This window comes from Periophthalmus magnuspinnatus, chromosome 13, assembly GCF_009829125.3.
Source record: "Periophthalmus magnuspinnatus isolate fPerMag1 chromosome 13, fPerMag1.2.pri, whole genome shotgun sequence".
Lineage (NCBI taxonomy): Eukaryota > Metazoa > Chordata > Actinopteri > Gobiiformes > Gobiidae > Periophthalmus > Periophthalmus magnuspinnatus.
Window position 1 is genome coordinate 29,992,918 of NC_047138.1, and position 66,854 is coordinate 30,059,771.

The window sequence follows — 66,854 nt, forward strand, 5'->3', positions numbered from 1 at the left end:
TCACCACTAGAGGGCGTCATGAACTACTTTAATCTTGTTTAGGCTGTTAAATATTCAGTTTTTAGCCATATTGAATGTTCACAGAAGCTAATATTTGCTCTAATTGTGACTTTCCAAACAGATAAAACCTGTGCGTAATGATCCATTTTACGCATCGCGCCTTGTTCCATTTGGCGCATTAATGGACACGAGGCAAAAAGTTCGAACTGATTTACATTTTGGCTCAAACAAACAACCCTCCACCCAGTTTTCTAATAAATGCCGAGTCATTCCACCGTTTTGGCCCCGTTGGCACCTCATTAGAGTGATTAAATCTATAAGACAAGCCTTTTGTTAGATAGCGCGCCAGACGCAATTCGGGGCGTGCCGCACTGGACAAAGTATCTCGGGCTTCCTCTTTGGCTTCAGTGCGCTCTCTCCTGAAGCCCTCTCTCCTGAAGCCCTCTTACATCCAACATGTCGTGTTTCCTGATTTGTGGAGCTGTTTTTGTAGTCGCTGCCTACTTTTATCACGAAATCATAGTGAAAGGAAAGAGATGTACCAGCACCGTCAAACTGCACGGGAAGACGGTGATAATTACCGGTAATTAGACATTAAAAAGTATCATACTGTTTTAGAAAGACTTTAGTAGTGTATGCAGTAGCTAAGGAGATTTAAAGCTGCGCTGTGTCACTTTTCTGGTCGGGGTTTTCGCCTGCTTCTTTTTAAATGGAGATGCTCTCGCTTGAGATGGAATGTTTCACAATACAGCATTAAACGTGTCTATGTGGAGCTCAGCAGTGGTGGGAGGTCATTTCTTTTCATAGACTGTCCTGGTTTAGTCCTGTTTAGCCCTGTTTTAGTCCTGTTTTAGACCTGGTTTAGACCTGGTTTAGACCTGGTTTAGACCTGGTTTAGTCCTGGTTTAGACCTGGTTTAGTCCTGTTTTAGTCCTGGTTTAGTCCTGGTTTAGTCCTGGTTCAGACCTGTTTTAGTCCTGGTTTAGACCTGGTTTAGTCCTGTTTTAGTCCTGGTTTAGTCCTGGTTTAGTCCTGGTTCAGACCTGTTTTAGTCCTGGTTTAGTCCTGTTTTAGTCCTGGTTTAGACCTGGTTTAGTCCTGGTTTAGTCCTGGTTTAGTCCTGGTTTAGACCTGGTTTAGACCTGGTTTAGACCTGGTTTAGTCCTGTTTTAGTCCTGGTTTAGTCCTGGTTTAGTCCTGGTTCAGACCTGTTTTAGTCCTGGTTTAGTCCTGTTTTAGTCCTGGTTTAGACCTGGTTTAGTCCTGTTTTAGTCCTGGTTTAGTCCTGGTTCAGACCTGTTTTAGTCCTGGTTTAGTCCTGGTTTAGTCCTGGTTTTGCTTTGGTTTAGACCTGTTTTAGTCCTGGTTTAGTCCTCGTTTAGACCTGTTTTAGTCCTGGTTTAGACTTGGTTTAGACCTGGTTTAGTCCTGGTTTAGTCCTGATTTAGTCCTGGTTTAGTCCTGTTTTAGTCCTGGTTTAGTCCTGGTTCAGACCTGTTTTAGTCCTGGTTTAGTCCTGTTTTAGTCCTGGTTTAGACCTGGTTTAGTCCTGTTTTAGTCCTGGTTTAGTCCTGGTTTAGTCCTGGTTTTGCTTTGGTTTAGACCTGTTTTAGTCCTGGTTTAGTCCTGGTTTAGACCTGTTTTAGTCCTGGTTTAGACTTGGTTTAGACCTGGTTTAGTCCTGGTTTAGTCCTGGTTTAGTCCTGATTTAGTCCTGGTTTAGTCCTGGTTTAGTCCTGGTTTGGACCTGGTTTAGTCCTGGTTTAGACCTGGTTTAGACCTGGTTTATTTCTGTTTTAGTCCTGGTTTAGTCCTGTTTTAGTCCTCTTTTAGTCCTGGTTTAGTCCTGGTTTAGACCTGGTTTAGACCTGGTTTAGTCCTGGTTTAGTCCTGGTTTTGCTTTGGTTTAGACCTGTTTTAGTCCCGGTTCAGTCCCGGTTTAGTCCTGGTTTAGTCCTGGTTTAGTCCTGGTTTAGACCTGGTTTAGACCTGGTTTAGTCCTGGTTTAGTTCTGGTTTAGTCCTGGTTTAGTCCTGGTTTAGTCCTGGTTTAGACCTGGTTTAGACCTGGTTTAGTCCTGGTTTTGCTTTGGTTTAGACCTGTTTTAGTCCCGGTTCAGTCCCGGTTTAGTCCTGGTTTAGTCCTGGTTTAGTCCTGGTTTAGACCTGGTTTAGACCTGGTTTAGTCCTGGTTTAGTCCTGGTTTAGTCCTCTTTTAGTCCTGGTTTAGACCTGGTTTAGTCCTGGTTTAGTCCTGGTTTAGACCTGGTTTAGTCCTGGTTTAGTCCTGGTTTAGTCCTGGTTTGGTCCTGGTTTGGACCTGGTTTAGTCCTGGTTTAGTCCTGGTTTAGACCTGGTTTAGACCTGGTTTATTTCTGTTTTAGTCCTGGTTTAGTCCTGTTTTAGTCCTCTTTTAGTCCTGGTTTAGTCCTGGTTTAGACCTGGTTTAGACCTGGTTTAGTCCTGGTTTTGCTTTGGTTTAGACCTGTTTTAGTCCCGGTTCAGTCCCGGTTTAGTCCTGGTTTAGTCCTGGTTTAGTCCTGGTTTAGACCTGGTTTAGACCTGGTTTAGTCCTGGTTTAGTCCTCTTTTAGTCCTGGTTTAGACCTGGTTTAGTCCTGTTTTAGTTCTGGTTTAGTCCTGGTTTAGTCCTGGTTTAGTCCTGGTTTAGACCTGGTTTAGACCTGGTTTAGACCTGGTTTAGTCCTGGTTTTGCTTTGGTTTAGACCTGTTTTAGTCCCAGTTCAGTCCCGGTTTAGTCCTGGTTTAGTCCTGGTTTAGTCCTGGTTTAGACCTGGTTTAGACCTGGTTTAGTCCTGGTTTAGTCCTGGTTTAGTCCTCTTTTAGTCCTGGTTTAGACCTGGTTTAGTCCTGGTTTAGTTCTGGTTTAGTCCTGGTTTAGTCCTGGTTTAGTCCTGGTTTAGACCTGGTTTAGTCCTGGTTTAGTCCTGGTTTAGTCCTGGTTTGGTCCTGGTTTGGTCCTGGTTTAGTCCTGGTTTAGTCCTGGTTTAGACCTGGTTTAGTCCTGGTTTAGTCCTGGTTTAGACCTGGTTTAGTCCTGGTTTAGTCCTGGTTTGGTCCTGGTTTAGTCCTGGTTTAGACCTGGTTTAGACCTGTTTTAGTCCTGGTTTGGACCTGGTTTAGTCCTGTTTTTGTCCTGGTTTAGTCCTGGTTTAGACCTGTTTTAGTCCTGGTTTAGTCCTGGTTTAGACTTGGTTTAGACCTGGTTTAGTCCTGGTTTAGTCCTGGTTTAGTCCTGGTTTAGTCCTGGTTTAGACGGTGGTTTAGACCTGGTTTAGTTCTGTTTTAGTCCTGGTTTAGTCCTGTTTTAGTCCTCTTTTAGTCCTGGTTTAGTCCTGGTTTAGACCTGGTTTAGACCTGGTTTAGTCCTGGTTTAGTCCTGGTTTAGTCCTGGTTTAGACCTGGTATAGACCTGGTTTAGTCCTGGTTTAGTCCTCTTTTAGTCCTGGTTTAGACCTGGTTTAGTCCTGTTTTAGTTCTGGTTTAGTCCTGGTTTAGTCCTGGTTTAGACCTGGTTTAGACCTGGTTTAGTTCTGTTTTAGTCCTGGTTTAGTCCTGTTTTAGTCCTCTTTTAGTCCTGGTTTAGTCCTGGTTTAGACCTGGTTTAGACCTGGTTTAGACCTGGTTTAGTCCTGTTTTAGTCCCGGTTCAGTCCCGGTTTAGTCCCGGTTTAGTCCTGGTTTAGTCCTGGTTTAGACCTGGTTTAGACCTGGTTTAGTCCTGGTTTAGTCCTGGTTTAGTCCTCTTTTAGTCCTGGTTTAGACCTGGTTTAGTCCTGGTTTAGTTCTGGTTTAGTCCTGGTTTAGTCCTGGTTTAGTCCTGGTTTAGACCTGGTTTAGTCCTGGTTTAGTCCTGGTTTAGTCCTGGTTTAGTCCTGGTTTGGTCCTGGTTTAGTCCTGGTTTAGTCCTGGTTTAGTCCTGGTTTAGACCTGGTTTAGACCTGGTTTAGTCCTGGTTTAGTCCTGGTTTAGTCCTGGTTTAGACCTGGTTTAGACCTGGTTTGGTCCTGGTTTAGTCCTGGTTTAGTCCTGGTTTAGACCTGGTTTAGTCCTGGTTTAGTCCTGGTTTAGACCTGGTTTAGTCCTGGTTTAGTCCTGGTTTAGTCCTGGTTTGGTCCTGGTTTAGTCCTGGTTTAGTCCTGGTTAAGACCTGGTTTAGACCTGGTTTAGACCTGTTTTAGTCCTGGTTTGGACCTGGTTTAGTCCTGTTTTAGTCCCGGTTCAGTCCTGTTTTAGTCCTGGTTTAGTCCTGGTTTAGACCTGTTTTAGTCCTGGTTTAGTCCTGGTTTAGACTTGGTTTAGTCCTGGTTTAGTCCTGGTTTGGACCTGGTTTAGTCCTGGTTTAGTCCTGGTTTAGACCTGGTTTAGACCTGGTTTAGTTCTGTTTTAGTCCTGGTTTAGTCCTGTTTTAGTCCTCTTTTAGTCCTGGTTTAGTCCTGGTTTAGACCTGGTTTAGACCTGGTTTAGTCCTGGTTTTGCTTTGGTTTAGACCTGTTTTAGTCCCGGTTCAGTCCCGGTTTAGTCCTGGTTTAGTCCTGGTTTAGACCTGGTTTAGACCTGGTTTAGTCCTGGTTTAGTCCTCTTTTAGTCCTGGTTTAGACCTGGTTTAGTCCTGTTTTAGTTCTGGTTTAGTCCTGGTTTAGTCCTGGTTTAGTTCTGTTTTAGTCCTGGTTTAGTCCTGGTTTAGTCCTGGTTTAGACCTGGTTTAGACCTGGTTTAGACCTGGTTTAGTCCTGGTTTTGCTTTGGTTTAGACCTGTTTTAGTCCCCGTTCAGTCCCGGTTTAGTCCTGGTTTAGTCCTGGTTTAGTCCTGGTTTAGACCTGGTTTAGACCTGGTTTAGTCCTGGTTTAGTCCTGGTTTAGTCCTCTTTTAGTCCTGGTTTAGACCTGGTTTAGTCCTGGTTTAGTTCTGGTTTAGTCCTGGTTTAGTCCTGGTTTAGTCCTGGTTTAGTCCTGGTTTAGACCTGGTTTAGTCCTGGTTTAGTCCTGGTTTAGTCCTGGTTTGGTCCTGGTTTGGTCCTGGTTTAGTCCTGGTTTAGTCCTGGTTTAGACCTGGTTTAGTCCTGGTTTAGTCCTGGTTTAGACCTGGTTTAGTCCTGGTTTGGTCCTGGTTTAGTCCTGGTTTAGTCCTGGTTTAGTCCTGGTTTAGACCTGGTTTAGACCTGTTTTAGTCCTGGTTTGGACCTGGTTTAGTCCTGTTTTTGTCCTGGTTTAGTCCTGGTTTAGACCTGTTTTAGTCCTGGTTTAGTCCTGGTTTAGACTTGGTTTAGACCTGGTTTAGTCCTGGTTTAGTCCTGGTTTAGTCCTGGTTTAGTCCTGGTTTAGACGGTGGTTTAGACCTGGTTTAGTTCTGTTTTAGTCCTGGTTTAGTCCTGTTTTAGTCCTCTTTTAGTCCTGGTTTAGTCCTGGTTTAGACCTGGTTTAGACCTGGTTTAGTCCTGGTTTAGTCCTGGTTTTGCTTTGGTTTAGACCTGTTTTAGTCCCGGTTCAGTCCCGGTTTAGTCCCGGTTTAGTCCTGGTTTAGTCCTGGTTTAGACCTGGTTTAGACCTGGTTTAGTCCTGGTTTAGTCCTCTTTTAGTCCTGGTTTAGACCTGGTTTAGTCCTGTTTTAGTTCTGGTTTAGTCCTGGTTTAGTCCTGGTTTAGTCCTGGTTTAGACCTGGTTTAGACCTGGTTTAGTTCTGTTTTAGTCCTGGTTTAGTCCTGTTTTAGTCCTCTTTTAGTCCTGGTTTAGTCCTGGTTTAGACCTGGTTTAGACCTGGTTTAGACCTGGTTTAGTCCTGTTTTAGTCCCGGTTCAGTCCCGGTTTAGTCCCGGTTTAGTCCTGGTTTAGTCCTGGTTTAGACCTGGTTTAGACCTGGTTTAGTCCTGGTTTAGTCCTGGTTTAGTCCTCTTTTAGTCCTGGTTTAGACCTGGTTTAGTCCTGGTTTAGTTCTGGTTTAGTCCTGGTTTAGTCCTGGTTTAGTCCTGGTTTAGACCTGGTTTAGTCCTGGTTTAGTCCTGGTTTAGTCCTGGTTTAGTCCTGGTTTGGTCCTGGTTTGGTCCTGGTTTAGTCCTGGTTTAGTCCTGGTTTAGTCCTGGTTTAGACCTGGTTTAGTCCTGGTTTAGTCCTGGTTTAGTCCTGGTTTAGACCTGGTTTGGTCCTGGTTTAGTCCTGGTTTAGTCCTGGTTTAGTCCTGGTTTAGACCTGGTTTAGTCCTGGTTTAGTCCTGGTTTAGACCTGGTTTAGTCCTGGTTTTGTCCTGGTTTAGTCCTGGTTTGGTCCTGGTTTAGTCCTGGTTTAGTCCTGGTTTAGACCTGGTTTAGACCTGTTTTAGTCCTGGTTTGGACCTGGTTTAGTCCTGTTTTAGTCCCGGTTCAGTCCTGTTTTAGTCCTGGTTTAGTCCTGGTTTAGACCTGTTTTAGTCCTGGTTTAGTCCTGGTTTAGACTTGGTTTAGACCTGGTTTAGTCCTGGTTTAGTCCTGGTTTAGTCCTGGTTTAGTCCTGGTTTGGACCTGGTTTAGTCCTGGTTTAGTCCTGGTTTAGACCTGGTTTAGACCTGGTTTAGTTCTGTTTTAGTCCTGGTTTAGTCCTGTTTTAGTCCTCTTTTAGTCCTGGTTTAGTCCTGGTTTAGTCCTGGTTTAGTCCTGGTTTAGTCCTGGTTTTGCTTTGGTTTAGACCTGTTTTAGTCCCGGTTCAGTCCCGGTTTAGTCCTGGTTTAGTCCTGGTTTAGACCTGGTTTAGACCTGGTTTAGTCCTGGTTTAGTCCTCTTTTAGTCCTGGTTTAGACCTGGTTTAGTCCTGTTTTAGTTCTGGTTTAGTCCTGGTTTAGTCCTGGTTTAGTTCTGTTTTAGTCCTGGTTTAGTCCTGTTTTAGTCCTCTTTTAGTCCTGGTTTAGTCCTGGTTTAGTCCTGGTTTAGTCCTGGTTTAGACCTGGTTTAGACCTGGTTTAGTCCTGGTTTAGTCCTGGTTTAGTCCTCTTTTAGTCCTGGTTTAGACCTGGTTTAGTCCTGGTTTAGTTCTGGTTTAGTCCTGGTTTAGTCCTGGTTTAGTCCTGTTTTAGTCCTGGTTTAGTCCTGGTTTAGTCCTGGTTTTGCTTTGGTTTAGACCTGTTTTAGTCCTGGTTTAGTCCTGGTTTAGACCTGTTTTAGTCCTGGTTTAGACTTGGTTTAGACCTGGTTTAGTCCTGGTTTAGTCCTGGTTTAGTCCTGATTTAGTCCTGGTTTAGTCCTGGTTTAGTCCTGGTTTGGACCTGGTTTAGTCCTGGTTTAGACCTGGTTTAGACCTGGTTTATTTCTGTTTTAGTCCTGGTTTAGTCCTGTTTTAGTCCTCTTTTAGTCCTGGTTTAGTCCTGGTTTAGACCTGGTTTAGACCTGGTTTAGTCCTGGTTTAGTCCTGGTTTTGCTTTGGTTTAGACCTGTTTTAGTCCCGGTTCAGTCCCGGTTTAGTCCTGGTTTAGTCCTGGTTTAGTCCTGGTTTAGACCTGGTTTAGACCTGGTTTAGTCCTGGTTTAGTTCTGGTTTAGTCCTGGTTTAGTCCTGGTTTAGTCCTGGTTTAGACCTGGTTTAGACCTGGTTTAGACCTGGTTTAGTCCTGGTTTTGCTTTGGTTTAGACCTGTTTTAGTCCCGGTTCAGTCCCGGTTTAGTCCTGGTTTAGTCCTGGTTTAGTCCTGGTTTAGACCTGGTTTAGACCTGGTTTAGTCCTGGTTTAGTCCTGGTTTAGTCCTCTTTTAGTCCTGGTTTAGACCTGGTTTAGTCCTGGTTTAGTCCTGGTTTAGACCTGGTTTAGTCCTGGTTTAGTCCTGGTTTAGTCCTGGTTTGGTCCTGGTTTGGACCTGGTTTAGTCCTGGTTTAGTCCTGGTTTAGACCTGGTTTAGACCTGGTTTATTTCTGTTTTAGTCCTGGTTTAGTCCTGTTTTAGTCCTCTTTTAGTCCTGGTTTAGTCCTGGTTTAGACCTGGTTTAGACCTGGTTTAGTCCTGGTTTTGCTTTGGTTTAGACCTGTTTTAGTCCCGGTTCAGTCCCGGTTTAGTCCTGGTTTAGTCCTGGTTTAGTCCTGGTTTAGACCTGGTTTAGACCTGGTTTAGTCCTGGTTTAGTCCTCTTTTAGTCCTGGTTTAGACCTGGTTTAGTCCTGTTTTAGTTCTGGTTTAGTCCTGGTTTAGTCCTGGTTTAGTCCTGGTTTAGACCTGGTTTAGACCTGGTTTAGACCTGGTTTAGTCCTGGTTTTGCTTTGGTTTAGACCTGTTTTAGTCCCGGTTCAGTCCCGGTTTAGTCCTGGTTTAGTCCTGGTTTAGTCCTGGTTTAGACCTGGTTTAGACCTGGTTTAGTCCTGGTTTAGTCCTGGTTTAGTCCTCTTTTAGTCCTGGTTTAGACCTGGTTTAGTCCTGGTTTAGTTCTGGTTTAGTCCTGGTTTAGTCCTGGTTTAGTCCTGGTTTAGACCTGGTTTAGTCCTGGTTTAGTCCTGGTTTAGTCCTGGTTTGGTCCTGGTTTGGTCCTGGTTTAGTCCTGGTTTAGTCCTGGTTTAGACCTGGTTTAGTCCTGGTTTAGTCCTGGTTTAGACCTGGTTTAGTCCTGGTTTAGTCCTGGTTTGGTCCTGGTTTAGTCCTGGTTTAGACCTGGTTTAGACCTGTTTTAGTCCTGGTTTGGACCTGGTTTAGTCCTGTTTTTGTCCTGGTTTAGTCCTGGTTTAGACCTGTTTTAGTCCTGGTTTAGTCCTGGTTTAGACTTGGTTTAGACCTGGTTTAGTCCTGGTTTAGTCCTGGTTTAGTCCTGGTTTAGTCCTGGTTTAGACGGTGGTTTAGACCTGGTTTAGTTCTGTTTTAGTCCTGGTTTAGTCCTGTTTTAGTCCTCTTTTAGTCCTGGTTTAGTCCTGGTTTAGACCTGGTTTAGACCTGGTTTAGTCCTGGTTTAGTCCTGGTTTAGTCCTGGTTTAGACCTGGTATAGACCTGGTTTAGTCCTGGTTTAGTCCTCTTTTAGTCCTGGTTTAGACCTGGTTTAGTCCTGTTTTAGTTCTGGTTTAGTCCTGGTTTAGTCCTGGTTTAGTCCTGGTTTAGACCTGGTTTAGACCTGGTTTAGTTCTGTTTTAGTCCTGGTTTAGTCCTGTTTTAGTCCTCTTTTAGTCCTGGTTTAGTCCTGGTTTAGACCTGGTTTAGACCTGGTTTAGACCTGGTTTAGTCCTGTTTTAGTCCCGGTTCAGTCCCGGTTTAGTCCCGGTTTAGTCCTGGTTTAGTCCTGGTTTAGACCTGGTTTAGACCTGGTTTAGTCCTGGTTTAGTCCTGGTTTAGTCCTCTTTTAGTCCTGGTTTAGACCTGGTTTAGTCCTGGTTTAGTTCTGGTTTAGTCCTGGTTTAGTCCTGGTTTAGTCCTGGTTTAGACCTGGTTTAGTCCTGGTTTAGTCCTGGTTTAGTCCTGGTTTAGTCCTGGTTTGGTCCTGGTTTAGTCCTGGTTTAGTCCTGGTTTAGTCCTGGTTTAGACCTGGTTTAGACCTGGTTTAGTCCTGGTTTAGTCCTGGTTTAGTCCTGGTTTAGACCTGGTTTAGACCTGGTTTGGTCCTGGTTTAGTCCTGGTTTAGTCCTGGTTTAGACCTGGTTTAGTCCTGGTTTAGTCCTGGTTTAGACCTGGTTTAGTCCTGGTTTAGTCCTGGTTTAGTCCTGGTTTGGTCCTGGTTTAGTCCTGGTTTAGTCCTGGTTAAGACCTGGTTTAGACCTGGTTTAGACCTGTTTTAGTCCTGGTTTGGACCTGGTTTAGTCCTGTTTTAGTCCCGGTTCAGTCCTGTTTTAGTCCTGGTTTAGTCCTGGTTTAGACCTGTTTTAGTCCTGGTTTAGTCCTGGTTTAGACTTGGTTTAGTCCTGGTTTAGTCCTGGTTTGGACCTGGTTTAGTCCTGGTTTAGTCCTGGTTTAGACCTGGTTTAGACCTGGTTTAGTTCTGTTTTAGTCCTGGTTTAGTCCTGTTTTAGTCCTCTTTTAGTCCTGGTTTAGTCCTGGTTTAGACCTGGTTTAGACCTGGTTTAGTCCTGGTTTTGCTTTGGTTTAGACCTGTTTTAGTCCCGGTTCAGTCCCGGTTTAGTCCTGGTTTAGTCCTGGTTTAGACCTGGTTTAGACCTGGTTTAGTCCTGGTTTAGTCCTCTTTTAGTCCTGGTTTAGACCTGGTTTAGTCCTGTTTTAGTTCTGGTTTAGTCCTGGTTTAGTCCTGGTTTAGTTCTGTTTTAGTCCTGGTTTAGTCCTGGTTTAGTCCTGGTTTAGACCTGGTTTAGACCTGGTTTAGACCTGGTTTAGTCCTGGTTTTGCTTTGGTTTAGACCTGTTTTAGTCCCCGTTCAGTCCCGGTTTAGTCCTGGTTTAGTCCTGGTTTAGTCCTGGTTTAGACCTGGTTTAGACCTGGTTTAGTCCTGGTTTAGTCCTGGTTTAGTCCTCTTTTAGTCCTGGTTTAGACCTGGTTTAGTCCTGGTTTAGTTCTGGTTTAGTCCTGGTTTAGTCCTGGTTTAGTCCTGGTTTAGTCCTGGTTTAGACCTGGTTTAGTCCTGGTTTAGTCCTGGTTTAGTCCTGGTTTGGTCCTGGTTTGGTCCTGGTTTAGTCCTGGTTTAGTCCTGGTTTAGACCTGGTTTAGTCCTGGTTTAGTCCTGGTTTAGACCTGGTTTAGTCCTGGTTTGGTCCTGGTTTAGTCCTGGTTTAGTCCTGGTTTAGTCCTGGTTTAGACCTGGTTTAGACCTGTTTTAGTCCTGGTTTGGACCTGGTTTAGTCCTGTTTTTGTCCTGGTTTAGTCCTGGTTTAGACCTGTTTTAGTCCTGGTTTAGTCCTGGTTTAGACTTGGTTTAGACCTGGTTTAGTCCTGGTTTAGTCCTGGTTTAGTCCTGGTTTAGTCCTGGTTTAGACGGTGGTTTAGACCTGGTTTAGTTCTGTTTTAGTCCTGGTTTAGTCCTGTTTTAGTCCTCTTTTAGTCCTGGTTTAGTCCTGGTTTAGACCTGGTTTAGACCTGGTTTAGTCCTGGTTTAGTCCTGGTTTTGCTTTGGTTTAGACCTGTTTTAGTCCCGGTTCAGTCCCGGTTTAGTCCCGGTTTAGTCCTGGTTTAGTCCTGGTTTAGACCTGGTTTAGACCTGGTTTAGTCCTGGTTTAGTCCTCTTTTAGTCCTGGTTTAGACCTGGTTTAGTCCTGTTTTAGTTCTGGTTTAGTCCTGGTTTAGTCCTGGTTTAGTCCTGGTTTAGACCTGGTTTAGACCTGGTTTAGTTCTGTTTTAGTCCTGGTTTAGTCCTGTTTTAGTCCTCTTTTAGTCCTGGTTTAGTCCTGGTTTAGACCTGGTTTAGACCTGGTTTAGACCTGGTTTAGACCTGGTTTAGTCCTGTTTTAGTCCCGGTTCAGTCCCGGTTTAGTCCCGGTTTAGTCCTGGTTTAGTCCTGGTTTAGACCTGGTTTAGACCTGGTTTAGTCCTGGTTTAGTCCTGGTTTAGTCCTCTTTTAGTCCTGGTTTAGACCTGGTTTAGTCCTGGTTTAGTTCTGGTTTAGTCCTGGTTTAGTCCTGGTTTAGTCCTGGTTTAGACCTGGTTTAGTCCTGGTTTAGTCCTGGTTTAGTCCTGGTTTAGTCCTGGTTTGGTCCTGGTTTGGTCCTGGTTTAGTCCTGGTTTAGTCCTGGTTTAGTCCTGGTTTAGACCTGGTTTAGTCCTGGTTTAGTCCTGGTTTAGTCCTGGTTTAGACCTGGTTTGGTCCTGGTTTAGTCCTGGTTTAGTCCTGGTTTAGTCCTGGTTTAGACCTGGTTTAGTCCTGGTTTAGTCCTGGTTTAGACCTGGTTTAGTCCTGGTTTTGTCCTGGTTTAGTCCTGGTTTGGTCCTGGTTTAGTCCTGGTTTAGTCCTGGTTTAGACCTGGTTTAGACCTGTTTTAGTCCTGGTTTGGACCTGGTTTAGTCCTGTTTTAGTCCCGGTTCAGTCCTGTTTTAGTCCTGGTTTAGTCCTGGTTTAGACCTGTTTTAGTCCTGGTTTAGTCCTGGTTTAGACTTGGTTTAGACCTGGTTTAGTCCTGGTTTAGTCCTGGTTTAGTCCTGGTTTAGTCCTGGTTTGGACCTGGTTTAGTCCTGGTTTAGTCCTGGTTTAGACCTGGTTTAGACCTGGTTTAGTTCTGTTTTAGTCCTGGTTTAGTCCTGTTTTAGTCCTCTTTTAGTCCTGGTTTAGTCCTGGTTTAGTCCTGGTTTAGTCCTGGTTTTGCTTTGGTTTAGACCTGTTTTAGTCCCGGTTCAGTCCCGGTTTAGTCCTGGTTTAGTCCTGGTTTAGACCTGGTTTAGACCTGGTTTAGTCCTGGTTTAGTCCTCTTTTAGTCCTGGTTTAGACCTGGTTTAGTCCTGTTTTAGTTCTGGTTTAGTCCTGGTTTAGTCCTGGTTTAGTTCTGTTTTAGTCCTGGTTTAGTCCTGTTTTAGTCCTCTTTTAGTCCTGGTTTAGTCCTGGTTTAGTCCTGGTTTAGTCCTGGTTTAGACCTGGTTTAGACCTGGTTTAGTCCTGGTTTAGTCCTGGTTTAGTCCTCTTTTAGTCCTGGTTTAGACCTGGTTTAGTCCTGGTTTAGTTCTGGTTTAGTCCTGGTTTAGTCCTGGTTTAGTCCTGGTTTAGACCTGGTTTAGTCCTGGTTTAGTCCTGGTTTCGTCCTGGTTTAGTCCTGGTTTGGTCCTGGTTTAGTCCTGGTTTAGTCCTGGTTTAGACCTGGTTTAGACCTGGTTTAGTCCTGGTTTAGTCCTGGTTTAGACCTGGTTTAGACCTGGTTTAGTCCTGGTTTAGTCCTGGTTTAGTCCTGGTTTAGACCTGTTTTAGTCCTGGTTTAGTCCTGGTTTAGTCCCGGATTAGTCCCGGTTTAGTCCAGGTTTAGACCTGTTTTAGTCCTGTTTTAGTCCTGGTTTAGACCTGGTTTAGTCCAGTTTTAGTCCTGTTTAGTACTGTTTTAGACCTGGTTTAGACCTGGTTTAGTCCTATTTTAGTCCTGGTTTAGACCTGGTTTAGTCCAGTTTTAGTCCTGTTTAGTACTGTTTTAGACCTGGTTTAGACCTGGTTTAAACCTGGTTTAGTCCTGGTTTAGTCCTGGTTTAGTTCTGGTTTAGTCCTGGTCTAGTCCTGGTCTAGTCCTGGTTTAGTCCTGGTTTAGTCCTGGTTTAGACCCGGTTTAGACCTGGTTTAGACCCGGTTTAGTCCTGGTTTAGTCCTGGTTTAGTCCTGGTTTAGTCCTGGTCTAGTCCTGGTCTAGTCCTGGTCTAGTCCTGGTTTAGTCCTGGTTTAGACCTGTTTTAGTCCTGGTTTAGACTCGTTTTAGTCCTGGTTTAGTCCTTGTTTAGTCCTGTTTTAGTCCCGGTTTAGACCTGGTTTAGACCTGGTTTAGACCCGGTTTAGTCCCGGTTTAGACCTGGTTTCCCATTGATTCCTCCCTCTGGTGAAGTGTTCTGAGCTCACGTTGCTGCCGCTCTCCTCCTGCTCTGGGCTGGACACTGCGGTCCTGGTTTAGTCCTGGTTTAAGACTCGCTTGAAAGTTTCAATGTGTCAAAGTTTAACGCATGAATAATCAATAGTCATCTGTTCTTTTGTCTGATCATTAACGGCTGATTCACACCTGGAAGAACACCACGGTCACTCTGATCTTACAAAGTGATTTATTGTTTTCATTTGTTTACTCTACCTCCCTCAAATCCAAACTATCGGACTTTCCCCGGCGCCGTCTCTACCCCGTGATCATCTGAAAAGGTTCTACTGATGAGATCAACCTGCTTTGGTCCAAAATGTGCAGATCGACCCAAGAACAAAAGCAAAAGACCTCGTGAAGATGCTGCTGAAGCTGGTAAGAGTGTGTCTGAAAGGCCACTCTGCCAGAAAGAAGCAAATACTCCAAAAGAAACAAAAAAAAAAGTCAGATTACAGTTTCCCAATAACCACGGGGACAAAGACCTTCGTTTTTGGAGACATGTCCTGTGGTGTGGCGAAGCTAAAATGAAAGGGGAAGCTTCCAAGTCTGAGAAAATCACCCCAACTGTGAAGTACGGGGGTGGCAGCATCATGTCGTGGGGTTGTTTTGCTGCAGGAGGGACTGGTGCACTTCACAAAATAGATGGCATCAGGTCGAAAGAACGTTTCATGGAAATACTGAAGCAACATCTCAACAAATCAGACAGGAAGTTAAAGCTTGGGAGCAATTGTGTCTTCTGGATGGACAATGACCCGAAGCATACTGCCAAAGTGGTTACAAAGTGGCTTAAGGATAACAAAGTCGAGGCCTACACACTTGGCTCAGTTACACCAACTATTGTGAGAAGTTTGTAGAAGCATTTCCAAAACATTTGACCCACGTGTGTCACACAGTTTAAAGGCAGTGGTACCAAATACTAAAGAAATGTACGTAAACTTGTGACTTCTGATAAAGAAAGTGATGAAAAATTGTCTTTAAAATAATCCGTCTCTCGTCGTTCTGGCATTAAGCAAATAGAAATAATTTTGATAATCCTAATCGACCTAGCGCAGGAAAAGTTTAGTCTGATTTCGCGTCAGACAGTGAGAAAAAAATAGTGTCTGTAAACATCTGGGTTCAACTGTGTGTGATTTGTATGTTTTTTCTGTCTGTATTCTGTCTGTATTTAAATAAAGATAAATAAATGAATGAAATGCTCGATAAGTATGTGTAATGCCATACTGTGGAACATTACTGTCATTACATCTTTGTTGCAAAAACCTGTATCATAAAAGACACGTAGTGCTCCTTTAAACAGTATTTGATTTTCATATCGTCTTTCAGGGAGTAACACGGGGATTGGGAAGAGGACTGCAGTGGACTTGGCCAAACGCGGCGCCCGGGTCATCATGGCGTGTCGGAGCAGAGAGCGAGGAGAGGCGGCCATGTTGGACGTCAAGACGGTCAGAAAGCGCCATTACTTTACTCTCGAATCAAATCGTTTCCCGCTAAGGAGCCGTTCAAAAGAGCTGACCCTAGTTAGAGCGAAATGTGTTATCGTGACGGGCCTAGTGTGAGTGCGCCCTTAATCTACAGAGTTCTGACACTTCATGATGTCATTGGGTGGTAATCTAGAACGGCTCCTCTGTGTTTTTAAAGTCTTTAGACCTTCACCGCACTCTTTGATCATTTCTGCACTCAAAGCGTCCTTCATGCAGGTTGTAGTTATTATTTGAGTGCAAGTTTCATATTGACAGACAATGTTTAGTGCTGATTTCACCACACTGAGTCCAGCTGGTCCATGTGCTGCAGCTCAGCCCCTCGCGTACCAGAGCAGGACCGTAAAAATGGTTCCATCAGATACAGGTATTAAACATTAAAGAGCAGGTTTAAGATATCAAATAGTTTTAAATCCGGGACCGGGTTGCGGGGGGCAGCAGTCTAACCAGGGACTCCCAGACTTCCCTCACCCCAGATACTTCCTCCAGTTCCTCCGCTGGGACCCCAAGGTGTTCCCAGGCCAGCTGAGAAACAGAGTCCCTCCAGCCTGGGTCTCCTCTGGGAGCTCCTACTAGGTGGGACATGCCCCGAACACCTCTCCAGGGAGGCATCCAGGGAGGCATTCAGGACCCCTACCTAGACCCCGACTTGGACCCTTACATGATCGCCTCCCTGGACGCCTCCCTGGAGAGGTGTTCTGGGCATATCCCACCAGGAGGAGGTCCCAGAGGAGACCCAGGACACGCTGGAGGGACTCTGTTTCTCAGCTGGTCTGGTCTCCTCTGGGACCTCCTCCTAGTGGGACATGCCCAGAACACCTCTCCAGGGAGGCGTCCAGGGAGGCGATCAGGTAGGGGTCCAGGTAGGGGTCCAAGTAGGGGTCCAAGTAGGGGTCCAGGGAGGCATCCAGGGAGGCATTCAGGAGTCATCTGGAACAGTGGCTCTACTCCGAGCTCCTCCCGTGTGACTGAGCTCCTCACCCTGTCTCTAAGGCTCTGGATAAGCGGAAAAAATGGATGGAAGTTAGTTAAAAAAGTCTGAATAATCCATATAACAGGACTTTTAACCTTTGTCAGTCTTAAAAATAAGCCCTGAATACTAACATACACTTTGAGAACACATTAATGTAATAACTTCATCTGAACCTGTGTCATGTTCTGCTCCAGGAGAGTGGCAGCTCGGACGTGGTCTTCATGCCTCTGGATTTGGCCAGCCTGAAATCGGTTCGAAGCTTCGCTGAAAACTTCCTCAAATCCGAATCGAGACTGGACATCCTCATCAACAACGCAGGTCAGATCTCTGTACAGCGTTCACTACTCTACTGTTTCAGTGGAAAACATATCCTTCCTTCAGCTTTTGAGAAAAAATATAATATTAATTTGAACTAATTTGTGCTGAGGATCTATCTATTTCGATACTAAGGAATATAGTCAAGACTTTATATCCGTGTACTCCCTCAGTCTGTGTGTCTTCGTTCAAAATCATTCAGATATTCAGGAAAGGTTCATTTCTGTCCTGGGAATGTGACTTTTTTAGCATCGATTCCTGCTCAAACGAGTACCTAGTTTTGATACAAGTCTTAGTATCGATTAATATCAGATTTTCGATACTTTGGACAACCCTACTAAGGACGTATTGTGTTTTTTATGGCTCAGTAATTATAGATATTAACCACAAACCACATACATGATTTTGTGTAGCCTGTGGTAAGACGGGTTCTTTAAGGATACGCTCGCCCTCTGCCCCGCCCCTTTAGCACTTAAAGGTAATGACTCACAACCCAGTGCTTTGTGTATTTGTACTTGTGTAACCTGTATATTCACCTGCTTCTGTCATCGGGTTTAAAACTGGCTAGCTGCCGGTTTGCCAGATTTTCAGAATGCGACAAGCGAAATGTAAACGTTAAACTAATGTCTGCAATCAAGTGTTTACATCGTCAGGCGGCTCCTTTCCCTCGACATCGCTAACATCGCTAGCATAAACATGTTCGATTGACGCCGTCGCTAAGTAGCTAAGGGAAAGAGCCGTGTACCTTTTAACACCCTCGCTCCTGATTGGCTTTTTGGTTGCATACGCGGATTTCCTGATACGGGCCCCGGTGGCAGATTAGCCGCTACAACTGCTAGCCTCGGTCGGCGGTTTAATGAGTTTCGGAAAAGATGCGAGCGCTGAGATGTGCGTGTTTACAGTTTTTATAGTGTACCATCTGTGTGTGAAGGAGGATCCCCGTCTGGTCAGATTAGCGTTATCTTCCTGAGCTCCTAACTTTAGCATCAGCACATCGAGATACTAGTCTAAAGTAGTGCGCTAATGCTAAGTGTAGATACCGATCGCCTTCCAGTTCGCAAGTAGTAATTCGCAGTTTGAGCGACGTCCAGGGCATTTTTTTGAAGTCGAGGTCCCTGAATCTGACTCCGCTGAGCTCTATCGCAACACGGTGTGCATCCCGCTAATGAAACTACTGCAAATTACATCAGGTTTGTGAAGTTGTAGTGTATTTGTAGCGGCTTCCCTAAGCAAACCTTGAGGCCGCGGTGAGAGCCAGAGCGGGTCCCGGGCTGTAGCTTTGTGGTGCGCTGGAAGTTTATTGAGGACAAATACGCTGAGATCCGATATGCGTTTGTTGGTGATTTATTTGGGCGAACACGCAGGCACACGGAGCTAACAGCAGCGCAGCAGAGAAAATAGAACATGGATTGACACAGATGGATGTAACAGGTTATGGCAGAATAGGTAAATGGAAACAAAGCTAGCGATCAACAAAAATTACAGCTACCCAGCGTTGACTCACGACACTGTGCCCCAAGCAAGTGTTGCCTTTTCACACGCACCTGCCCATGTGAGCCCCGCCCCCTTGGCTCTCAACCAATCACACACACACACACAAGCAGCAAACACACTGTGCACCCCTCTACCTGTCTCCTACAGTATTGTTTTGAATCATGCTTTTCTGGGGGCTGTTTGATTAGTGCCCAGGAGAGATCACTAGATTACTCAAACATGCGTGGATGACATCTGCTTTTGATGAGGGAACAACGTTATAACATGGTAAAAAGTTGATTTAGTGTGATACCTTCTCTTTAAAGTGTATATGACAGGTTTATGTGTAATTATTACCTGATTTAGTGGCATAGTGGTAAATATTAATCATAGTTTTACATCAGTCAAGTGTCCATTTGTGCAGAAAAGCTGAAAGTTAAAAAATGTCAGGAAGTAACGCTAAGTTCAAAAAAGGAATAAACAAGCCCTGGCCTTTGTTTACAGCCCAGTCGCTAGGCAACAGTTATGGACTTATGTCGGTGTGTGATTTTTAGCAATAAAACAGAAAGCAGATACAAAACTGTGCACTACAACTTCACAAACCTGATGCGATGTGCAGTAGTTTCATTAACGGGATGCAGCTGGTTGTAGCGTTCCGAAGGGGGAGGGACTTAGTCTGGAGGGCTAAGGGGGGAAAGTGAAACGTATAAAACATGTTAATACGTCGTTTTGGGTGAATAAAGCATTTTCAAAACAATAAAAGGAAACGCGATGATCTAAATATGTTTTGTGTTACAGTTAATACTCCCTCTTTACGCAATTCAATGTTACTATTTCTATAACGATGAAATAATAATAATAAAAAAGATAAATAAACACCCACTGCTCGCTGTCTCCCCCTGCAGGTCTGCTCTGTGAGGGCCGCACCGACGACGGCTTCGGGATGATGTTTGGGGTGAACCATTTGGGCCACTTCCTGCTGACAAACCTGCTCCTGCCTCGGCTGAAGGAGAGCGCCCCCTCCAGGGTGGTCACCGTATCATCGGTGGCCCACAACTTTGGACACATCGACTTCGACTGCCTGAACAAACACAAGACTCTGGGTTTGGGGTCCACCATGAACAAATACTCCGCTAGCAAACTGTGTAATGTGCTCTTCACTCACGAACTCAACAAGAGACTGCAGGGGACCAACGTGAGCTGTTTCTCGCTGCACCCAGGTCAGTGGGACAGGGGCTGGGGTACGGGGGGGTGTCGTGGAAATGATGTGTAAAATAATAGATGTCTGTATAATCGCTCAATCGCCCAGGTCTGATCCATCGCAAAAGACGAAATTTAAATCTGTCAACTGGACAAATTGTTGTAGGAGTGAAGTCGTTTCGCTGCTCGTCCAAGCCGCTTCTTCAGTTCTGGTCAGATTTCTGGTGGGCCCTGACTTATATCTGTCTGAAGGGAGGACAAAAAAAGGACAAAGGACAAAACCCCGAGCTATAAACTTAGTGCAGTGAGCAGTACATTGGAGAAACTAAATAGCCACTTCATAAGAGAATGAGTGAGAGCAGCTCAGGACCCCAGTCTGATGTACATCTCCATCTCAAAGACACTGACCCCTCCTTAAAGAGAGTGAAGTCCAGATCTGAGCCAGACAAAAGAAATGATTTGAGAGGGGAGTTAAAGAAGCTATTTTTGTTAGGAAAGACACTCCTTCTTTAACCAGAAATGATAGGTGAGAGACATAACCTCTCACCTATCTACAACTCTATTTTCAGACCCAAAACAAACAGGAACGAAGAGAACAATGGGTGGTCATTACAGGTTGAATAGAGTCATTAAGGCTGAAACTGGACACAACAGCTGTTTACAGTTTGAGTGTAGTTAGCCCGTTCCTTCAGACAGATATAAGGCAGTGTCCAGCAGTGATCTGACCATATATGTACATAAATGGACACAGCTAACCTGCTAGCCGCCGCGTTCGAAGCTGAAAATGATCATGGCTGCACTTCCCAGCTCCATCGACTCTGGCTCCAATTCACTTCACATTGATCAAAATTGAAATTGATCAAACCTGTTGCTAACGCTAGCAGGAGTGACCTCGGGGAAAGAAAGCACATGATTTGTCTGTTATTGATGTTCATATCTTGATTCAAAGACAAAATAGCGAAATAAAAACACCAGGATCATGTAGAGCGAGTTAATACGAACATTTAAGACCAAAATGATGTTTTTTCAATGTAAAGTGAACTGGAGCCACCACCGACAACACAGTTATGGGCAGAGTTTATACATTTAGTCCATCTTTAATCTCGCAGCCGTACTTTGCATAATGCATAACAGTATTTTTTTTTTCCTTTTGTTTTTCCAGGCGCCATAAGTTCTGAATTCGACCGGAACGTCAACCGAACCCTGGTCATGCTTATTACTCCACTGTCGTTGTTCTTCTTTAAGACTCCAGAGCAGGGCTGTCAGACCACGCTGCACTGCGCTCTCCAGCCGGGACTCGAACCTCTGAGTGGGCGCTACTTCTCCAACTGCACCGTCCGAAACCTGTTCGCTAAAGCTCGAGACGACGCCGCCGCCAAGAAACTGTGGGAGCTTAGCGAGAGCATGAGCGGACTGCAGTAGGAGGCAAGGAATCACCGGACAAAATCGAATCAACGTCCCAATGGTGCCGCCTTGTAAAATCCAGACTGATACCTCTCTGTGTTTGTGATTCACCTTATTTTGGAAGTTATTGTGGCATCGTCATTTCGGTTGTTGTAATGTAGCTAGTCCATTACCATCATGGAGGCTGCAGAAAGAAAGGACATACACAAGTGTTTAAAATGTTTTATTGATAAATGTGTATCACTGAATTGATTGTAATTGTGCCCATGTTGTCTGCCTTAGGTGTTTCGGCCAAATGAGTCCCCGGGGAGCCGAAGCACCTTGAGAAGGTTCCGGGGCAGACCACTGGGGGTTAACAAGGAGGGGTGTTGTATATTTTAGCTTTGTGGGTAACGTGATTAGTTTCCACTGTTAAAACAATTGAAGTAAAACGGAGCTCTATTTAAATTAACAACTTCATTGAATAAATTCTTACAAGACTTACCTGTTATACAGAATGGGCTCACCCAATTAGGGAGAGGCTCTATAAAAGGAAAAATCTCAGTGGCTACGTGAGAGGGTGCTGCATGTATAACAGGTACTGAAAAGGCTGATTTTTAAAAAACGTTTTTCTTGTTTCTTTGTAAAGTTATGGTGAAAAATAAACGCGCTTGGGTCTGCACTGGACTAATTGTCTCAGCTCTGCTCTGTTCCTCTTTTAACTGCTAAAGTTGCTATCCGGGCGATTACAGTTGTATTATTTTGTAAGGAGCTGCCGATCTTGACAGCAAATAGGTTCTTCAGGGACTACAGCGCCGTTTTTAAGCTTCCCAGAGAATCAGTGCAGTGTTTACTTGTTGTTGCACATAACCAATGAACAATTGACACAAGCCGATCTACTTTATATCAAACTTTTTCCAAATTCTCCACTGAAAGCAACGGGATTTCCACTTAACCGGAAGTGCTGCTACAAAGAAAGCAAGGTTTAGCTACCGATCCAACTGCCAATCTCACGCTCCATTCGTCCCTCACTCGTGAACAAGACTCCGAGATATTTGGGTGGGGCGGAATAAAGTCAATACAGATGGAGTTCAGTCCGATCACCAAGCCCCCAGAAGCCAACACGATCGTCCAATCAGATGTGTTTATTTCAGAGTCACGTGTGAAACGAAGGAGCTCATTGACCACCCATCATTTTGAAATAAAATCAAACTTGTCTGTGTTGACCCTCAGTCGTCCATCTCTGATCCATAGAAAACAACGAAGTCAAATCTGTAACTGGACAAATCTTGTAGGAGTGAAGACGTTTCGCTGCTCATCCATCTTCAGTTCAGGTCAGATGCTGGTGGCCACTGCCTTTAAATCTTTAAATCCTGTCTTTTTCAAACCCACAAACACTTTAAGGCAAAAATTGGTTCACCCTAAGGACAAAACCCCGAGCCATAAACAAAGTAATGTGTCTACTCCATTCAGTGAAGAGTGAGCGTCACACTGGAGAAACTAAACATCTGCTCCATAAGAGGATGGACCAACACCGACGGGAGATTCCTGTGGACCCCAGTCCGCCGTGCATCTCCATCTCAAAGCCACGAACCACTCCTTTGAAGACAGTGAAGTTCAGATCTGAGCCAGAGAAAAGAAATGGTTTGGAATGGGGCCTGAGACATAACCTCTCATCCATCTACAACTCCACCCTCAGACCCAGAACAATGAGAACAATCGCAGGGTCGTTAAGGCTGAATAGGGTCGCTTCAGCTGAAACTGGAGACAATAGCTGTTTACAGTTTCAGTGTAGTTAGCCCCTCCCCTCTGATAGATTTAAAGGCAGTGGCCACCAGCATCTGACCAGAACTGAAGAAGAGACTTGGACGAGCAGAGAAACGTCTTCACTCCTACAAGATTTGTCCAGTTGACAGATTTAACTTCGTTGTTTGCAATAAAATCAAACTTCTTTCACCTCAGATTAACAGAGATTAGTCCTTCACTCACTGATTGTGCAGAAATCTACCTTTTTTTTTTCAGTTCCGTGTGATGTATATTTTTTTCTCATAACCATGTGTGTCCCTGATTGGCTAACCCACCTGTCAATCACGCCCACTTGAACTTAAGGAGGTTCACCGGTGACCAGACTCTCATATTCATAAAGTATTGGAGAGATGTGCATTCTGGGTCCCAGGCAACCAATGGTGAAGAATGTCTTGATATATTTTTATGGCGACGTATTAAGCCCGACACAAATACTACAGTGACTCATCGTTCAGTTAATTGTAGATGGGATGGTCATTTATCGGTTCTTCGTGGGAACTTTCTCTTTGTACAAATTGGGAATTACTATAGGAATAATTGTTCTGTACTGTGATAAGATTTGAGCTGTAGGGAGTTGAATAAATATCTTCTATCACCTATTACATGTACATGATCTAAAAAAAAATACTAAAAAAGTTTCAATCTGCTGTTTCTTTATCACAGCTCATGTTTTTAGACCATATTGTACATTTAGAACAGTTTTGGGAAAATCCTGCTTTAGGGAATCTATATTTTCACCCAGACAGGATTCATCTGTGGGAGCCGGAGCAGGTGGTTTATCACAAGCTAGCTAGCGTTAGCCAACAGTTTTCCAGATAATCACTCTCGCCTTTTTGTTATAAATCAGACCTAAACAAGAGAATGAACGCTCGGATTGATGCCAGGCTCCTGAAAATATGTGGTTTGAATCCATTTTGTGTCTTTTTTTTTGAGTTTTCAGACTATTTTAAAACGTATTTGGCAGTGTTTGCTAATGTGTGCAGTGTGTCACCATGGTAACCGCCAGACAAAAAGAAGTAGAGATATGTTTTCAATGATTAACTGACATCAGGTCTAAATGCAAATGGTTTTAAGAACTGATAAAATAAAATAAAATAAAATAAAATAAAATAAAATTAAATAAATAAATAAATAAATAAATAAATAAATAAATAAATAAATAAATAAATAAATAAATAAATAATAATGAAGAAGAAGAAAAAAAGTTGTTTGGTTTTTCTCCATTATTAATAAGGATAAAAAAAAAACACACAACAATTTTCAAGCCTCAAAATCGTATTTGAGCTTTACAAAAAGTATAATTTATGGTGAAATGTGTAATATCTCTGAAGATAAAGTAAAAAACAAAACAAAAACAAAACAAAAAAACTATAGTGGGCTCAATAGTCCCGCCCACTTTTACTTTTTCCAATTCCAAAATTGGATTTTCATTAATTTTTCCCATAGACTTTTCGAAAAATTCTAATATTAAGAGTTGAAAGAGTTGAACATCACAGAGGCTAAGCAGCTACATGGTCACTAATACGGTATCCATAATGTGTTTGTTTTAAGTCTATAAACGCACACTTAAAACCCAAGATTCAGCGAAATGTTTTAATAACTTAGCGGTTTAAAAGGTCACAGAAACAGACTTTAAATAACATTACAGATCTTTTGCTCATTAGTTATCACGGAACTGCCCTGAGTAATCGTTCAAACTTTTAATACTGCTATAGAGTATATAGTTGTATACTATTTTTGAAGTCTATGGTGAAAGTGAATGGGGCGGTTACTGTGTCGCTCCATAGAAGTTACAGTACATTAAAGTTCAGTCAACCTTCACCCACAAACCCAGTCAGACCTGCACAGTGAGTCCTCTGAATACTCCACATGAGGCATTATGCAATACACTGTACAAACCTGTGCACATGACACGATCATGCAACTATACCAAGCAATACGCCCTCCATACATCATCTATATAAATGGTTCCCCCTTGTGGTGATATGTATGTACTTCAAGGTGTAAGTTCAGTTGACTTTGTACCTCAGTTTCTACATTTATGTGTAATTTTGTGCCTGTTTAATCTGTACCTATAATGATTCATTTTGAGTTTAAACAGATTTCCATTTTCCCTTTCCGAGTTAAATTTTGTATAAAAAGTATTGGAAATGACCACCACCAAAACTCTCAGGGACACAGCAGCAGAACTTGGTCCGAGCGGGAATCTGTCACCACAGCCAATGTTTTCACGCCTCAGTAATTCTAAGTTAGTCAGAAATAGACGTATATTATGTGAAGTGCGTCTAACAGGTTTTCATGTTTTTATAATTCTGACTTGATTTGGTGAGATTCTTTCTCTAAATATTTATCATAGTTTTACATCAGTTAAGTTTGTGGACAAGAGTTGAGGAGGAAAAAAAAAATACAGCCTGTGATTATGCCACGTGAAATCACTGATTAACTGTCAGTGAAAGAGATCTTTGAAATGTTTTTGTTATGGTTAAGAATTGGTCACACGCTGATAATATAACTCATTATACAAACGACTTTTGCAACATCACACAACAGCATCCATTATGGCCAAAGGTTAAATGAAGTCAAGTGACAAAGTTATGTCTTCTGTTATTCACAATACTTCACCAGGTCTTTTTATGATTTGGACAAACACTCATCTGAGCTGCTGTCGCTACAGGAGAGAATGAGGTTCACTGTAGTCTCCTTCATTCCTGATAAACACAGCTTATTTATTTAATTATTTGTTCAAAAAATCCTCCTAATTTTCTGCACTACTTATGCTGATTGAAAATATATAGCAAGAGAAAAAATATAAAATCTGCCAACTGGACAAAACGCTGTAGGAGTGAAGACGTTTGGCTGCCCATCCAAGCCATTTCTTCAGTTCTGGTCAGATTACTGCTGGACGCTGCCTTATATCTGTCTGAAGGGAGGATCTAGTTCAGGGGTGGGCAAACTATGGCCCGGGAGCCACACATTGTCCTGGGGGGTTATCAATCTGGCCCGCCAAATGTGACCAAATTAGTAGTAAACCATGTTCAATTTTACCTTTCCCCTGTAATGCCAATGTTTCCCCAAAAAATGGCGCACTTCAGCTACATCAGCCTTGTTTGTGTGTGTTACTCTCTTATTCTCTTATCAGCCCTTCTGCAAAAATGAGCTTATCAAAGAAAAGAAAAGTGGATGGTGAGCGCCGAGTGTTTAATACGGAGTGGACAACAAAATACTGTTACATATTTTTTCACTGAAGCCCGATCAAAGGCTGTGTGCCTAATATGCCAAGAAACTGCGATTTTCAAAGAGAACAATATCAGCCGTCACTTTGCCATGAAGCACGCCTACTATGCTAGCAAACAGTCAACGCAGGAAGGTGCGGCTATATATATATGTATATATACATATCCTGGCCTGGCCCCTCTGTCAAATTTTAGAACCCACTGTGGCCCGTGTGTCAAAAAGTTTGCCACCCCTGGTCTAGCTACACTGAAACTCAGAACACTTGTTTCTGCTTGTAGGCTAGGTCTGTTGTTGCACTACCCTAAGAGTGCACTGTGAGTCCTACTTAACACAGTCATCCAAGCTCCTAATGAGTGATTTCACACCTGTAAACAGTAGGTGTTTTGAGTTCCAGTGTAGTTAGCTCCTCCCTTCAGGTATAAGGCAATGCCCAGCAGTAATCTGACCAGAACTGAAGAAGCGGCTTGGACGAGCAGCCAAACGTTCCAGTTGACAGATTTTATATTTTTCTTTTGCTATGGATCAGACCTGGATGACTGAGGGATTACACAGATATGGAAAATATATTTAATAAATAAATAAACATTTTTCACTTGACATGGGATGTGATTCTGGAGTACTTTGACAAACAGGTGAATATGCAAGTATATCCCACCCCCTCCCTCCTTATATATATTTATTAATTTTTACTATATATATATTTTTTAATTAATTTGTTGTATTATATTTGTCTGTTATCTTATTTAGGTACTTACTTTGTATATTGACGATGATGATGATGGTGATTATTATTATTATTATTATTATTATTATTATTATTATTATTATTATTACTTATTTTACTTTACCAATTATGCCGAAAAGAAAGAAAAAAAAGAATTAAATAGCTAATTGTTGTTTGTTTTTTTTGGGGCTTTTTTTCAGTTTTATTTTGTACCGGAAGTGGAGCCGGAAGTGCCGTTGCTGTGGGCGGGAGCTTGCCTCGCGCAAAGACTCCCGTAACAAAACGTAAATGTGAAGATGTCGCTGCTCGGTTACATCGCCGCTGCAGTCGGATTTTATGTTTTTATTTACTACACTTTTTTGCGAAGGACGAGATGCAAGAGTCTAGTGAAGTTATACGGAAAGACCGCTATAGTTACAGGTAAAAGCTTTAATAATGCTAATGTTTAGAGTAGCATACAAGAAAACAGACACTTTGTGCTGTGTGGAGGTTCACATGGAGCAGGTTATAAGTTTTATTGAATGTAATGTTCCTCAAGTCATTGAGTTATGGACGAAACGGATCAGTTTTAAGCATAAATGAATCATAATGTCAGTGATTTGTTGATGTGTGAACACGTGTTTGCAAAAGTTACAGCAGAAGTTTGAGCTGCAGGATCAGTTCATTCATTTCATTCATTCAGGTTTGTATTTGTGAACATGTCCAGATAGTTTAGGAATTATAACTCGTACATTTTGGGAATAATAATATCAATTTTATTTTCTGTCATATTATTTTAACATTTTATAGGTTAGTCATGTATTTTGGAAATATATTTTGAAGAAATAATCATTTGACTAGTCTACACTAATCATCAGTTGCTGCCCTTCTCACCAGAAATTATAATTATGTACTTTTATTTATGATTACAATTAACTGTGAGCTTTACGTCATGATATAATGTTGTTTCCTCATCAAAAACATGTTTGGAGTTGTGTTTTGTTTCACTCACACATGTTTGAGTCACACTTTATTATTAGTCTGTAACATCTCCAAAGCTCAAAATGCTCTGTTCCACCTTGTGATGTCATGAAGTGGTAGTTCTCAAGTTAACAGCTGCTTTTATCTGTTGAGTAGAGACTGGCAGTTAAAGGGCTGAAATGATCTAAGTGATTCTAGTGAAGGTGTATGGAGTTTAAAATCACAGTGGAGCACTTCCTGTATCACCACATGATGACATCACGAGGTGGAACACAATGTTTTTTGTTGGAGGGAAGAACTGTGCAGGATTTGTGTGTTAAACATGTGAGAATGAAACAAAACACAACTCCAGGTCTGTTTGTGACGAGGAAACAATAAAATATAGATCAGAAAATAGAGTAATATGGGCCTGTTATGACATTGTGTATTCTAAGGTTTATTGTGGACACATCTGTCCTCAGTGACACCAGAGTCTCTATTTTTATGGCAAGAAATGTCCAGCAGCCTTGGGCCACTTTGACTACACTGAACTGGATTTCTTGTACTATTTTTCCCATGTATAAGTCTACTGTATGTGTGTTCACTTATGTATTGTTAGGCGTGTTCTATCAAAAATGACGACTGGATTCGATCAATTCAAATCATAAAAATGTATTCCCCTCACTATACAATCTAATACATAACTTTGGGTCAGCGCGTTGTCCCTAACAGCCTACGCACGCAGGACTTAAGCCAGGCGCTCTGACTACCTGCCTCTCCCTTGACCCAAAGGTAAAATACGACATGAATATGCAAAGATTGTGTTGAGCAGGTCGACGCCTTGGCTCCTCCTTCCGGCCTCGTTCGCCTCTCTCGGACATCCCCGACTGCACCGGTCTGTTTTTCGGCCTTGAGTCTCCTCCGGCCGCCTTATCTCTGTAAAGGAGTTTCTGCAAAGCACCAACTGCTTCCCCTAATTCAGAACACACAATGGTGCCTTTAAAGAGAGACTGTTATAATGAATGAATGGGTTCAGTGTTAAAGTATCAAAGCAGTGCTCAAAATTTAGTATAAAAATGGTGCTCGTTAAACAACCTTCAAATAGATACAACATTCAAAGGATATATGAACACAGTGTTTTGATATATATATATGTATAATGCACCTAAAAAGCTTTATTCGAACTAATATGCATTCAGTATTTTGATATATGTATATGTGATGCAACTAAGAAGCTTTATTACTTAACATGCCGTCAGTATAAAATGTGCCGTTTGTGTGTTCTCTTATGTGTAAATGTGCCGTTTGCGTGTTCTCTTATGTATAAATGTGCCGTTTGCGTGTTCTCTTATGTATAAATGTGCCGTTTGTGTGTTCTTTTATGTATAAATGTGCCGTTTGTGTGTTCTCTTATGTATAAATGTGCCGTTTGTGTGTTCTTTTATGTATAAATGTGCCGTTTGTGTGTTCTCTTATGTATAAATGTGCCGTTTGCGTGTTCTCTTATGTATAAATGTGCCGTTTGCGTGTTCTCTTATGTGTAAATGTGCCGTTTGCGTGTTCTCTTATGTGTAAATGTGCTGTTTGTGTGTTCTCTTATGTATAAATGTGCTGTTTGTGTGTTCTCTTATGTATAAATGTGCTGTTTGTGTGTTCTCTTATGTATAAATGTGCTGTTTGTGTGTTCTCTTATGTATAAATGTGCTGTTTGTGTATATTTTAAAGGTTTAACTTTTAGAAATTTCCACAACAGGCCCTTTAATTATTACTTTTTGTGAAACTCAGACACATTTTGTCCATCTGACCTTTGTGCTTATTTGTATTTCTTTCAGGGAGCAACACTGGCATAGGGAAGGCGACGGCTCTGGCCCTGGCCAAAAGAGGAGCTCGGGTGATCCTGGCCTGTCGGAGTAGAGGGCGCGCCGATGCTGCAGTCTACGACATCCGCAGGGTCAGTACTCAAAGAAGTGTCATTTATTTTAGTCAATTAATAACATTGACAAAATTGATGATTGACCAAACAGTGAAATCAGGAATGTTTTACAAGATTAAGAATAACAGAATTAAAGAGGAGGTGTTTTATTTCTGTGAGGTATTAACTGTAACACATCACATATTCAGATCACCACGTTTCCTTTTATTGTTTTGAAAATGCTGTGCTTACCAAACATGACGTATTAACATGTTTCATAAGTTTAACTTTCATTTTTGACACTCTGAGTCCTCCCCTTCAGAGCGTTATCACAACACAATCGGTGCTTATGAAACTACTGCACATCGCACCAGTTTTGTAAAGTCGTAGTGTATTGTTTGTTTCATACTCGAGTGTATTTATGGAAAATTGTCGTGTGGGAGCGTGGGTGATATAGACGTGTGGGCGGAGCATTGGACAGAATCGTACAGCTAATCGTAAGGAGGGTTTGAGTAGGGCCCGGGAGAGATCGCTACATTACTCAAACATGCATGGATGACGTCTAAAACCTCTTCAGACGTGTTTTTGATGAGGGGACACGTTATAAGTTGGGAGAAAGCTCCAAAGAGTTGATTTTGCATAATACTTCATTCTTTTGCAGAGTCTGGATTGTATTAAATGACTTAATTTAGCTTCTAAAATGGCCAAGATTATGATTGTGATCTTTATCCTTGTGTAATTTTTTCCTTCAGGAGAGTGGGAATCAGCAGGTTCTGTTCATGGCTCTGGATCTGTCCAGTCTGCAGTCGGTCCGAGACTTCGTCCAAACTTTTCTAAAAACGGAACCAAGACTTGACTTCCTCATCAACAACGCAGGTGTGGGACACAAACAGGGTCATCCTTTAAAGAGGGGTTAAAAAAAAAAAAAAATAAATGAAAAATGTACTTTTCCTCTACCGTGTTATAACATTCCTTCATCAAAAACATGTAAGTTAGCGATCTGTCCCAGGCCCCTGGAACTTTTCAAGCAAAGCAATGACATGTCCATCGCCGCGGGGACGTCATTTTGGATGTGGGAGGGTTTTTTTTGCATGTGTTACTTGCCTGCCTTTGTCACCCACACAGCAATACACCACCCATAGTTTCACCTGTTGAGCCCCTGTCCCGTCTGAGCACGTCTGTGACCCCCCGAGCCCAACACCCCCCTGTGTGACGTCTTTGTGCACATCTGTGTCCAGCCCATAAAGGCGAGCGACGCAGTGTAACTTCATTAGTTTGACTCACAGTCCTCACTGTCCTGCTCAGACACGGGGGACACGTGGTTTTGTCCCGCGCTGGTCTTTTATTATCACGTAAACAATGACAGCGAGTCCTGATGCATTAGTTTTAAACAATCGTGACCTGCACAACAAATTCAGACTAACTCCAGCAAACTTTCTTTTTTGTTGTTTTTTCCTCTCAATCCAGTCTGGGGATGTCCCTTTCTCTGTGCTTTTGTCAAAAATCCTCCACAAAATAAAAAGAGTGATACGCTGCTGTCACTTTGTCACTGCTCAGCACTCAAAGTTTAGTGCGCCGCAGTCAGGTTCAGTTTACCCACAGTTTAATCTTCAGACAAACAGTTTATTGCAGAAATGATTCAATAAAGTAAAAATAGAAATGTATTTAGACACACCTTTGGACTGTGAGTTTATTTTGCTCTGGGATTAGATCTAGTTTTGCTCAGGGCAGATCCAACAACCAGTGGGTCTTCTTGCAGCTCCCTGACCCTTCAGCAGGGGGGGCTATTGCATCTCCAGCACCCCTAGTTCCCGTGGTTATGGGCATGTCCATGATGAGCGGTTGCCATGCTCTCCACTCAAAACGTGACATAGTGCAGCTTTAATTTAGTCCTTATCGTGCCTTATCTGTGTGTCCTGTGCAGGTGTGACGGGCGAAGGACGCACTCGGGAAGGCTTTGGGCTGGAGTTTGGAGTGAATCATTTGGGGCATTTCCTGCTCACGCTGCTCCTGCTGGACAGACTGAAGCAGTGCGCCCCCAGTCGGATTGTTACCCTGGCATCGATTGCCCACTACGGTGGACACATAGACTTCTCCCTCCTCGACCAAACCAAAGACGTGGTCACACAGAGGAAATTACTTAAGCGCTTCTGGGTGGGCTCAAATCTGTACATTTTATTTCACTTCAAGATCAATCTATTTGATAATAGATGGGTTACGGCTGCTCAGTTTATCGCAGAAACATTATCACTGAAATGTTGGCTGAAGCAGCGTTTTATATCGCCATAAAATAAATCTATTGTAACAACACATAGTCGATACTTTAGCTTTAAGTATCTGTTGGTATCTGATCTTAACCTCCAGTGGACGGATGGAAAAACACAGTTAACAGTTACTTAACACTTGTGTGATTTTTGTAATTTATCCTGCAAGTGACAACTAAACGGCTTTGTATGAATTAAAGTCTAAACATTGAGACGTTCTGGGCCAAAATCGGCATGCAAATACTCACGTCCATTTAAAGTTCCAACAATATCATGGAACCGATACCTGATCTAGGAGATTTTCCTGGATCGGCACCGTTATTCCACACCGGTATTGGTATCGGTGCGTCTGACCAGAACAGCAGCGATCGGCTCTGACAGAGTACTAAAAAGGGGTACGTACGGGACGGGACAGGGCAGAATGGACAAAAGGCAGATCGTACTCATGATTTTCCTTATAAGTCCAACTTTAGACTTGGGATGGTCTTGATTTAGTTCTGTTTCCTTCACTTTTGGGCCTTGTTCATTCTCCCCAAAAACACTATGAGCCACGTGAGAGTCCATCAGCTGATCAGAGAACTTATTTGTACGACAACGCGCACACGCTCACTTCCCCTACACACGAGTTGAGTTGAGCAGAGCTGACCCTTGACCTTAACCTTTTAAACTGCGTCTTCTTTCAGGACTACAGCACCAGTAAACTCTGCAACATGCTCTTCACTCGAGAACTGGCCAATCGGCTCGAGGGAACCAACGTGTCCTGCTTCTCCGTGCACCCAGGTCGGCAACAGAGCTGGTTAAAGGTGCACTGTGTAACTTTACTGGTATAGGGTCTGCCGCCTGTGTGTTTCCATGGAGATGTTGTTACTTTTGCCTGGATTGTTCCATGGGTTGAATTGATTGGGTCACAGTTGGTTTTATTGCAAAAAAAAAAAAAAAGTATTCTTACTCTGAGTGGGCTCGCCTTTCCACAAATCTGACCTGTAACCTGTCTCTATTCATCGGCTTTCAGCTTCCTGACTTTCTCCCCATTCAACATTTGCTATATTTTATTTTAAATTGCTAATCGCTATGGCAACAGTCCTAATTTTTCACCATTGGATAAGGTGTGGATAACTACGGAATGGATAAAATTTAAAGGCATATCGTGGAACTCTCCATGAAAAGCAGTAAGATCTCCATGGAAACAAGCAGGTGGTGTCTGCCCCTCCATCAGAAAAGTTACTTGGTACAACTTTAATCACCTTTTTTTTCTTGTAAATGAGCTAATTTTGATTTTGATTTTAGATTATATTATAAGAGCAGCACTTGTGGAAAAACAGACGCTAGTGCTCCGTCTGCGTCTTATCCTGAAACATACTGCGACAGTCCTGTGTGATGTCACATAGCACTTGAAATCACACACACACACAGTTTTACTTTTTGAACACAAGTTTGCACAAAAAATGCCTCGGAACACTAGACAATACTATTCAAACACCACACACACACTTTAGGAGCAGAAACGTTTATTTATTTAGTGTTTGTTTTTGTTCCACTTTAAAGCTGCACTGTGTAACTTTTCTGGTTGGGCTCCACCTCCTGCTTGTTTGTAAAAGGAGATGTTATTCATGGGTTTCAGAATGATGTGAAATTAGGGGGGAACAGTCCTTAAGAAGTTACATTTATTTACACAGGGAAACCCAACGAAGGACTGTTTTTTCATGAGTGTCCTGTTCAAAATACAGGAAAATACAAACGAAACACTGCTAAATGCTAATGCTAAATATGTTTAATAGTATATAAGTACATTTGAGACATTAAAAACAGGAGCAGGTGTGAAATTAAAGTTAATTCCCATATTATTAAACTGCATTTGTCGCGCCAAAGTATCCCAGTTTTGCTTGTTTTTGAAATATATTCCATTTTTGTAAAGCAAATCAGCTAAATACCTTTTTTCCCCGTCTCCGTTCTGGCCCGTCCTTGGACTTACACAATCACGACGTCACGTATTAAAAGTTCCTGTTTCAAAGTTTAACAAACAAGTAGTGAGATATTCAGTCTATGAAGTCGTCCCGTATAAATACATTTTATACAGACAGCGATGAGCGAGTGAACATAGGTTTTAAATTTGACTTTTGTTTGTACTGTTGTTTTCACTGCTCAAAAATACCTTAAAAAACCTGCATTGTCAGTGTGAGCGGGTCCGCCTCTCCACAGATCTGACCCGTAACTCGGCCTCGGTGGCGTCACGTGCTTGTCTTGAGGGACATACATGCGTTTACCGTGCCTTACGCTCGAACGTTTTAGGCTAAGCAGTAACATCTCCATGGAGACGAGCAGCTGGCAGACACTACGTCAGAAAAGTTACGTAGTGAAGCTTTAACTGAGTAGATATTTTGTGGGTTTTTTTGCTCAAACTTGTCCTCGTATCTTCTCTCTCTCTCTGTATCTCTGTATCTCAGGTCTGGTTAGAACGAAGCTCACTCGAACCATGTCTGGGTTGCTAGCAGCTGTGCTATCCAAACTGTTCTTCCTGGAGCCAGAAGAGGGCGCTCAGACCACTCTGCACTGCGTCCTACAGGAGGGTCTGGAGCCGTTCAGTGGAAGGTACAGCTTTTGTCTTCTGGTTTATTAAGTATAAATAAATGCAGACACTTGTCCCTCATTTAATACTTTTATATTTTTATTTCTCAAACAGATCTTTGGGCCTTGATCTTTGCTTTTGTTCTATAAAACTCAGCTTTTTTTTTTAAATCTACGGAGGTTTGAGCTTTGAGTGTTTCAACAAGAGATAAATGTGAGAAAATGTTAATACTTGTGTGTGTGAGAAAAGTGTATAAAGTGTGTGATGAGGGGTTTTACAGACAAAAAACATATAGATATAATTGTAAAAAATAAAGCAGATACTTTGCGGATTTCGCCGATTGCAGGTTATTTTTTAGAATGTAACACATAAAACTGACTCTTGTGAGGTTTAAAGTCGTGTTCTAATGTTGTTCTCTCATCAAAAACAGACCTGGAGTTGTGTTTTGTTTCGTTCCCACATGTTTGAGTCACACTTCTCCAAAAAGCTCAAAACGCTCTGTTCCACCTTGTGATGTCATGAAGTGGTAGTTTTCAAGCTAACAGCTCCTTTTACCTTTAGTTCAGTGGTAAATTGGCAATTCCAGAGCTAAAATGATCCAAATGATTCTAGAAATGAAGGTGTGTGGAGTTTAAAAACACAGTGGAGCACTTCCTGTCTCGCCACATGATGACATCACAGGGTGGAACAGAGTGTTTTCAGTTTGAGAGAAGAGCTCGGTCATGTTCTCATATTTCATTTTCGCGCTGTATTTGTGATCTCTTTGAACAGTCGTGTATGATCCAGAGTCTTTTAAATAATCACATGTAAGAACAGAGCTGTGGGCGGGGATAGGGGGTAGGTGAAAATAGACATTCCTGAGTCCTGAGCCTCAAATGTAAAATGATACAGGGTCACACAAACATTTATGAAGAACTAAAAATAAGATCATGATGAAAAAATATTGTACAGGGTTAAAATGTGCAAAATATCTCCCTCTTTACGTCTCTTTATCCCCCATCTCCCTCTTTACGTCTCTTTATCTCCCCATCTCCCTCTTTACCTCTCTTTATCCCCCCATCTCCCCCTTTACCTCTCTTTATCCCCCCATCTCCCCCTTTACCTCTCTTTATCCCCCCATCTCCCCCTTTACCTCTCTTTATCCCCCATCTCCCCCTTTACCTCTCTTTATCCCCCCATCTCCCCCTTTACCTCTCTTTATCCCCCCATCTCCCTCTTTACCTCTCTTTATCCCCCCATCTCCCCCTTTACCTCTCTTTATCCCCCCATCTCCCCCTTTACCTCTCTTTATCCCCCATCTCCCCCTTTACCTCTCTTTATCCCCCATCTCCCTCTTTACCTCTCTTTATCCCCCCATCTCCTCCTTTACCTCTCTTTATCCCCCCATCTCCCTCTTTACCTCTCTTTATCTCCCCATCTCCCTCTTTACCTCTCTTTATCCCCCCATCTCCCCCTTTACCTCTCTTTATCCCCCCATCTCCCTCTTTACCTCTCTTTATCCCCCCATCTCCCCCTTTACCTCTCTTTATCCCCCCATCTCCCCCTTTACCTCTCTTTATCCCCCATCTCCCCCTTTACCTCTCTTTATCCCCCATCTCCCTCTTTACCTCTCTTTATCCCCCCATCTCCTCCTTTACCTCTCTTTATCCCCCCATCTCCCTCTTTACCTCTCTTTATCTCCCCATCTCCCTCTTTACCTCTCTTTATCCCCCCATCTCCCCCTTTACCTCTCTTTATCCCCCCATCTCCCCCTTTACCTCTCTTTATCCCCCATCTCCCTCTTTACCTCTCTTTATCCCCCCATCTCCCTCTTTACCTCTCTTTATCCCCCCATCTCCCTCTTTACCTCTCTTTATCCCCCCATCTCCCTCTTTACCTCTCTTTATCCCCCCATCTCCCTCTTTACCTCTCTTTATCCCCCCATCTCCCTCTTTACCTCTCTTTATCCCCCATCTCCCTCTTTACCTCTCTTTATCCCCCCATCTCCCTCTTTACCTCTCTTTATCCCCCCATCTCCCTCTTTACCTCTCTTTATCCCCATCTCCCTCTTTACCTCTCTTTATCCCCCCATCTCCCTCTTTACCTCTCTTTGTCCCCATCTCCCTCTTTACCTCTCTTTATCTCCCCCTCACTCTTTACCTCTCTTTATCTCCCCCTCACTCTTTACCTCTCTTTATCTCCCCCTCACTCTTTACCTCTCTTTATCTCCCCCTCACTCTTTACCTCTCTTTATCTCCCCCTCACTCTTTACCTCTCTTTATCTCCCCTCCCCTTCTTTCTCTCACCAGTCTCTCTAACCTTTCTCCATCTCTCTCTCATTTTCTAATCCTCTCCTTTCTCTCCTCCTCCCTCCCCCTCTTTCTCTCCCCCTCCCTTTCTCCACCATCTCGCTCCAACCTTTCTCTCTCCATCTTTTTCTAATCCTCTTCTTTTCCTCTCCTTCTCTCCCTCTCGCTCTTTCTCTCCTCCTTCCCTCTCTTCCCTCCCTCTTTCTTTCTCTCCTCCTTCCCTCTCTTCCCTCCCTCTCTCTTTCTCTCCTCCTTCCCTCTCTTCCCTCCCTCTCTCTTTCTCGCCTCCTTCCCTCTCTTCCCTCCCTCTCTCTTTCTCTCCTCTGTCCCTTTCCCCCTCTATCCCTTTCTCTCCTTCTTTCTCTCACCTATCTCTCTAACCTTTCTCCACCTCTCCCTCATTTTCTAATCCTCTCCTTTCCCTTATCTTTTTCTTTCCCTCTCTCCTTCCCTTCTTTTCTCCCTCCCTCCATCCCTCGCTACCTCTCTCTTTCTCACCTCCGTTCATCTCCCACTTCCAACCCCTCTTTCTCTAACCTTTCTCCCTCTTTCCCTCATTTTGTAATCCTCTCCTTTTCGTCTGCTTCTCTCCCTCCCTCTCTTCTTCTCTCCTCTCTTTCTCTCTCTTCCTCTCCTCCTTCCTTCCCTCCTTTTTTTCTGCCCTGTTGATCTTATTACCATCTTGATTTATCACAAACGACATAATGAAAATCTGTTATAATTTCATCTTCGTGTTCACAGGAGCCATTTTGAGGACTTTTTACCATTCACAAAAATTGAATTGTTTGTTACCACGACAACAGTTTTCCCGTCTTTCATCGCCCTGACACCAGCGTGTTTTAGTTTCAGAAATGTTCCGTGTTTTTTTCCAGGTACTTCTCAAACTGCACCTTGGCTCAGGGATCGGCCAAAAGCAGAGACGACGCTTTAGCCAAGAAGCTGTGGGAGGTGAGCGAGCGTTTAGTCGGGATCTGACCTCGCCGTGAACGAAGTCAACGCCACGAAACCAAACGGAAAGACGGGTTTTTATGTTTTTCTGATTCTGACTTGATTTTGTGCTAAATATTTATAATAGTTTTACTCAGTTCAGTGGCGTTTTGTGTGGGGAAAAAAGCGGAGGAAAAGTACAAACATACAGGAAGTAGCGCCGCGTCGGAAAACAAAATCCCTCCATGTCGTCAAAACGGAACATTCCATCGGAAATACAGAGTTTACTCACGACGAAGCATTTTTCTGACTGTTTAAACCTTAATTTAACAAAATAAACGTGACGTCGTCCATAGACTGTGTAAATAAATGGACGTAGCTAACCTGCTAGCCGCCGCGTTCCAAACAGGAAGTGATCACGGATGCGCTTCCGGCTCCATCGACTCCGGCTCCAGTTCGCTTTTTAATGAAAAACCGTCAACTCTCTCTCGGTAACGTCTCTTAAAATGCTCGTATTAACCCGCTCTACATGATCCTGGCGTTTTTATTTTTATTTTGCTATTTTATTTTAAATCAAGATATGAACATTAATAACAGACAAATCAGACGTCTTCTTTCGCCGAGGTCACTCCCGCTTGCGTTAGCGGCGGGTTTGATTGACGGTGGCGCACTCCCGCCCGCCCCCTGCTAAACCAGCGTTACTTTCAGCAGCCTCACTCCTGATTGGCTCTTTGGTTGCTATGATACTCGCAGTCGGAATTCCAAATATGAAACTCTTCCAGCAACGTCCAGCAGAGGAGAGGAGGTGTGGAGGGGAGGTGAAGGAGAGGAGGTGAAGGAGAGAAGATGAAGGAGAGAAGGTGAAGGAGAGGGGGTTTGAAGAGGAGGTGAAGGAGAAGAGAGGAGATGATTAGAGGAGGTGTGGAGAAGAAGAATGAAGAGGAGGTCTAAAGAGGAGGTGAAGGAGAGGAGGTGAAGGAGAAGAGAGGAGATGATTAGAGGAGGTGTGCAGAGGAAGAATGAAGAGGAGGTCTAAAGAGGAGGTGAAGGAGTGGGGGTTTGAAGAGGAGGTGAAGGAGAGGAGGTTGCTATGATACTCGCAGTCAGAATTCCAAATATGAAACTCTTCCAGCAGAGGAGAGGAGGTCTGGTGACAAGGTGAGGAGAGGAGGTGTGGAGGGGAGGCGAGGAGACGAGGTGAGGTCTGGAGAGAAGGTCTGGTGACAAGGTGAGGAGAGGAGGTGTGGAGAGGAGGTGAACGAGAAGAGAGGAGATGATTAGAGGAGGTGTGGAGAGGAAGAATGAAGAGGAGGTCTAAAGAGGAGGTGAAGGAGAGGAGGTTGCTATGACACTCACAGTCAGAATCCCAAATATGAAACTCGTCTCCAAATCCACCGCTGCTCCTGCTCCGGCCTCGATGAGCCTCGTGTGGAGCCGGACGCCGTGGGTGACGTCGCACACGCTCAGTCCACGTCTTTACACGGTCTATGGTCTGGACACGTAAACATAAACATTATCGTGGTTGCTATGGTAACGGCTACGGTATGTCATATCTGTGTCCAACCAGGAAGTAAAATGATAAACTAAAAATGTTGATTAATGTTGTTTTAGTTAAATTTAATGCACTTTAAATCTTCAAACAGCAAATACCACTTTTATTGTTCAGTTTATAACATTTTGTATGATTTTTTTTGATTTTTTTGATTTTTTTTTTTATACTAAATAGCAGATTTGTAACTTGGAAAATGATTTTGTTAAGAAATGTATAAAGTCAAAATTTTTACCTGCACTAATGGACAAGTTAATTATGTGTGTGACAGAGGAATGTTCTAAAAAATTTTTATAAAAAAATAAAAAATAATAACACTCACATGCGTTTGTTTTACTTAATTAGCTTAAATAGTGTAGCTGTTGGCGCCCCCTATGGACAGCGGCGCGTCACACTAGCGAGCAGCAGATTTATTTATTTATTTATTTTTTTATTGTAGGAAAATGACGACGCGACGCTGCCGAATCCTACGAGTATCACGAAAAGAGAAAGGAAAACTGGAGAAAGAAGTGTGTACGTCACAGCGGAGGTGAAAAACGAGGGATCGGAGAAATGGCGTCTTGAAAACCGGAGATTAGTCTGTTCGAACGTATGAATAACTCTAAATGTAACTTCTCGTCCGTAATCGTGTGGGCGTTTTGATTTAGCGACGTTAAAATCGGGAAACTCTTTTTTTTCTGTCTGTTTATACTGTGACTCTCTGCTCCCACTGAACACAATTCTCCTCTCTTACCACTTGAGGGCAGTAGCGCTTCACCACATCCAGCTCTCCACTGCTCTTTTTCTCTCCCTCTCACTTTGTCCCTCACGCTTTACCTCTCTCTCTGTCTCTTTCTTTCATCTCTCCCCCTCCCTCCTCACCGACCTCCTCTCCCTCCCTGTCTTTTTCTCTCCTCTCTTCCTCTCTTCTTACCCAGTTTCTCTCCCTCCCTCCCTCTCTCTCCCCCAACATTTTCTCCCTCCTTCCCTCCTCTTTCGCTCCCTCTCCCTTGCTTTCTCTCCTCCTTCCCTCGTTCTCCCTTCTTCTCACATCCGTCCCTCCCTCTCCCTCTTTTTCTCTCCTCCTTCCCTTCCTCTCTCACCACCTTCTCTCCCTGTCTTTCTCTCCCCACATTCTCTACCTCCTTCCCTCCCTCTCCCTTATCCCTCTCTCTTTCTCTCCTCCTTCCTTCCTTCCTTCCTTCCTTCCTTCTCTCTCTCCTCTCCTCCTTCCCTCACTTTCTCTCCCTCCTCTCTTTTTCTCCTCCCTCCCTCCCTCTTTTTCTCCCTCCTTCCCTCCCTCTCCCTCTCTCCTCCTTCCCTCCTCCCTTTTTCTCTCCTCCTTCCCCCCTCCATCTTTTTTCTCCTCCTTCCCTTCTCTCCCCGTCTTTCTCTCCCTCCTTCCCTCCCTCTCCTTCATCCCTCTCTCTCTTTCTTTCCTCCTTCCTTCCCTCTCCTCCTCCTCTCCTCCTCCTCTGTTCCACTTTAACCCTTGTTCTCTTAGTTTCCCCCTCCCTCTCTCTCCTCCTCCTCTCCTCCTCCTCCGCTCCACTTTAACCCTTCCCCTCTTAGTTTCTCTCTCCTCCCTCTCCTCCTCCTCTCCTCCTCCGCTCCACTTTAACCCTTCTCCTCTTAGTTTCCCCCTCCCTCTCTCTCCTCCCTCTCTCTCCTCTCCTCCTCCTCCGCTCCACTTTAACCCTTCCCCTCTTTCTTTCTCTTCATTGTGTCTTGTGATTATCAGCCCAGTCCTTCAAAACCAGGTCAGCACCAAAACCTTATTTATTTACTGCATAGGACAAACCAGGACATATTTCTATTGATTTTTCTCTCCTCCAACCTCTTCCCATCCAAATGTCCCGTACTATGACCCCGTTATGGTCTCCGCGGCAACTCAAATTCACCTTAAAGAGACATCGACCAAAGTTTAAAGTTCACTGCTTCAGTATTAAGTCAAATAATTATTCAACACAATCACAGGGTCAAAACGAACTCACACTCAGCGTCTGTGTTTGTGCGACACACAAAAGACAAGAGTGTGAGGAGTTTAGAGGAGAGACCTGAGCATGGAGGAGAGGAGGAGGAGGAGGAGGACGGGGGGGGGAGGCTAGGAGAGGAGATGAGAAGAGCTGACCTGAGCACGGAGGAGAGGAGGAGAAGCAAATGAGGAGAGGAGATGAAGGAGAGGAGGTGTGGGGGGGAGGCTAGGAGAGGAGGTGAGGAGAGGAGATGAGAAGAGCTGAGGAGAGGAGAGGAGATGAGAGGAGGTGAGCAGAGGAGAGGAGGTGTGGAGAGGAGGTGAAGATGATAACTTTCTGACGAGAAGAGAATCAAACTCAAAATAAGAACCTACAAATACAAGTACTCCTCCCTGTACAATACTACTACTACTACTACTACTACTACTACTACTACTACTACTACTACTGCTACTGCTACTACTGCTACTGCTACTGCTGCTGCTGCTGCTACTACTACTACTACTACTACTACTACTGCTACTGCTACTACTACTACTACTACTACTACTACTACTACTACTACTACTACTACTACTGCTACTGCTACTACTACTACTACTACTACTACTACTACTACTACTACTACTACTACTACTACTACTACTACTACTGCTACTGCTGCTACTTCTACTTCTACTGCTACTACTACTGCTACTACTACTACTACTACTACTACTGCTACTACTACTACTACTACTGCTACTGCTACTGCTACTGCTACTGCTACTACTACTACTACTACTACTACTACTACTACTACTACTACTGCTACTGCTACTGCTGCTGCTGCTACTTCTACTGCTACTACTACTGCTACTACTACTACTACTACTACTGCTACTGCTACTGCTACTGCTACTGCTACTGCTACTGCTGCTACTTCTACTTCTACTGCTACTACTACTGCTACTACTACTACTACTACTACTACTGCTACTACTACTACTACTACTGCTACTGCTACTGCTACTGCTACTACTACTACTACTACTACTACTACTACTGCTACTGCTACTGCTACTGCTACTGCTACTGCTACTGCTACTGCTACTGCTACTACTACTACTACTACTACTACTACTACTACTGCTACTGCTACTGCTACTGCTACTGCTACTACTACTACTACTACTACTACTACTACTACTACTACTACTACTACTACTACTACTACTACTACTACTGCTACTGCTACTGCTACTGCTACTGCTACTGCTACTGCTACTGCTACTACTACTACTACTACTACTACTACTACTACTGCTACTACTACCTACCTAAGAAATAAAATAAATATCCTTTACCCTTTTTCTTTGAACCCGAGTGTGTACTTGAGAGAAGGTCAAGGCCACGCAACAGGGGAAAGGACGAATACTCTGAGGGGAAAGGACGAATACTTTAAGGGTAGGGACGAATACTCTGAGGGGATGGGACGAATACTCTGAGGATTTAAATCTAAAATATATTTCAAAATATAATAATACTTTAGTTGATTTTATTTCTTTTCCGCGCATCTTCCAAATATTTATCTCATATTATTTTGTCTGTTTACATTCCGTGAAGCCGCATGTTTCTCACGGTCGTATGAAGTGCAGTCGTCTCGCGGGGGTCAGAGGTCGCGCCCGTGTCCTCGTCCTCGCGTGTACCTCACGGCGAGCGGATCCATATGGTATAGACGTTCTGCCAGCGGGGGGCGCCGTGCGTTTGGCTCGTCTCCACGCAGGGCAGTACTTAGACACTGGATTAACGCATCAATTAAACAGAGTCTGGACGCACACGGCGGAGCGGATTGATTCACACCGAACCAACTGTTGTGAGAGCGCCGCGTTAGCCAATCAGAGCGCGGCGTGCGTTAAAGGCGAGTTATTTTAAAGGGGAGGTATTTTACTTCTATGGGGCATTAACTGTAACACGTGACATATTTAGATCTCCACGTTTTTGCTGTTATTGTTTTGAAAATGCTGCCAAAAACGCCGTGTTTAATAAGTTTCAGTTTCGTTTTTGACCACAGCACATCGCGTCAGGTTTGTGAAGTCGTAGTGTACAGTTTTGTATCGTGTTTTTGTATATTTACGTAGAGAGTTGTCACGTGGAGCATGGGTTATGTACGGCTGTGGGCGGAGCTTTGTACAGAATCTTACAGCTAACCCGGGCCTGGGAGAGATCACTAGATTACTCAAACACGCATGGATGACATCTTAAACCTCTTCACACAAGTTTTTGACGAAGAAACAACTTTATAATCTCGTAAAAAGCTCCAAAAAGTTGATATTTCATAAACAGTTTGCAGTAGTTCAGTTATTCTTTACTCACCTTATGCGTCCTGAGCGTCCTAATGATTCACCATGATGAGTTTATAAGCACTTTTCTCAATTTTCAGACATCAGAGCGCAGATAGCAACAACAACTAGCATGCTGAGGTGTACTTCCTGATTATCAAACTATAAAATACCGTCTAGACAGTTTGTGTTTCATGCAGCTCCTTCAGATGTGATTTAGTTTGGCTCATTTTTGTGTTTGAAAAGACCAGATTTTGTTTGTTTTGTTGAAATGATAAAAGATAAAGATGTTACATGTGGACAGTCGTTTTGTTTTTAACAGGCCTTTTTTAGAGATGAAACTTTTTATCTGTTTGCCCTGTTATTTTTGGTTTTAGTTTAGGTCATTTTGTTTGTTATTTTACCGTTTACAATCCTGTTTATTAAATTACTTTTTTATTTATACTTTAACATATTGTTTTTTGTTACTTCCTTAAGACTACATTAACCCCCTCTCTCTTCTGTCTCCCTCTCTCTTCCCCTCCCTCTGTTTCCAGACCTCTTTCTCCCTTCCTCTCTTTCTCCTTCTCTCTTCTCTCTCTCTTCCTCCCTCCCTCGCTCCCTCCCTCCTCTTCTCTCTTCTCTCTCCCTCCCTTTTACTCTCTCCATCCCCTTGTCTCCTGACCTCTTTCTCCCTCCCTCTCTCCCTCCTCTCTCTTTTTCTGTCTCCAGACCTCTTTCTTCCTCTCTTCTCTCTCTCCTCTCTCTTTCTCCCTCCCTTTTCTCTCTCTCTCTTTCTCTCTTCCTCCCCCCTCTTCTCTCTCTCCCTCTCCCCCTTCCTCCTTTTCTCACTCTCTTCTCTCTCCCTCTCTCTTTATCCCTCCCTCTCTCTTTCTCCTTCTCTCTTCTCTCTCTTCTTCCTCTCACCTCCTCTCCTCCTTCCCCCTCTTCCCCCCTCTCTTTCTCTCTCCCTCCCTCCTCTTCTCTGTCTTCTTTCTCTCTGTTTCTCCCTGTCTCTCTCTTTCTCCTTCTCTCTTCTCCCTCTCTTTCTTCCCCCCTCCCTCCTTTTCTCTCTCTTCTCTCTCCCTCTCTTCTCTCTCCCTCTCTCTTTCTCTCTCCCTCCCTCCTCTTCTCTCTCTTTTCCCTCTCTCTGTTTCTCCCTGTCTCTCTCTTTCTCCTTCTCTCTTCTCCCTCTCTCCCTCCCTCTTCTCCTTAAATTACTTCTTTATTTACACCACTTTAACCTGTTGTTTTCTGTTCCTCTCTTCACCCTGACACTCTACTTTGTATTTCTAAGAGTAACTTTACTTCTAAATACTATTACTCAAGTAGAAGTACAAAGTAGAGGTCCAAGACATTACTCAAGTATCATTATTTTGAAGTAACAGTATATTTTTAGCTAACACTGTGTAAACTTTAGCTCACACATAAACATCTTTACTCTGTACTTTGTGTTTTTAGCGGCGACGTCATCATCATCATCATCAGACTAAAAACGGCACTAAATGTTTCCTTAAACGCCGAGTTTCAAACGCTCCTCTGATAACGACTCTCTCATATTTCTCTTCGCAGGTGTTAATGGAACAACCAACCATTTTCAACCATTTCTATCCGTCTTGTCGCCATTTTAATTATTTTTTCGCGCTCCCGCTGCGCTCAAACCCGCGTGTAGCGCTCATTTAGACAAAACAAACCTGCAGAATTATAGCGACCGTTTAGCCACGTAGCACTTAGCTAAATGAGACCCCTCCCCGCCTTTTTCGTTTACAGTGATCGAATGTGAAAACGGATCTCGCTGAGTGAAGACAGTAATGCAGACACGTACAGCAGCGAGTCCATTCATTTTACGCTAACGACGCGGATCAGGCGGGGGCAATAGCAACACGGAACAATTAGCTTCTGGGAAAAGCAGTGAATAATTTGTGTTGCAATCAGCGATCTAATATCAAGACAGAATCCATTTTGAAACAGTGGACCATAAACGTAACACAAATGTGGTGTGTGGCATGAACTTGTGTTAAGGTACAACACAAATCAACAGCGCTAAAGCTAGTCCTTTTCAAAATAAAATGCTCCTCTTCAAAATAAAATGCTGCAAACTGTTATTGTTATAGCGCATAAAAATGTATACACTTTTAACCATCCATCCATCATGTTCCTCTTCTCCGGGGCCGGGTCACTGGGGCAGCAGTCTAAGCAGGGACTATCAGACTTCCCTCACCCCAGACACTTCCTCCAGCTCCCCCAGTGTTGGTCCGGACCCCCAGGTGTACCCAGGCCCACCGTGGAAGGAGGTCTGTATTTGAAAATAGAGAGAACGTTTGTGAGTCACGATATGAAGAATTGACAAAAAAAAACCATACCACCAACCACCATATTCCTCCCTCTCCCTCTGTTTTAAGACCTCTTTCTCTCCATCCCTCCCTCTGTTTCCAGACCTTTTTCCCTCCCTCCCTCCCTCCCTCCCTCCCTCCCTCCCTCTGTTTCCAGACCTCTTTCTCTCCATCCCTCCCTCTGTTTCCAGACCTCTTTCTCTCCCTCCCTCTGTCTCCAGACCTCTTTCTCTCCCTCCCTCCCTCTGTTTCCAGACCTCTTTCTCTCCCTCCCTCCCTCCCTCCCTCGGTTTCCAGACCTCCCTCCCTCCCTCTGTCTCCACACCTCCCTCCCTCTGTTTCCAGACCTCTTTCTCTCCCTCCCTCCCTCCCTCCCTCTCTCTGTTTCCACACCTCCCTCTCCCCCGTCTCCAGACCTCCCTCCCTCTGTTTCCAGACCTTTCTCTCCCTCCCTCCCTCTGTCTCCCCCCGTTTCCAGACCTCTTTCTCTCCCTCACTCCCTCTGTTTCCAGACCTCCCTCCCTCTGTTTCCAGACCTTTCTCTCCCTCCCTTTGTCTCCCTCCCTCTATCTCCAGACCTCCCTCTCTCCCTCTGTTTACAGACCTCTTTCTCTCCCTCCCTCCCTCTGTCTCCCCCCGTTTCCAGACCTCTTTCTCTCCCTCACTCCCTCTGTTTCCACACCTCTTTCTCTCCCTCCCTCCCTCCCTCCATATCCAGACCTCTTTCCCTCCCCCCTCTGTCTCCCTCCCTCCATCTCCAGACCTCTTTCTCTCCCTCCCTCCCTCCGTCTCCAGACCTCTTTCTCTCCCTCCCTCCGTCTCCAGACCTGTCTCCCTCCCTCTGTCTCCAGACCTCTCTCCCTCCCTCCCTCCGTCCTCCCTCCCTCTTTCTCTGCGTCGCTTCTTATTGATTGAGACTTTCTTGCGAGCGCAGCCTCATTGATGAGCTGTGATTGTCAGGGGCCAAAACATCTCGAGCAGATCGAAAGCAACTATCTGAGCAATTAACACGCGCCGTGTCCAACAATGAGCGCCGCCGCCGCCTCTGTGATGTGGCGAGGGCGGCCATCTTTGTTTTCACACATAAACAATGCGCCGCGGCCTTGAGGAGGAGGAGGGAGGCGGGAGAAGTTTAGATTTGGAGAATGCACGGGATGAACGGGCCACAGAGACGCTCTTGTTCAGTTCAAGAAGCGGCTGTTTTTTTTTAAGTTTAGGAATTTCATTTAAGCCGAAGCGACGTTTTATCGTTTTATCGTTTTATCGTTTTATCGTTTTATCGTTTTAATGTTTTAATGTTTTAATGTTCAAAACGTGAAAAACAGAAGTCGTTTATTTGAATTGGTTTACGTTGGTCCAGATCTGTTCCTCGCAGTTTGAACATCCTGATTATTCACCTTGATGAGTTTATAAGTGCTTTTTTAGCGTCGAAGTCATGCTAACAACAACAACTAGCATGTGAACAGCAGTACTTCCTGGTTTGCAGATGATAAAAACACTTTATAATTATACTAAACCACTATGGAACCTAACTGGACTGCTGAGCCATCCTTTCTCTTTCCTCTCTTCCCCTCCTCTCTCTCTCTTTACCCTCTTTCTTTCCTCCCTCTCTCCTCATCTTCCCTCTATTCCTCCTGTTTCCTCCCCTCTACCGTCCTTTTCTCTCTTTCGCCCCTTTCAAGACCGAGAGAAAGAAAAACACACCAGTTTCACACTCTCTCCTCCTCGTTTTCTACTTCTTCATCTCCTACCTACTCCTCTCCCCCGCTCCTGTCTCCTACTTCCTTTTCTGCCTCCTACTCTCCTGTCTCCTATCCTCCTTCTCTCCTCCTCTCCTTCCTCTTACCTTCTCTCCCGTCTCCTTCTCTCCTGTCTCCTTCTCTCCTATCCTCCTCACATTCTCTCCTGTCTCCTAACCTCCTTTTCTCTTCCTCTTCTATCTCTTACCTCCTCTTCTGTCTCCAAGCTTCCTCCTTTCCTGTCTCCTCCTCTCTTGCGTCCTTGTCTCATTTTCCTTTCCTATCTGCTCCTTTTACCTCCTTCCTCTCCCACCATCTCTCCCCCTTCTCTCTCTCTCATCTCATCTTTCCTCTCTCTCTCCTTCTCTCCTTCCACTTCTTCCGAGAACCTACTAGACACTGAGCACCGTTCTCTCTCCTTTCTCTTTCCTCTCTTCCCCTCTTCTCTCTCTCTTTACCCTCTTTCTTTCCTCCCTCTCTCCTCATCCTCCCTCTATTCCTCCTGTTTCCTCCCCTCTTCCTTCTTCCTCTCTCTTTCTCCACATTCTTTTACCTCCTTCCTCTCCCACCATCTCTCCCCTTTCTCTTTCTCTCATCTCGTCGTTCCTCTCATCTTTCCTCCTCTCCCTCCTTCCTCTTCTTCTGAGAACCTACTGGACACTGTTCTCCCTCCTTCTCTTCCCCTCCACTCTCTCTCTTTTCTCTCCCTGCATTCCTTTACCCTCTTTCTGTCCTCCGTCTCTCCTCATCCTCCCTGTATTCCTCCTGTTTCCTCTCCTCTACCACCCTCCTCTCTCTTTCTCCCCATTCTGTTACCTCCTTCCTCTCTCTTTCTCTCCTCCTTCTTCCCTCTCTCTTTCCTCTCGTCTTTCCTCCTCTCTCTCCTTCCGCTTCTTCCGAGAACCTGCCGGACACTGAGCACTGTTCTCTCTCCTTTCTCTCTCCTCTCTTCCCCTCCTCTCTCTCTCTCTTTTTACCCTCTTTCTTTCCTCCCTCTCTCCTCATCCTCCCTGTATTCCTCCTGCTTCCTCTCCTCTACCTCCCTCCTCTCTCTTTCTCCCCATTCTTTTACCTCCTTCCTCTCTCTCCCTCCTGCTCCTACCCTCTCTATTTCTTCTCGTCTTTCCTCCTCTCTCTCCCTCTCTCCTTCCTCTCTTCTTCTTAAACTTCGACACAGTTTATTCTTATTTTATTATATTTATTTCTCTCGTTCCGGAGCGTCCCGTCGTATCTTCTGCCTCATTATTCCACTCGTTCATCCTTGTTATTAATACGCGCGTCTCGCTTTAAATAAAACTAAATAAAAAGTCCACAGAGCCACGCCCGGTTTGTCAGTTGTCCTGTTGCCGTGGCGTTCCGTAAAGCGTTTGCGAACGTTCCGTGTCGGTTGCCGTGGCGATGCAGTGGGCGGGACCGGCGGGACCGGGACAGAGACTCTATGTGAGGTCAGCGGGTCGGAGAATCAATCTGTCGTATTGACTCTGCGCGAAGTCACAGTGAGGACGACAACTGGGGTCATGTGACTTCCCTGAGGTCGCCCCCCCCTTCCCCCCCCACGTTAGCGTTAGCAACAGGTTTGATTGACGGCGTTGCTAAGCGTCTGCTCCCTGCTAAACCGTTGGCGCGGGCAAGAAGGGGCGTTACCTTCAACAGCCTCGCTCCGGATTGGCTCTTCGGCTGCTATGACACTCGTGGTCGGAATTCCAAACACGGAATTCTGCTCCAAGTTAGCCGCTATAACTGCTAGCCTCGGCGAGCTTCATTTGACTTTAGCTGAACGCTGTGGGTGACGTCACATTCACTTAGTCCACGTCTTTATACAGTCTGTGATCTTGCGATATAGAAAGCGCCTGATTGGACAGTATGTAATTAAGCAGGAAGTGCACGTTAGCATGCATCACAGTGACGTCAAAACTCCCGTCTGATCCCTGACAGTTGTAGGATACTCAGGATGCAGAAGGAGTAACTTTGGACCACTCCCAACTGTTTCAAATTAACTAAATCTGTTTTTCATGTTTTTAAAATATTAAAATTAAGTGCGGCGTCTTTAAATCTGTAACATTTTTGAAATATTTAGTTTTTGTTATTTTATGTTTTGTCACATCAATTTATCTGCCACATATTTGTAATTATTTCACATCTTTGTAATGTCAAAATACTGTGTCCTCGTCCTCTCACAGACCGGGACTAAACCAGGACTAAACCAGGACTAAACCAGGACTAAACCAGGACTAAACCAGGACTAGACCGGGACTAAACCAGGACTAAAACAGGACTAAAACAGGACTAAACCAGGACTAAACCAGGACTAAACCGGGACTAGACCGGGACTAAACCAGGACTAAACCAGGACTAAACCAGGACTAAACCAGGACTAGACCGGGACTAAACCAGGACTAAACCAGGACTAGACCGGGACTAAACCAGGACTAAAACAGGACTAAAACAGGACTAAACCAGGACTAGACCGGGACTAAACCAGGACTAAAACAGGACTAAAACAGGACTAAACCAGGACTAAACCAGGACTAAACCAGGACTAGACCGGGACTAAACCAGGACTAAACCAGGACTGAACCAGGAATAAAACAGGACTAAAACAGGACTAAACCAGGACGAAAACAGGACTAGACCGGGACTAAACCAGGACTAAAACAGGACTAAAACAGGACTAAACCAGGACTAAACCAGGACAAAAACAGGACTAAACCAGGACTAGACCGGGACTAAACCAGGACTAAACCAGGACTGAACCAGGAATAAAACAGGACTAAACCAGGACTAAACCAGGATGAAAACAGGACTAAACCAGGACTAAACCAGGATGAAAACCAGGACTAAAACAGGACTAAACCAGGACTAAACCAGGACTAAACCAGGACAAAAACCAGGACTAAACCAGGACTAAACCAGGACAAAAACAGGACTAAACCAGGACTAAACCAGGACCAAAACCAGGACTAAACCGGGACTAAACCAGGAGGAAAACAGGACTAAACCAGGACTAAACCAGGACTGAACCAGGACTAAAACAGGACTAAACCAGGACTAAACCAGGACGAAAACAGGACTAAACCAGGACTAAACCAGGATGAAAACCAGGACGAAAACAGGACTAAACCAGGACTAAACCAGGACTAAACCAGGACAAAAAGAGGACTAAACCAGGACTAAACCAGGAGGAAAACAGAACTAAACCAGGACTAAACCAGGAGGAAAACAGGACTAAACCAGGACTAAACTAGGACTAGACCAGGACGATAACCAGGACTAAAACAGGACTAAACCAGGACTAAACCAGGACTAAACTAGGACTAGACCAGGACTAAACCAGGACTAAACCAGGACTAGACCAGGACTAGACCAGGACTAAACCAGGACTAGACCGGGACTAAACCAGGACTAAACCAGGACTAAACCAGGATGAAAACCAGGATTAAAACAGGACTAAACCAGGACTAAACCAGGACTAAACCAGGAATAGACCAGGACTAAACCAGGAGGAAAACAGGACTAAACCAGGACTAAACCAGGACTAAACCAGGAGGAAAACAGGACTAAACCAGGACTAAACAGGACTAAACAGGACTAAACCAGGAGGAAAACAGGACTAAACCAGGACTAAACCAGGAATAGACCAGGACTAAACCGGGACTAGACCAGGACTAGACCAGGACTTGACTGTAATAGTGACTGACAGGTTTTGATCAGATCTAAACTCATATTGACGTGTGTCTCTCGTGGGAGGACATTGACTCTCTCTCTTTTTCTCTCCTCCCCCCTCATTCCCTCCCTCTCTCTCTCTATCCCTCCGTCTCTCCGTCCCTCTCTCTCTTTCTCATCAATACCTCGTCGATGCCCCCCTCGCTGCAGCAGATGGGGACAGTTCCCATGAGGCCGAGCGGTTCACATCACACTAAACACTTGTTGAGGCCTGGCTTGTTTTATAGATAAGACGTGTTTATCATGCAAATACGGCGGCCATTTTGTTTTTCTGCCACGCGGAAAATCAATACGAGAGAGAAGTGACTTAAAAACGTGAAAAACACAACATTTTCTTTATTTTGCTGTGGCCCAAAGTTACTCTTCTCTTACCTTACACATTCAGAACATCCTAATGATTCACCATGATGACTTTATAAGCACTTTCCACAACCTTCAGAGCTCAGAGTGAAGTTTTGGCGTGAGGGTAATGCTGCAACTAGCAAGCTAACGCACATTTCCTGATTCGCGGACAATAAAACGCGTAATAATTTCCAACAGACAGAACGCACTGTATATCTGAACTGGAGCAAGACACGTTTAGCTCAAATACGTGGGAAAAAAATCAGGTACAGGGCCATTAAAGATGCATTGTGTAACTTTCCTGGTAGGGGGTCCGCCACCTGCTGTTCCTGGAATGTTCCACAGTGTAGCTTTAAACTGTTTTTTTGTGTTTATTCAATTACACGCATTTTAATTGTTTGGAAAATTCATTGAAAATTATGCTTTCGTATCGTGAGCAGGTTTGCCTCTCCACAGATCTGACCTGTAACTTGGCCTGATAGCGTCGCCTGCTTGTGTCAATGAAGAAGTGCTATTCCTTTAGCTAGAATGTTCCACAGTATGGCATTAAACTTAACAATTTAAAAATAAAATAATAAAAAAAAAACCCAAACATTTTAGTTATTCAAAATCTAGTTATTCAAACATCCATTGTTAATATGATCGGGAACGCCTCTCCACAGATCTGACCTGTAACTTGCCCTGGTGACGCAACCTGCTCGTATCCATGGAGATATATGGGTTAAACTGCCATACTGGTGGAACATTCCAGGTAAAGTGAAAAACAACATCTCCACGGAAACAGACGAGTGGCGAAACCTCCACCAAAAAAAGTTCCGTAGTTCATCTTTAGCATAATACGGCAAACAGTTCAAGGTCATTTTAAACTTTAATGAAACTATTGCACATCGACTCAGGTTTGTGAAGTTGTAGTATATCGTTTTGCATCACGTTTTTGTATATTTATGGAGAATTGTCGCGTGGGAGCGTGGGTGATGTAGGGTTGTGGGCGGAGCTTTGGACAAAATCGTACTGCTAACCGTCACAGCGATTTGTAAAGGGCTCGGGAGAGATCGCTAGATTACTCAAACACGCACGGATGACATTTAAAACCTCTTCAGACGTGTTTTTATGGAGGGAAAAGGGTTGTAACATGGTAGAAAGCTCCGAAAGTTCGATTTAGCACAATACCGCCTCTTTAAAAACAACAAGAAAAGCAGCAGAGGGCGCTAGAACTGCGTACCGAGGTTTAAATCTAGCTAATCACAATAGCGGCTAACTCTATATTGCACACGGAATGGATGTTGTTGCCGTGTTTTCCCGTAATGCATTTTTCAAAAGGTCATCGGGAACGGAACGGTATGAAGCTATGTGGCCTCTGCGGCGAAGGGTCAAAGCAATGTATACCCCTCTAAAAATCCAATCTGCTCCGTGATTGGTCGATCCCATCAGGACGGGAGCGGAGCGCGGGGGGCCCAGGTGCGCGGAACCTCAAACCCATCTCCTCTTCGCGATTTGTAGCTCGCCAAAAAAGAAAAAAAAAAATCCGCTCAGATGGTCGCGTCATTGGTACAAAAACCGGCGAGCGCAGGGAGGACCGGAGGGGAGAGGGGGGGGCGGGCGGATCAGGTGTGCCCGATCAGAAGGCCTCGTTCCTGGGTACTTGAGCTCGGGGAGGTGGATGGGGCTCTGGATGTTGAATGTTTAGAATGTGGAGAGGGATTACAGGTAAGAAGAGAGGAGAATTAAATGGAGAGGTTTGGAGCAGATGTGAAAACTAGAGAGCTGCTTAAACGGAACGAGGGATGACTGATTTCTGCGGATGTTTTGCGTTCGACGGTCGTGTACGGCGAGCGCTTTAGGACAAAATTAATACGAGGATTTTAAAATTGTAAAAACACAGACACCTCTTTAGCTCTATGTCTCCTTCTAGTTCTGTCCCTCTTCTTTTCCTCTCCTTTTATTTCTCTTCTCCCTTCTTTCTTCTCTCCTCCCCCTCTTGCTGCTACTTTCTCCCTCTCTTTTTCCTCTAGCCTTCCTCGCACACCGCTACCCCTTTCCCCATCTCTCCCTCCTTCTCTCTTCCCTCCCCTTCCCTCTCTCTTTCGTCCCTCTCTCCCCTATTTCTTGCTGTTCTTTTTTGCTGGAATTTCTCTATTTTCTTTTCTTTCTCTCCTCCCTCCCTCCTCTCTTTTGCTGCTCTTTTCCTCTCCTCTCTCCTCCTTCTCCTTTTCCTTCTCTTCCTCTCTTCCTCTCTTTTCTCTCTGTCTTTGATAAGGCTTGTACCACGTCTCTCCCTCTCTCTCCTCTGTCTTCTTCCTCTCCCTCCTCTCCTCTCTCTGCCTGTCTTCTTTCTCTCTCTTTCTTCCCTACCCTCCCTCTCTCTCTTCCTCTCCTCTCTCCCTCCTTCCCTCTGCCCCATCTTTTTTACTACTCTCTTTTCCTCTCCTGTCTGCTTTTCTCCCTCTCCTCCCTCCCTGTGTCCTCCCTCCCTCTTTCTCTCCTCCCCTCTCTTCTCTCTCTCCATCTTTGATAAGCCTTGTACCATGTCTCTCCCTCTGTCTCCTCTGTTTTCTTTCTCCCCCTCCTCTCCTCTCTTTCCCTCTCCTCCCTCTGTCCTCCCCCCTCTTCCCTCTCTCCCCCGTCTTTGATAAGCCTTGTACCATGGCTCTCCCTCTGTTTCCTTTCTCCCCCTCCTCTCCTCTCTCTTCCTCTCCCCTCTCCCTCTGTCCTCTCTCCCTCTCCCTCCCTCTCTCCCCCCTCCTCCCTCTCTCCTCTCCCTCCGTCTTTGATAAGCCTTGTACCGTGTCTCTCCCTCTGTCTCCTCTGTTTTCTCTCTCCCCCTCCTCTCCTCTCTGTTCCTCTCCCCTCTCCCTCTGTCCTCTCTCCCCTCCCTCCCCCCTCCCCCCTCCCTCTCTCCCCCCCTCCTCCCTCTCCCCCCTCCCTCCGTCTTTGATAAGCCTTGTACCATGTCTCTCCCTCTGTCTCCTCTGTTTTCTTTCTCCCCCTCCTCTCCTCTCTCTTCCTCTCCCCTCTCCTTCTGTCCTCTCTCCCTCTCTCTCCCCTCCCTCCCTTCCTCCTCCCTCTCTCCTCTCCCTCCGTCTTTGATAAGCCTTGTACCATGTCAACAAACACATTTTAATTAGCTGGGATTGTTGCTAGCGTGTTCAATAGTTATTAATTAGGACGAGGAGGGCCCCCTGGCTGTGAGGCCCTGTGTCGCGTTTTTCTCAAAGGGAAAAACAGACGGAGAGAAATCAAAGAGACAGAAATGATGGAGAGATTCAGAGAGGAAGATAAACAGCTAACTACATGTGTTCATGAGGATCCAGTGTAATCCAGCGGGACCTGCAGAGAAGGGGCCACTGTCAGGACTCGTCTCATTTTATTTATTCACTCCAGGCTCATGTGGTTTAATTTTTGTGTAAATATTTAAAAATTCTAACTTTTTTTTTTTTTTTCCTTCAGATGTTTATTTACATTTTTTTATTTTTTATTTTATTTTATTTTTTTTAATTGGATCATTCTGTTATAATTTACACATTTTAAATCACAATATTCATCTAAAACGACTTCATAAAAGAAACAAATCCGCTGAGTTTGAGGTTAGAAAACGGCGGCGTCCAATGGGAGCTGACGTCGCCGTAAACGTCATCACAACGAAGCGCCGTGTAGCTGTCGGCGCCCCCTATGGACAGCTGCACGTCACACCAGAGCAGCACTTTTTTTTTTTTTACTTGTACCAAAATGACAATGGGACGCTGCCGAATCCTACGAGTATCACCGAAGAAAATAAAACTGGAGAAGGAAGTGCGTACGTCACAGTGGGCGTGGACAGGTGGAGGTGAAAACGGGGATCGATCGGCAAAATGGCGTCTTCAGAATAGTCGGTTAATGATTCCTCAAACATGAATCAGTCCAAATACAACTTCAGAGGAAAATGAGAAGAAACAACGTCCATTTTGCAGAATTTAAAACAGCCAAACGCCTCATTTCCAGCACCTAACCTCCTCATGGACGTGTCACAGATTCAATATAATAGTGTGGTTAAAATTAATTGTGGAACAAAGGAAAACGGAGACGGGTGGAGGTGGAGATGCAGCGGAGTAAAGACGACTCAGACATATCGACTTTAAATACACGTTTATACTGAGGCTGTGTCTGTACAACGACAAGCAACAAGAACAGAACAGTTATAATGTGACTTCCAGCGCTGAAAAGTCAAGTTTATGATGTGTATCGAAAACTAGGGCTGTCAAAAGTATCGAAAATGAGATGCTATTTGATACTAAAGCTAGTATCGAAACTAGATACTCATTTGAGCAGGAATCGATAATAAAAAGTCACATTCACAGGACAGAAATAATCCTTTCCTCAATATGTTTTTAATGATCTTGAGCTGAATCGGACACACAGACGAGTATACGCCACCGAGCACTGTTCTCTCTCCTTTCTCTTTCCTCTCTTCCCCTCTTCTCTCTTTCTTTCCTCCCCCTCTCCTCATCTTCCCTCTATTCCTCCTCTTTCCTTTCGTCTCCTTCCCTTCCTGCTCTCTTTTCCTCCTCATTCTTATCCCCGTCACTGTCCCCCCCCCCTTTCTCTCTCTTTCCTCCTTCACTCTCTCTCATCTCGTCTTTCCTCCTCTCTCTCCTTCCTCTCTTCTTCCTTTTCTTCTCATAGACGAGTGCACACCATGGACCACGACGAACCTACTGGACACTGAGCGCTGTTCTCTCTCCTTTATCTTCCCTCTCTTCCCCTCCTCTTTCTCTCTTTCCTCTCCCTACATTCCATCACCCTCTTTCTTACCTCCCCCTCTCCTCATCTTCCGTTTATTCCTCCTCTTCCGCCCTCCTCTGGCTTTCTCCCCAATCATTAACCTCCTTCCTCTCCCACTATCCCTCCCCTTTCTCTCTCTCCTCCTCCTCCTTCCCTCTCTTTCTCATCTCATCTTTCCTCCTTTCTCTCGCTCTCTCCTTCCTCTCTTCTTCCTCTCTTCTTCCTCTCTTCTTCCTCTCTTACCTTCACATGGGAATAGAAAAGAAAGTGCGAACTTTTAACGTGGAAAATCACAGTATATTGTCTAAAGAAAGAGTGTTTTTTATTTTTTATGATCGTTGTGGTATCAGTATCAGTATCAAGTATCGAGTATATTCCTTAGTATTGAAATGGAGTTTGAAATTTTAGTATCGTGTCGGCCATAGTCAAAGCATTTGTTGAACTTGACACAGTATTTTAATTGAATATGTTTTGTACTTTTTTTTTTATTAATTAAAATAAAAAAACGGAATAATTATCAAAACAAAAACATTTTATATAATAGTAAAAAAAAAAAAACAAAAAAAAACATAAATAATAATAATAATAATAATAATAATAATAATAATAATAATAATAAAAATAGTCTATATTCTGCCTCATATCAAGTGTGTGTTTCTATAGGGCAGAGTGTGGTACCGCCAGGCCTCGGTCTAAAAATACATTTCATCAGAGAAGAAAAGGAGAGAAGGAGAGAGGGAGAGAGAGAGAGGGAGGGAGGGAGGAGGGGACGTAAGAGAGGGGTAAAGAGAGGGAGAGATGGAGAGAGGTGGCTTCACTCGTCTGCTGCAGATGGAGACCAGCGCTGCCTATTAAAATGTAAATTCTTCCTGTGCACCAGCAGGAACGGAGAGATCGAGGGAGGAGGAGGAGGAGGAGGAGGGGAAAGAGGGAGGAGGGAGCGGCTGAGAGGAGGGGAGAGGAGAGAGAGAGAGAGAGGAGATGAGGAGAGAGCTGTAGAAAGGGAGGGAGAAAGAGAAAGGCTGCAAAAAAAAAGAAAATGTACAGGTTGGAAGAAAAGAGGAGGAGAGAGGGGGGGAGAGGGAGGAGAGAGGGAGATAAGGGAGGAGGGGAAAGAGGGAGGAGAGGGTGGCTGAAGGAGGGGAGAGGAGAGAGAGGAGATGAAGAGAGAGCTGTAGAAAAAGGGAGAAAGAGAACGGCTGCAAAAAAAAAGATACAGGTTGGAAGACAAGAGGAGGAGAGAAGAGAGAGGGGGAGGAGAGGAAGAGAGGAGAGAGAGGGAAGGGAGGAGGGGTAGGTGAGAGGAGGGGAGAGGGAGAGAGAGAAAGAAGGGCTGCTGAAAAAATGTACAAGTTGAAAAAGAAGAGAGGGAGAGAAGAGAGAGGGGCAGGGGAGAGAAAGAAAGCAAACAAACATAGGTCGGAAGAAGAGAGGAGGAGAAAGAGAGGAAGAGAGAAGAGAGATGAGGAAGAACAAAGGGAAGACGAGAAAGAAGGACTGCTCCAAAACAGACGGAAGAGAGAAAGGAAAAGGGAGAGCAGGTAAGAAGAGATCAGGAGAGAGAGAGAGACTGTCACCAGAACAGATAGACAGAAAGAGAAGAGGAGAGAAAGAGAATGAGAGAAGAAAGAGAGAGAGAGGAGGGTAGATTTTTTTAAATGTTACAGCTGCAGTACTTTTAAAAACCCATCCATGAGCTCCAACATGAACAGCTAAACTAACACAAGAACTACTCAGGCTGGGTTTTGATGCTTTACTATACATGAACTAACTAGCATGCAAACGCGCACTTCCTGACTCGATGCAGACAGCACACAGCAGACTTATCGTGACCTCATGACCTGCTTGTGCAACATATCTGCACTGGGGCTCAGACACGCGAGGGAAACGGGGTTCAGAGCCTTTAACTTAAACTCCAACCTGACCCGCCACGGTTCGGTTTGATGACGCCATTTTGAGGACTTTCCGCAGACTGTACGCCGAGCCGTGATGCAACAGAATGAAAGAGCGCTCACACTGCAGTTTCCATGGACGATTTACAATTCGGTTTTTGGTTAAAGGTCCTATATTATGCAAAATGTAGCACTTCCTGGTTCGCCTCCTGCTTGTCGCCACGGAGATTAATACACCTGGAATGCTCCGTGTTTTGGCATTTAACTGAAGACACCAGACCAAATTACATGTCAGATCTGTGCAGAGGTGACCCAGTTCACAATAAGAATGTCCAGTATGTTTTTCAATGTATTTTTATTATTATTATATATATTTTTTTGCAATAAAACACATGTAACTGAATAGAAAATAGATATGTTTAATGCCATACTGTGGAAATTTCCAGGCAAGGTGATAACATCTCCATGGAGACGAGCAGGTCTGAAAAGTTACGTGATAGAAAAATGACTTTATCCAAAATTATAATTGATATTTTCATCGTAAATAGGTCAGAATCAACTTTACATTTCTAAACATTGTACAGATATAGGCCTGACTCCTGGTGCAGTTCTCTGTCCTGACACTAGATGGTGCTCTTACAACACCAAACCCACTGACTGCTCTTTTACAGTAACACTTCTGTCGTGTCCAAACCCAGGAAGAAGCGTCAAACATGAGTGGATTTTCGCTGCTTTTCTGCTGTACATAAACATATCTCACCCGCGCGTGCGTCAGAACCGACCCCGACACTTTTAAACGACAGAACACGCGGGAGTCGAACCCACGCCACGGGCAAAACTGTGGGTCAGATCCACATTTAGGCCTCACAGATTCACACATTCTCCCTAAACTCAAACACTGTATGAATTTGAACAAAGACATGGAGGTGAGCTGCTTGTGTGACGTCTCTTATCATCCGTACATCTTTTTTTAACCAGAAATAATTATGTTTTCCTTCTAAAACAGAGAGAAGATGATGAAGAAGAAGAAGAAGAAGAAGAAGAAGAGAGCTGCCAGAGGATCCGAGGGTAAAACAGGGTCACTGCAGGAGGAGGGGGGACGGGTCGGGAGTTTCTGACCCCGAAAAACTAAAAATTAAATGTATTTATGTTTTGAACTCGCACTTTTACTGTTTGTATTTGCCTTTTTCTACTTTTCTTTGGGCTGTACTTTATGTTACAGTAATTACACACAGTATAACAGTGGATTTGAAGTATTTTAGATTAAATGGAAGGCACTTTTAATAACACAATATGTATTTTTAAATGTTTTAGGGCAGAGGTCTGCAGCCCGTCACTACAGAGCCACGTGCAGCTCTTTACATCCTCCAGTGCGGCTCTTTAAAGCTCCAGTGTGGCTCTTTAAAGCTCCAGTGCGGCTCTTTACAGTTTGTTAAGTTTGTATTTGACAGAGTTTGTAGCTTATCAAAAATTATTCATTCTATTGATTTTTATTAATTTTTTTTTACTATTCGTCTGAGCAAATCCGATGCATAAAATCTGAAAAATTTATGATAATATAAGTAAATAAAAGAGTAAATATTACAAATAAAATGCAGCAGAAAACAGGAAAAAACATGACATTTGCTCAAACCCTAGACCCACAAAACCACATAAATACAACGTTATACTGTCTATTCTTTATAAAGTGTGAACAGCTGCAAACAGTCGACTTACTGCTTTTAAATTAATGTTTTAATCACTTTGTCTCGATACTTAAAAAACGTACAGATCTACAGTGCGGCTCTTTACATCGTTCGGTGCGGCTCTTTACATCCTCCCATGTGGCTCTTTACATCCTCCAGTGCGGCTCTTTACATCGTCCAGTGTGGCTCTTTACATCCTCCAGTGCGGCTCTTTACATCGTCCCATGTGGCTCTTTACATTGTCTGGTGTGACTCTTTACATCGTCCAGTGTGGCTCTTTACATCCTCCAGTGCGGCTCTTTACATCGTCTGGTGTGGCTCTTTACATCCTTCAGTGCGGCTCTTTACATCGTCCAGTGTGGCTCTTTACATCCTTCAGTGCGGCTCTTTACATCGTCTGGTGTGGCTCTTTACATCCTTCAGTGTGGCTCTTTACATCATCCCATGTGTCTCTTTACATCCTGCGCAGCTCTTTACATCCTCCTGCGTGTCTCTATACATCCTCCGGTGCGGCTCTTTACATCCTCCATTGCGGCTCTTTACATCGTCTGGTGTGGCTCTTTACATCCTCCGGTGCGGCTCTTTACATCGTCCAGTGTGGCTCTTTACATCCTCCAGTGCGGCTCTTTACATCGTCTGGTGTGGCTATTTACATCCTTCAGTGCGGCTCTTTACATCGTCCAGTGTGGCTCTTTACATCCTCCAGTGCGGCTCTTTACATCGTCCCATGTGGCTCTTTACATTGTCTGGTGTGACTCTTTACATCGTCCAGTGTGGCTCTTTACATCCTCCAGTGCGGCTCTTTACATCGTCTGGTGTGGCTCTTTACATCCTTCAGTGCGGCTCTTTACATCGTCCAGTGTGGCTCTTTACATCCTTCAGTGCGGCTCTTTACATCGTCTGGTGTGGCTCTTTACATCCTTCAGTGTGGCTCTTTACATCATCCCATGTGTCTCTTTACATCCTGCGCAGCTCTTTACATCCTCCTGCGTGTCTCTATACATCCTCCGGTGCGGCTCTTTACATCCTCCATTGCGGCTCTTTACATCGTCTGGTGTGGCTCTTTACATCCTCCGGTGCGGCTCTTTACATCGTCCAGTGTGGCTCTTTACATCCTCCAGTGCGGCTCTTTACATCGTCTGGTGTGGCTATTTACATCCTTCAGTGCGGCTCTTTACATCGTCTGGTGTGGCTCTTTACATCCTTCAGTGCGGCTCTTTACATCGTCCCGTGCGACTCTTTACATCCTCTTTACATCATCCCATGTGTCTCTTTACATCCTGCGCAGCTCTTTACATCCTCCTGCGTGTCTCTATACATCCTCCGGTGCGGCTCTTTACATCCTCCATTGCGGCTCTTTACATCGTCTGGTGTGGCTCTTTACATCCTCCAGTGCGGCTCTTTACATCGTCTGGTGTGGCTCTTTACATCGTCTGGTGTGGCTCTTTACATCGTCTGGTGTGGCTCTTTACATCCTCCTGCGTGTCTCTATACATCCTCCGGTGCGGCTCTTTACATCCTCCATTGCGGCTCTTTACATCGTCCCGTGCGACTCTTTACATCCTCTTTACATCATCCCATGTGTCTCTTTACATCCTGCGCAGCTCTTTACATCCTCCTGCGTGTCTCTATACATCCTCCGGTGCGGCTCTTTACATCCTCCATTGCGGCTCTTTACATCGTCTGGTGTGGCTCTTTACATCCTCCAGTGCGGCTCTTTACATCGTCTGGTGTGGCTCTTTACATCGTCTGGTGTGGCTCTTTACATCGTCTGGTGTGGCTCTTTACATCCTTCAGTGCGGCTCTTTACATCGTCCCGTGCGACTCTTTACATCCTCTTTACATCGTCCCGTGTGGCTCTTTACATCCTCCGGTGTGGCTCTTTACATCCTCGCTTCTCCACAGATCTGACCTCTGACCGGATTTTCACCTACTCGTCTTAGTGGAGATGGATAGATATGCCAAATGCTCCACAGTATGCCAAATGCCATACTGTGGAGCATTCTATAGCTATAACATAACATCTCCATGGAGACAAACAAGCAGCAGACATTCCACCAGAAAAAGTTACATAACCTGCATTTAAAGCCCCAGTATGTATTTTTATTGCACAAAAACACAGAAAAACACGTGTCCTTACTCTGACCTGGGCTTGCCTCTCCACAAACCTGACTCTCCTGCTTGTTCCCATGAAAACGTTTGCTCCTTTGACTATAATACTCCACAGTGCGCCTTAAAACAGATCTAGAATGTTCCGAAGTGTGGCTTTAACTTTGTATGACCAAATCACGCAGACGACTTTCCACTTCCAGAACGTTCCACACTGTCGCTTTAATAATTCCAGCCGATTTGATTATTTTAACGTTTCTTTTTTTTTCTGACATGGTGCAGTTGGTCGCGCTCTGGTCCGTCCCTCTGACCGTCTGACCGCTCCACTCCTCCTCCGTTTATCCCTCCCTCTTCCCCCGTTAGCGTTAGCATTAGCATTAGCAGTAGCCGGTGTGGTCTCCTGTGCTCTGTTAGCGCTAATGCCTGTAATATAACTTAATTGTGTTTCTGATGAAGTTCGCGCGAGGAGCAGGGCCGACCTTAGATTTCGAACCAAGTATCGAGTCTCAAGTTTATTTAAAGTGTAAATAATGGAGTTTGGCCCCGCGGCGCTGATGGTTTTCTCAATACTGATTAATGTACGTTTAGAGCGGCGAAAAAAACAGGTGAGGAACCGGGAGAGCGAGGAACCGGGAGAGCGAGGAACACGGCGCTCGCCGTCACCACGTCCAAGAAATCAAGAGGTTTTTTTTTAATCGTTTTCAAATTGTGACTTAATTTGTAAATAAAAATGATAATTTTACACCAATCAACAAGGAAGTAGTGAGTTTAAACAGACTGAAGACCCTCCATTCTCTCTGTCCCCTTTTCACTCTCCTCTCTTGTCCTCTCTCTTTCTCCCTCCATCTCTCTCTCTTAGCCTCTTCTTCCTCTCCCATCCATTCTGTGATCGCTCTCTTTCTCTATGTCTCTCTCTCCTTCCCTTGTTTTTATCTCTCTTTCTTGTTTGTCCTTTTTCTCTCCCTTAATTCTCTCTCTCTGTTCCCCACTCTCTTCCTCCCCTCTCTTGCTCTCTCGCTCCCTATGCCCCTGTCACTCTCCCTCTTTCTCTCTCCCTCTCTGTTTATCTAACTCTTGCTGTTCATGTCCTTTTCCCCTCCCTCTATTCTCTCTTTTCTCTTTCCTTTCTTGTCCTCTCTCTTTCTCCCTCCATCTCTCTCTCTCGTTTTCTTGTTATTAAGTTTGCTCCCTCTATTCTCTCTCTCACCCTATCCATTCTTCTCTTCTCTCTTCCGCCCCTTCATTGTTTAATCTCTCTATCTTTATGTCTCTCTCTCTCTCCTTCCCTTGTTTTTATCTCTCTTGTTTTTATTTCTCTTGCTGTTAAGTTTGTCCTTTTCCCCTTCCTCTATTCTCTCTCCGTCCCCCTCTCTCTTCCTCCTCTCCATCCTGTCCTCTCTCTCTCTTTGTCTCTCTCTCTCCCTCGTGTAATCTCTCCTTCCCTCTGTTTTATCTCTCATAGGTCTCTCCTTCTCTTTTTCCTTCTCTCTTGTTTTCTTGCTGTTAAGTCTGTCCTTTTCTCCTCCCTCTATTCTCTCTCTCTCTCACCCTCTCCATCCTCCTCTCTCTTCCTCCCCTCCATTCTGTGATCTCTCTCTTTCTCCCTGTCTCTCTCTCTCTCCTTCCCTTGTTTTTCTCTCTCTTGTTTTCTTGCTGTTAAGTCTGTCCTTTTCTCCTCCCTCTATTCTCTCTCTCTCTCTCTCTCTCTCAACCTCTCCATCCTCCTCTCTCTTCCTCCCCTCCATTCTGTGATCTCTCTCTTTCTCCATGTCTCTCTCTCTCCTTCCCTTGATTTTTTATCTCTCTTGTTTTCTTCCTATTAACTTTGTCCTTTCCCCTCCCTCTATTCCTTCTCTCTCTGTCCCCCTCTCTCTTCCTCCCCTTCTCTCCATCCTGCGATCTCTCTCTCTCCCTCGTGTAATCTCTCCTTCCCTCTTTTTATCTCCCATTTGTCTCTCCTTCCTCTCTTTCTCTCTCTTGTTTTCTTCCTATTAAGTTTATCCTTTTCCCCTCCCTCTATTCCTTCTCTCTCTGTCCTCCTCTCTCTTCCTCCCCTCCTCTCCATCCTGTCATCTCCCTCTTTCTCTCTGTCTCTCTCTCTCTCGTGTAACCTCTCCTTCCCTCTTTTTACCTCTCATTCGTCTCCTTCGTTCCTGTGCCTGGATGAGCAGTGAAACGTCTGGTCCAGTTCATAGATTTACCTCAGTCTTTTGTTTCGTCTGTAATGTTCCACTGTAGGGCTTTTTACGTATGTGTCTTTATTCATCTGGAGGTTTTATTTCTCAAAAACACCTTGAAAAACACACAAAGAAAAGACTCGATACTTGATACACGATGATGATAAAAACACTCATTCTTTAGATGATAGAGTGTGATTTTCCACATTAAAAAATATTACTTTTAATAATAGTACTTTTAATAATAGTACTTTTCTTTTCTATTCCCTTGTTTCTGTATCTGTGTATAATCCAGAGGCATCAAACTCTCTCTCTCTCTTTGTCCCTCTCTCTCTTCCTCCCCTCCTCTCCATCCTGTTCTCTTTCTCTCTCCATCGTGTAATCTCTCCTTTCCTTTATTTTCTCTCTCTCTCTGTCCCCCTCTCTCTTCCTCCTCATCCTGTTCTCTCTCTCTCTTTCTTTCTCTCTCTCTCCATCATGTAATCTCTCCTTTCTTGTATTTTCTCTCTCTCTCTGTCCCCCTCTCTCTTCCTCCCCATCCTGTTCTCTCTCTCTCTTTCTTTCTCTCTCTCTCTCTCTCTCTCCATTGTGTAATTTCTCCTTCCCTCTATTCTCTCTCTCTCCATGCCTCTCTCTTCCTCCACTCCTCTCCATCTTGTCCTCTCTCTTTCACTATGTCTCTCTCTCTCTCTCTCTCTCTCCCTTCTCTCTTTTTTTCTTGGTATTAAGTTTGTCCTTTTTCCCTCCTCTCTGTCCCCCTCTCTCATCCTCCCCTCTCCCACTCTCTCTCTCTCTCTCTCACTGCCAATGCCCCTCTCACTCTCCCTCCTTCTCTGTCTCTCTTTCTCTCTCTGTTTATCTAACTCTTGCTGTCCCTGTCTACTTTTCTCTCTCCTCCTCCTTGTTTTCTTGCTATTACGTTTGCTCTCTCTATTCTCTCTCTGTCTCTGTCCCGCTCTCTCTTCCTCCCCTCCTGTCCATCCACTTCCCTCTCTCTGTAGCCTTTCAAGTTTTTAAAGCATTTTTTTAACAAGCCAAAAAATAAATAAATAAAAAATAAAATAATAATAATAATAATAATAATAATAATATCAATAATAATAATAATAATAATATCAATAATATCAATAATATCAATAATAATAATAATAATAATAATAATGATAATAATAATAATAATAATAATAATAATAATAATAATAATAATAATAATAATATCAATAATAATAATAATAATAATAATTTAATTCACTGAAAATTTGACTTTCAAACTATTAACTGTCGATGCCTTGGAGTAGAAAAAGTGCATAGAGAAAACATTATATTGAAGCTAAATTTGCTACATTCGGATTTACTCTGCGCATTGGTCTCGACTGCGCACCAGTGTACTAGCAAAGCATTCTGGGATTTGTATTATTATTGGTGCATTCTGGGATTTGTAGTATTAGTGCTGCATGTGAAATATATACCGGCAGGCCAGCTCTAACGCACATTTGATATGATCTCACGGGCCAAATATAATCGCACCGCGGGCCAGATTTAGCCCCCGGGCCTGAGTTTGACATGTGGTGTGTCCAGTAGGCTCATAGTAGTTTGTGGTGTGTACTGGTCTATGTGTCTTATGTCCTGTGAATGTGACTTTTTCAGTATCGATACTCGCTCAAATGAGTATCTTGTTTCGGTAGCACTGATTAGCATCTGATTTTCTATTTCTTTTGACAACTCTAACTGTACAATGCAGTTGCTAGGTAACAGTTGACCGCGTGATGTCACAGTTTCCAATCAGGAAGTGACATTTTAAACTTAAAAAATGGCTGAACTGGGAGAAGAGTGTGACACATTTATCCAAACCTTAAACATGTGAGTCTGAAGTGTGTTTTAGTGAAACGTGTCACACCCGTCACATGCACTTTAATGAAACTCAGAGAGGAATTAAAATGTCCTCGCTCGTTTTTGTGACGAGGAAATGAGCTCTACAGGACGTCTGCGGAGAATCTGGAATGAAAAATTAACATGGACGCGCTTATAATGAAAAACACGAAAACTGCAAATACATTTATTTTATACTAATTAATTTTCTAACTTTACAAACAATTTTCCAGCGCTCATGATAAACTGTGCCGAACATCGTCCAATCAGATTTGTTTATTTCAGTGACACGTGTAAAAAAACAAAGCAGCTCATTGGTCACTCATCTTTTCTCATAATTTTGTTTTTCCTCGTAAGTCGCCGTGTTTATTTTGACACAGACGGGCCGTGCATGTCCCTGATTGGCTGATCCACCTGTCAATCACGCCCCATCTAAACAAGAGGACCGTACATGGATGATGGTTTGACTCTAGCTCTTATCAGTCCGTGCTGCCGTTGTGTTCTCGGGCAAGACACTTCACCCACTGTCTGTTTGAATACGGAGCATCATTGAGGTTGTTGGTGCAGATTGACAGCCATGTTTTTCTCATTCTGTCCCAGGGCGGCTGTGGCTAGAGAGGTTTCCAGATGTAGATCCCAGCCCACCTCAGGCCTGAAGGTTGGTGGTTCTATTCCTAGTACTGACATGACCTTCTGTTGTTGTGTTCTTTGGCAAGACACTTCACACACATGGCCAGTAAACATTGTGTTGCTGAAGCACTGGCACCAAATTAAATATTGTTTTTTTTTAATGTTTTTTAAATATTTTACCTTATAGTTTAAAGGAGCACTGTGTAGCTTTTCCACTGGCTCATTCTCTAATTGCTTTTTTCCATGGGGAATTCATTGCTTTGGCCAGAATGTTCCGCACGGTATGGCATTAAACAATTATACATCTCACATTTATTTCATTATTGGTGTTTTTATTGGTTAAAAATACCTCGAAAAACATGCTTTCTTACTGTAAGTAGCCACGCCTCTCCACAGATCTGACCTGTAACTTGAACCTAGTGGGGCCACTTGCTCGTCTCCATGGAGATAAGACATTTTAAAGCTATTTTGTGGAACCTAATCAACAAAGCAATAACATCTTTATGGAGACAAGAAGATGGAATATCACTTCACTAAACAGGTTACGCATTGCACCTTTAATGAAGACTTAGTTTACTTTTTTTAACAGCTATTTTACAACTTGCTTTGCCTGGAATGTTCCGCAGTATGGCATTAAATCTATCTATTCAGCATTTAATTACATATGATTTTATTGCTCAAAATACCTCAAAAAACATGCTTTCTTACTGTGAGTAGCCACGCCTCTCCACAGATCTGTAACTTGAACCTAGTAGGGCCACTTGCTCGTCTCCATGGAGATAGAACATTTTAAAGCTATTTTGTGGAATCTAATCGACAAAGCAACAACATATCCATGGAGACTAGAAGATGGAATATCACTCCACTAAAGAGGTTACTCATTGCGCCTTCT

The 66,854-nt window shown here is 44.0% G+C and overlaps 2 protein-coding genes across 2 annotated transcripts; both read left to right on the forward strand.

The window, feature by feature from the left end:
* The first annotated feature begins 392 nt into the window (after positions 1-392).
* On the forward strand, positions 393-20,923 carry LOC117380119 (dehydrogenase/reductase SDR family member 13-like). Its single transcript, XM_033976854.2, has 5 exons — positions 393-583; positions 14,743-14,861; positions 16,065-16,188; positions 18,564-18,878; positions 20,021-20,923. The coding sequence occupies exons 1-5, from the start codon at positions 457-459 to the stop codon at positions 20,278-20,280; spliced, it is 945 nt and encodes a 314-aa protein (XP_033832745.1). The 5' UTR covers positions 393-456; the 3' UTR covers positions 20,281-20,923.
* Positions 20,924-26,301: 5,378 nt separating this feature from the next.
* On the forward strand, positions 26,302-36,949 carry dhrs13a.3 (dehydrogenase/reductase (SDR family) member 13a, duplicate 3). The gene is made up of 7 exons (XM_033976936.2): positions 26,302-26,425; positions 28,777-28,895; positions 29,609-29,732; positions 30,781-31,010; positions 31,804-31,900; positions 33,565-33,709; positions 36,847-36,949. Exons 1-7 carry the CDS (start codon positions 26,302-26,304, stop codon positions 36,947-36,949), a joined length of 942 nt encoding a protein of 313 aa, XP_033832827.1.
* The last annotated feature ends 29,905 nt before the right edge of the window (positions 36,950-66,854 follow it).

Excerpts from the sequence above, each read along its gene's own strand:
- LOC117380119 (XM_033976854.2), top strand. The coding sequence starts at position 457 with ATGTCGTGTTTCCTGATTTGTGGAGCTGTTTTTGTAGTCGCTGCCTAC. Across the intron at positions 584-14,742 it reads GAAGACGGTGATAATTACCG|GGAGTAACACGGGGATTGGG; the intron begins GTAATTAGACAT and ends ATCGTCTTTCAG. Across the intron at positions 16,189-18,563 it reads CATCCTCATCAACAACGCAG|GTCTGCTCTGTGAGGGCCGC; the intron begins GTCAGATCTCTG and ends CTCCCCCTGCAG.
- dhrs13a.3 (XM_033976936.2), top strand. The coding sequence starts at position 26,302 with ATGTCGCTGCTCGGTTACATCGCCGCTGCAGTCGGATTTTATGTTTTT. Across the intron at positions 29,733-30,780 it reads CTTCCTCATCAACAACGCAG|GTGTGACGGGCGAAGGACGC; the intron begins GTGTGGGACACA and ends TGTCCTGTGCAG. Across the intron at positions 33,710-36,846 it reads CTGGAGCCGTTCAGTGGAAG|GTACTTCTCAAACTGCACCT; the intron begins GTACAGCTTTTG and ends GTTTTTTTCCAG.